Genomic DNA, 57,567 nt, shown 5'->3' with positions numbered 1-57,567 from the left:
GCAATTCCTTCTATGTGAGTGTTAGATCTTATCAGTCAACCCACGTATATTTGAGAGACTATCCTTGCGTCTTGCTTCAGGACAGGTTTCTCGAGGTCAATCTTAGTATTAAACTGTCGTTACTTACTATCGCTTAAATCACTCAACGACAAACAGATCCTGTTTGATACAGCTGACAACACCCAACGTCCTCACAATACATAGCGTATGTGACGTTGTACGGTACTGCTTTCTAATCTGTATGTATTTAAGCTGTATGTATGGCAACCTGTAAATAATCGAGTCTGAACAAGATAATCTGGTTTGGATCTATAAAACATTGAACATCAACGCCAGAGTTGAACAAGTATTGATTATCAGACGAAATCAATCCCTAAACAAATTCCACTGGGCGCAAAAGGCTAAAGAGTGGTAAAACATATATGGATTGATCAATTAAAATCAATAATGACACTAGGTGTTCGAGGGTGAACATGTCCTGCCCTTCGCCCCACGCCGTCAGAGAGCCTGACCATAAGACTACCGTACCGTACTACCGTATCCCGCCGTACGCTGTGTTGAACTGCTATATGTATACAGCCGTATGTGATGCTGTACAATACTTCTGTATATAGTCGTATACGATGTTGTACTGATATGTACAGTCGTAGGAGATGTTATACTGTTACATACAACCTTATACAACATTATGCTAGGTTGTAGCATCGTAGATGTTGTCGTCATCGTCCTCAATTCATACTTTTCTACGTTCACCAAAATGTCATCGCGGGTCAATTACTCGTATTGTGTTCTTCTATTCACAATGCAGATAAGGCCACAAACATGCATTGTTCACTCATATACCGTCCCATGGCATGTCACTGACCTCATGGTCGGCCTGGCCAAACAACCTGTACAAAGTAGCTCACTCACCCGCAAAGGAACGCTGATATGTGCCGAAAGGTGATCGATGAAGTATTTTGGGTCGACAATAGAGCACACATTGTCACCATGGTTGTGTGAATATGATGTCTTGACTCGCCATGTGATCTACTGAAGGACGATAAACACGTACAGTGTTTATACATATATCTGGTGGATCGTAACATCGGAATGCTGAGGTGGTTGAAATGTTTACAACCACGAAGCGAGTGCGAGTTTAGTTTTACGCCACTTTTAGCACTATTCCAGCAATATCACGGCGGGGGACACCAGAAATGGGGTTCACACATTGTACCCATGTGGGGAATCGAACCCGGGTCTTTGGCGTGACGAGCAAACGCTTTAACCATTAGGCTACCCCACCGCCCAACCATGAAGCAGTTTAAGTGCTGTTACGTCATCTCTGTGCTGGGGGAATTGTATTGCAGAGTAAAGAAATATATAAAGTAGAGGTAAACCTTAGGTATACCACTGTTGTGTTCCGGCTCTAGGAACCGTCTCACAGCGCGTCAAAAAGGAAACGTTAGTATTGCAATGTTAAAACTACTCACTGACACTCATACTCCACCGTTCCTACAACATTGGCACACCACGAGGGACATACAGACTGTTCTCATGTTCTCGTAATGGTGTATATCAATATCCAAGGTGCCTTTGTACAAAGCAACCTTAGCACTACGACAGTCGTAAGTCTATGTCCACCAGTGGGAGTTACGATCACAGCGCGAAGTTCGCTTTATACAACGGCACTCTGAAGGTTTGTGCATACATATAGCTGTTACCTTTATTCACAACTCCGAACAATCTCAGTCTCGTTTATTACCAAAGTTCATTCATGAGGATATTTCCATATAACGCCGCCTGTGTGGGGACACCCGGACTGAGAAATGTGCCAGACAGATCGATTGTTTGCTTCAACCCGAACTGAAATTGGATCTTTGACCAGATCCGTCAATCTAACAATACCACCACGAGATATGAGGGAGGCCTTTACTATTTGATTGAGAGACCACTCCTTGGAATTCGTTGCTCAGGCATACATTGATATACCCAGCCTGGGACATAATCTCTATGTAATACAGAGGGAGAGGGCACATAGACAGTTTGACCAGGTACAGGTTATAGCTTCTATATTCCCTAATTTAACCGATGACAATTACTACTGTATTCCCCTATGTGATAAACTATTATAACATCTATATTCCCCAGTGTAATCAGAGATGACAGCCTCTATATTCCCCAGTGTAATCAGTGATGAAAACCTCGGTATTCCCCAGTGTAATCAGTGATGACAACCTCGGTATTCCCCAGTGTAATCAGTGATGGCAACCTCTATATTCCCCAGTGTTATCAATGATGACAACCTCTATATTCCCTGGTGTAATCAGTGATGACAAGCTCTATATTCCCTGGTGTAATCAGTGATGGCAACCTCTATATTCCCCAGTGTAATCAGTGATGGCAACCTCTATATTCCCCAGTGTAATCAGTGATGACAACCTCTATATTCCCCAGTGTAATCAGTGATGGCAACTTCTATATTCCCAAATGTATTCAGTGATGACAACCTCTATATTCCCCAGTGTAATCAGTGATGGCAACCTCTATATTCCCCAATGTATTCAGTGATGGCAGCCTCTATATTACCAAGTGGAATTAGTGATGACAACCTCTATATTCCCCAGTGTAATCAGTGATGATAACCTCTATATTCCCTAGTGTAATCAGTGATGTAAACCTCTATATTCCCCAGTGTAATCAGTGATGATGACCTCTATATGCCCCAGTGTAATCAGTGATGACAACCTCGGTATTCCCCAGTGTAATCGGTGATGACAACCTCTATATTTCCCAGTGGAATTAGTGATGACAACCTCTATATTCTCCAGTGCAATCAGTGATGACAACCTCTATATTCCCCAATGTATTCAGTGGTGACAGCCTCGGTATTCCCCAGTGTAATCAGTGATGACAACCTCGGTATTCCCCAGTGTAATCGGTGATGGCAACCTCTATATTCCCCAGTGTAATCAGTGATAACAAACCTCTATATTCCCCAGTGCTATCAATGATGACAACCTCTATATTCCCCACTGTAATCAGTGATGACAAGCTCTATATTCCCTGGTGTAATCAGTGATGACAAGCTCTATATTCTCTGGTGCAATCAGTGATGACAACCTCTATATTCTCCAGTGCAATCAGTGATGACAACCTCTATATTCCCAAATGTATTCAGTGATGACAGCCTCTATATTCTCCAGTGTAATCAGTGATGGCAAGCTCTATATTCTCCAGTGTAATCAGTGATGGCAACCTCTATATTCCCCAGTGTAATCAGTGATGACAACCTCGGTATTCCCCAGTGTAATCAGTGATGACAACCTCGGTATTCCCCAGTGTAATCAGTGATGACAACCTCGGTATTCCCCAGAGTAATCGGTGATGGCAACCTCTATATTCCCCAGTGTTATCAATGATGACAACCTCTATATTCCCCAGTGTAATCAGTGATGACAACCTCTATATTCCCTGGTGTAATCAGTGATGGCAACCTCTATATTCCCCAGTGTAATCAGTGATGGCAACCTCTATATTCCCCAGTGTAATCAGTGATGACAACCTCTATATTCCCCAGTGTAATCAGTGATGACAACCTCTATATTCCCCAGTGTAATCAGTGATGGCAACTTCTATACTCCCCAATGTATTCAGTGATGACAACCTCTATATTCCCCAGTGTAATCAGTGATGGCAACCTCTATATTCCCCAGTGTAATCAGTGATAGCAACCTCTATATTCCCTAGTGTAATCAGTGATGACAACGTCTATATTCCCCAGTGTAATCAGTGATGACAACCTTTATATTCCCCAGTGTATTCAGCGATGACAGCCTGTATATCCCCTAATGTAATCATTGTGTATTTCATAAAATGGCATTGTGTATATCATAATCAACGATGACAACCTCTATATTCCCCAGTGTATTCAGTGGTGACAGCCTCGATATTCCCCAGTGTATTCAGCGATGACAGCCTCTATATCCCCTAATGGAATCAGCGATGACAGCCTCTATATTCCCAAATGTAATCAATGATGACAACCTCTATATTCCCAAATGTAATCAGCGATGACAGCCTCGATATTCCCCAGTGTATTCAGCGATGACAGCCTCTATATCCCCTAATGTAATCATTGTGTATTTCATAAAATGGCATTGTGTATTTCATAATCAACGATGACAGCCTCTATATTCCCAAATGTAATCAATGATGACAACCTCTACATTCCCAAATGTAATCAGCGATGACAACCTCTATATTCCCCAGTGTATTCAGTGATGTCAGCCTCGATATTCCCCAGTGTATTCAGCGATGACAGCCTCTATATCCCCTAATGGAATCAGCGATGACAGCCTCTATATTCCCTAATGTAATCAATGATGACAACCTCTATATTCCCAAATGTAATCAGCGATGACAGCCTCGATATTCCCCAGTGTATTCAGCGATGACAGCCTCTATATCACCTAATGTAATCATTGTGTATTTCATAAAATGGCATTGTGTATTTCATAATCAACGATGACAGCCTCTATATTCCCAAATGTAATCAATGATGACAACCTCTATATTCCCAAATGTAATCAGCGATGACAACCTCTATATTCCCCAGTGTATTCAGTGATGTCAGCCTCGATATTCCCCAGTGTATTCAGCGATGACAGCCTCTATATCCCCTAATGGAATCAGCGATGACAGCCTCTATATTCCCTAATGTAATCAATGATGACAACCTCTATATTCCCTAATGTAATTAGTGATGACAGGTACAACAAGGACTGGTCGGCTCGGAGTCAGTATAATGTGTCTGAGTGGGGTATTCATGCTTCACTGCGGCATGGTATCTCAGTGGGCTAGCACTATAAAACCAGCTTAAGTCTGGGCTAGTACAAGCAGCCGCACATACACATACACACGCATGCACGTCGTCATATGAGCGAAATATTCTCAAGCACGATGTTAAACCAAATTTCACCTCACCTCACCTAGTGATGACAGCCTCTATATTCCCTAATGTAATCAGTGATGACAACCTGTACATTCCCAGATGTAATCGGTAATTGTTATGAAGATACCATTTGAAGATAAGAGTTTGGGGATGGGGGGAGATATATCTGGTTTTGCAGAATACCAATCAAACATTTAGCAATTTGCAGATGTAGCTGAAAATATCCAGTCATACAAAAACGTCCCTCCCAAAAAAAACGTGAACCGGTCGTCCTTTACACATCTACTGGACCGAGTCGGAATACTCTGCGATAAAAAAGGGAAACCGATCACAGGGAGGTAACATTGCTGTACTCATGCGAAGCTGGTCCTGAATGGAACTGTTATACAATGGACTCACTGTGTTGTCTAGTTCTGTCTAGCTGCGGGAAGAGTCTACATGATGGCGCCCAGCGTGACGGCGTATGTAGAAATTCTCCCTGTTGTTGGTGGGCTCGCAAGTCATTGTTACATGTTTTCAAGAACGACGGGGCATAATTGAAAGGCTAGTCATCACTGAATCCTCTTCTCAGATGCCACAAGTTACCCAAACCGTTCACCTGTAGGTCCATTATCAAATTTCTTAGCTCTTGACAAATATGTCCTACTTGTGAAAATATGTCTCCATACAAAACCCTCGACCTATATTTCAGTGTTCCCTAAGAGGTTAAGGCCTTATTTTTTGTTAAGGATGTATGTGGGTGTTGACAGAGGCTGTGTTGGGGACCGGGACGCCAGAGGTCTACCCAGGCCTGTTCTTGTGTCAAGCTGCGTGTCAGCAGATACTGTGAGGAGCAACGGCGTTGTTGGCGACAGTCTGTCCAGCAACTACTCCTGTTATCAATTACTGCAGGTTGGGTGTTGAGAGTTTGGGTGTTTAATGATGGGCGTTGGGTGATGTGTGTTGGTCGTGTGTTGTTGCAAGTTGAATGGGTGCTGTTTGGTTGTGTGTTGATTACAAAATATAAATTGAGGATATGGTTTGTTGTTAGTCGTTCGGTGTTTGTTTGGGTTTGGTGTGCTGTTGTTTGTGTTTGGTGTTCTGTTGTTTGGGTTTGGTGTGCTGTTGTTTGGATTTGGTATGCTGTTGTTTGTGTTTGGTATGCTGTTGTTGGGTTTGGTATGCTGTTGTTTGTGTTTGGTGTGCTGTTGTTGGGTTTGGTATGCTGTTGTTGGGTTTGGTATGCTGTTGTTTGTGTTTGGTATGCTGTTGTTGTGTTTGGTATGCTGTTGTTTGTGTTTGGTGTGCTGTTGTTGGGTTTGGTATGCTGTTGTTTGGATTTGGTATGCTGCTGTTGGGTTTGGTGCTGTTGTTTGTGTTTGGTGTGCTGTTGTTGGGTCTGGTATGCTGTTGTTGGGTTTGGTATGCTGTTGTTTGTGTTTGGTATGCTGTTGTTGGGTTTGGTATGCTGTTGTTTGTGTTTGGTGTGCTGTTGTTGGGTTTGGTATGCTGTTGTTGGGTTTGGTATGCTGTTGTTTGTGTTTGGTATGCTGTTGTTGTGTTTGGTATGCTGTTGTTTGTGTTTGGTATGCTGTTGTTGGATTTGGTATGCTGTTGTTTGTGTTTGGTGTGCTGTTGTTGGGTTTGGCATGCTGTTGTTGGATTTGGTATGCTGTTGTTTGTGTTTGGTATGCTGTTGTTGGGTTTGGTATGCTGTTGTTTGTGTTTGGTATGCTGTTGTTGGGTTTGGTATGCTGTTGTTGTGTTTGGTATGCTGTTGTTTGTGTTTGGTATGCTGCTGTTTGTGTTTGGTATGCTGTTGTTGGGTTTGGTATGCTGTTGTTTGTTTTTGGTCTGCTGTTGTGGGGTTTTGTATGCTGTTGTTGGATGATAGTTTGGTTCTGGGTGTTTGTGTTATGGTTTGGTTTGTTGCTATTGCTTGAGCAATGGATGAATCGTGGTTGTGTCATGGGTTGTTGTTGGTAGTGTGTTGGTCGTTGTGTTTTGGTTGGTTGTTGAATATTGCCTGTTAGGTGTCTGTTCGAGTGTTGATTGTTGGATCTTGGTGTAGGGTGTTTGAGGTAGGTTTAGTCATGTCATATACATCATTCACGAGCTGATAGCCGATGCCAGTTCTGGTAGTTTGGTAGTTGTGGAGCGGTTTGTTATTAAACTTGTGTGGTTAGTACCAGTTTAGGGTTAACTGTTACTATCGGTTACGGGTGGGTGTGGGGTGTTGGGGTAAACATCAATCGATTTCGCGAATGAGTGAATAGAATGAGTCAGGTTTGAAGCGGCTTGTCCAAACGATGTTTTCCACCTTTGTCAAAATCAGTTGTCTGTAAACTGGGTGGCGGTGATATTTGTGGGCTGGTAATCGTTGCTGTTGTGTGGGTAGCAGTAGAAGTAGTTGTTGTGTGACGTGGTAGCAGTAGAAGTAGTTGTTATGTGGTAGTGGTGGGCGTGACGGGTTTTTGTGGTGGGTTGTTTGTCACGTGACGGGGTAATTCGTTTGTACATGCATGCATGTCCCTGGTAATGTAGATCTCAGTGAATATAGGAATCACGATCTCGCCCTCCATTTTCTTCATTTCATTTTCATAATCAAGTGACTAATCGTGGACGGAATCCGAGACTTGTGATAACTATATACATTGGGTTATTTACAGTTGGAAAAACGATGAATGCAATGAAACTTTGGACAACAAGGCTGAAATTTAAACTCCCATCATGCCACTGAAACATAGAGTCCAACATACAGCTGTAATACTCATATCGGATATATATATATATCACCATCAGATAACATCTCTGGTTTCACTTGGGGGCGGTGGGGGTAGCGTAATGATTAAAGCGTTGGATCGTCACGCCGACGACTCTGCTTCGATTCCCCACATGGGTACAATGTGTGGAGCTCATTTCTGGTGTCCCTCCGCCGTGATACTGCTGGAATATTGTTAAAGCGGCGTAAAACTAAACTCACTCTCTCCAGTTTCACTTTTCGCCACCACTGTGAGCGCATTTATTTTTGCCCTGTAGTGTATGTGTAGATTTCGCAAAGCCATAAACAGTGTCAGGGTAGAAGACAGTGGCGGTATATACGTAACCCCATACACACAGCACTTAACAAACACACAGGTAGATACAGCAGGTAGGTGATGAGGATGGGGTATCTGTCAACAGCTATAGGGTAGGAGAGAATGTTGTAACAGTCTAAGTAGGTTCTCCTCTGTAAGTATGTTTATCTCAGCCAAACAACACACAAAGAAGGTTAGAAGGAATGAACACAACTGCACTATTTGATTTGATCTATTGAATCTGAACTTACTGTTAAGTACTTGAGCGTATATCTTGTCGCATACCCAGAACCTGTGTCACGTCCTGAGGGTTGAATATCAGGTGGGTGTGGGTGAACAGGGTTGATTGAGGTACGGGTTGACACGTTTCGTAGAAGTGACGAAGCAGTAAGGGGAGACATTACATAACCCAAGATAAAGGAGAGCGTGGTGGTATAAATCTTAGACGGCAGGGACATATCTCATAAAATATATTGAATGTGTACTAACTTCAAACTCGTGTTATTTACACACACTTGGCGTGTTATATTAGCACAGTCTGTACCATTTGAAAACCAGGTTGACATTGTCCTGTGGCTGGTACTTAGATATCCTGTACGCTTGTTGTGGACACACTGTACAATGAGAGTAATATTATCTTTCATAACTGGAGAATGGGCTGACAAAAACATTGGTGCACTTTCTAAACACATGCGACAAAATCTTGAAGATCAAAAAGAAACCTCAGCGAAAAGCCAAGTCGAGTACACAATTCCGACTGTGTTATGCATGTGTTTATGAATCAAATGATGTGATGCGGCCAACTGTTCCTGAAAGGATGAGTCCATATCCTTCCCTACTGGTGGCTCTCGTCATAAACAGTGAAGCACACTTCTGGTGTCCCCCCGCCGTGATATTGCTGGAATATTGCTAAAAGCGGCGTAAAACTATACTCGCTCGCTCGTCATAAACACACGCAAAGGCTAGTCAAATGATCACATGAAAATATCGGGAAAGTATGCTACAGGTTAAAATAGGGAATTGCATCGGACATGATATTTAAACTGATGTGTCAAATTTCCTCCACGTCTATACAATACGCTCTAAAGATTTCACTGATGCTGAAGTGCACGTATTGTGTTTCAGCGTGTGGCATTCCACTGGTTTTGTTGAACATCAGTGACGGCAGATGAAATATATTATCTGTTTCTTTCTCTTGTACGCATGCATTAAAAGACTGAAAAGATATGTCACACAGGATTACCAGTGGGGAAACATTATATTCATTATGCAAATTGAAAGACACGGAGCCTTTGTTCGCTTTTCAGATAACATTTTAAAACTAACCTCAACATATTTTACCTCTGATACATCTCCATTTATATTTCATATGATTTTATCTGACGCTCTACACACGAAATGCGTTCAATAAGTATGTACATCAAAAACGAGTAGTTGCCCCCAAGTTCGAAATTCAATATTATTGTGGCAAATTCCACTGGACTTACTACTACGGGAGCACTCTCTGTTTTTCTGAGGAAGAGCTCAAAGATACCTGTGGTATACTTTTGCATGTCAACTCTCTTTGATATTTTTGAAACCACTGACAGATTCTGAAGATTTATCGATGCTCATTCTGTTTATCACTGGATTGTCTGGTCCAGATTCGATTATTTACAAACCGCCGCCATATAGATGGAATATTGCTGAGTGCCGCGTAAAACTAAACCCACTCACTCACTCACTCACTGAAGATTTAGGCAGTTTTACAGCAATAAACAAGTCAACTGGGCCTGATGACATGGTGATCAGAATAGATCTCCAGCGACCTATACCTGTCGCAGGCGAATAGATCCATCAGGCTATATGACCTGGTTGATCACGTGTTATCATATGGTAAGGGTACTCATGATATCAGTCACCGGTTTGAGATTGGTTCAGGTTGGATCAGAGTAACGACTGCTAGAATACTGCTGCGGCGAGACACTTACAAATCTGGTGAGAAATTTGTTATAGTTCAAACACAATGGGACCCGTGAAGATCCGGGTTTGATCTTCAGTAAACCATGCTTGTCGTAAGAGGTGACCAACGGTACCGGGTGGTCAGGCTCGCTGACTTGGTTGAAACATGTCATCGTATGATCGATGCTCATGCTGTTGATCACTGGATTGACTCGATTATTTACAGACCGCCGCCATATAGCTGGAATATTGCAGAGTGCGGCGTAAAACTAAACTCACTCACTCAAACACAATGGTATAATCTATCTGATATACGTGGAGGATAAAATGATACAATCATCAGTATAACAACATTTACAATCAAATGAAATCACATTTACAAGTCTGCTTGGAATAGGAGAGGTTGTGAAACACCCTCAGAACAATATCGTGGCTCCAAAGTGAAACCCAGTTGGACCTTTCCAGTACATATAGCCCAGTATTGACCTGAAGATGAGACAAGCGTGACACATCAAGTAAGAATAGCATTAACGTACTTAACATCTCAACAGCATTGTGATGCGTATCGACAAATTTCCCGGCAGACTGAACAGAAGACGTCTCAATGGAACAGATAACCCAGAATGTGACTGCTAGTGTCCACACCTACATTGCTTGCCCAGTCACATACTGATCGATCACGAACTGATTGTAGTCTCTGGATTGCCTCTGGTAAGCTTGACAGAACATCCAATGACCAACGCCAAACCAACACCCAACGACCAACACCAAACCAACACACAACACATCAAACCAACACACAACACATCAAACCAACACACAAACACATCAAACCAACACACAAACACATCAAACCAACACACAAACACATCAAACCAACACAAAAACACATCAAACCAACACACAACTACCACCCAACGACCAATGCATCACTATGGATGAACCATGTCTTGTAGCAACTATCATCTATTGGTGAACACTTTTCTTATACCCTGTAGTGTATGTGTGGATTCTGCCAAGCCACAAGGTAGGAGACAGTGGTGGTACATGCACATACATACCGCAATACACACAGAGCTCAACATGCCCAACACACGGGTAGATACAGCCGGTAGGTGATTGGGTGGTACTGCATCTGTCAATACAGTGGTGGTACATACACATACATACCGCAATACACACAGAGCTCAACATGACCAACACACGGGTAGATACAGCAGGTAGCTAGGTGATGGGGTGTTACTGTATCTGTCAATACAGTGGTGGGGAGGCTTCTACCTTATGTATGTTAGCCTCAGCCACACAACAGACAATGAAGGTTAGAAGTGGTGAACATAACTGCAGTATTTGATTTGATCTCCTGAATCTAAAGAACATACTGTTAGGTACTTGAGCGTATATGTTGTCGCGTACCCAGAACCTGTGTCACGTCCTGAGGGTTGAACATCATATATGTGTATGCGTGCGTGCGTGCGTGCGTGCGTGTGTGGTTAGAGCGAGGGGGTGACCAGGGCGGGATGGGGAACGTGGAAAATGCTTCATAGATGTGACTAAGCAGAATGGAGAGACTGTTACACAATCCAAGATCAAGATCAAGGAGAGTGTGGGGGCATAAATCTCAAACGGCTGGGACATATGTCGACAAATAAACTGAATGCGTCCTAACATGAGACAAGATCCGATTACATACACATATTGTTCTATATAATACCTGCACGGTGTGAAGGCTGCGTTGACATTGTCCAACGGATGCGTCTACAATTCCCTTATACTCTTTCTGTGTACTCAGTGTACAATAAGAGTAATCTGTTCTTTCGGAATTTTTTAAATAGGGTTAACACAAGCATTGGTGCATGTTCTAGATGCACGTATTATGTTTCAACGCGTGACAACGACTGGGTTCTCTTGAATATCAGTTACGACAGATGAAATGAATTGTCTGTATCCTCTGTTGTAAAGGATTAACTGTGAAAACAATTGTCTGCGTCATGTAAAGTGAAAGATACCAAGCATTCTCACTGTTCATCTGTCGAGTCCGAGTCGTTACTCCATAATATCGTATTGTCTTCAGAGTTAAACCCCGTTGGACAATTTCCAATACATATACTGCGTGACTCGACAGGGGACAAACGTTTCACCTCTAGTAATGATTATATATCAATCTGAAGTCCTCACACATCAACAACAACATTGTGATGTTATCGACATATTTCCTGACAGAAGACGTCTCAATGGAACAGTTCACCCAGATCCTGGCTAACGATGGCTGACAATGGGAACACGTACAGTGATTCCTTGTCAAAGACTTACAAGGCAAGGCTAAGAGTGTAGCGACATCTAATCAGTTTCTCCTAATCGACCAGGCCTTCTTCGTGGCATAAGGCTCCAGTAATGAGGAATGACATACAACCATGCGTGACTAAAACCTGAACACACATTGATCTGTAGGAAGTGTTTTGCTCAGATGACCTGCCATGGATAAAGTCTTCGAATCTGATTGTACAGATGACAAGATCCCTTTGAAGAACAAGCGAACATTGAATTATTGAATGGACTGAGTAATTAAAGAGATACATACTCATAATTAGTGTCATGTTTGTGAAGCTGGGGAAGTAACCGTGGTGACAAGTGTATGGAACAGCTTGTTGACACCGACAGTGACAGCAGGTTGTGTGACGTATCGGAGCTTCTGGTTGATCAATAAGGGATGTGTCTCATGTCGGGGTGGGAAGGTACCAAAGGTGTGAACTATACATGGGTATCATCTCGCTATAGTTAATCAAGGAGAATAACAGGTTAATGTTCCTTCTGCACGACACAGTTGGCAACGATCGCTTTTACTAATTACGTTTTACTTACCATGCTATTTTAGTTATTTTTCTGGGGGGTGGCGATATTCTGTGGGTGTGGGGTCAGAAGACGTGAAGGGGCGTTGACTTCTCGTGATGTGGTGTGATGTATATGGTAGACAATCATAGAGGCTCATGCGTGATGTTCTTGTTCACAAACTTATACCATATACACTGTCGCGGCAAAGAAACACTTGAAAATGGATCAGACAAAAACGGTACAAACACAACTATTATGCCTCTATCAACGACATCACCGTCAAATAACCCTTTTATAGTTTTAGCCACCATGACAATTGGGTATACAATATTTTGCCTCTTAAATATGGAAAGTGGAAAGAATGTCTTGTAACGTAGTGTTGATTTGACTTAAAGGTGTGCGTTTACTATGGATTCCTGGATGGGACATTGTCGCGTTGTCGCATTGTCGCGTTGCCGCCCTCTCAAAACCAAGGAAAATGAGGCAAAATTAACCAAAGCGCGACAATGCGACAATGCGACAACGAGACATTTCGGCCATTTGTCGCTTTGTCGCGATGTCGCATGTCGCGTTTTGAATAATATTTTTCTATTCTTTTGTTTGTGTGTGTATGTGTGTGTGTGTGTTTTGGGAGTGTAGGGGGAGGGGAGCAGCGTGATTTCATGATGTTAAATGTATGTCTGTGGTGCGATGTAGGGAATAGTATGACATGATGTTAAATTGTGTGCAAATAAGTTATGAATGCTATTACATCATCAGACGTGTTCAAAAAGTAGAAGTGGCCGAGACGTTGCGTAGCTGGAAACAAGACAAATGAATAGATGCATTTTATATAAGATGATGATGTAGATGGATGCATATATATGATGATGATGATGATGTAGATGGAGTGCATTATGATGATGATGATGTAGATGGATGCATATATATGATGATGATTGATGTAGATTGATGCATATATATATGATGATGATGTAGATGGATGCATATATATATATGATGATGATGGATGTATATATGGATGGATATATATGGATGATAGGTGATGAAGATGGATGGAATATATATATGATGGTGATGAAGATGGAGTGCATATATATATATATATATATGATGTATCGATGGATTGCATATATATATATGATGATGATGTAGATGGATGCATTTATATAAGATGATGATGAATGGGTGCATTATGGATGCAGATGGATATATATATCCCCATCAAAGAGTTAGACTCACTTTAAACTTACTCACTATATGTTATATATATATCGTTACTTCGAAGTTAAATTGCTCCACACTAACTAGGGAACCAACAGCAAACCTTTTGCAGATGAATTGCTCAAGGATCATGCATCAAATTGCTGAAAAGCATGTGCAAATATCGTGTATGTGAACAGCTGAGTTGTGATGTAAAGAGTTGTGTTCAGAAATTTGCCAATCTCCACTGGGAATTCATCATTTATTGAACTTATAACAATAATTTTTTTACAACATTACAGTATTTGTTTGTTTAGAAGAGTTGGCACATCAGTTCGTGATGTAAATTATATACTGCAGTATCCTTTAAACAGTATGGTATATTTACTATAATATTCTAGTTTAGAACAGTTGGATGCATATATAGTGGCTATAACATGGGTTACACTAGTGAGTCATATATATGATTTTGATGGGTAGTATATATGATGATGATGGATAGATGATGATGTAGATATGCATATATATGATGATGATGATAGGTAGATGGATGCATATATATATGATGATATGATGTAGATGGATGCATATATATATATGATGATGATGTAGATGGGTGCATATGATATATGATGGATGATATATATATGGTGATGATGTAGATGGGTGCATTATGATGATGATGTAGATGGATGCATATATATGTATATGATGATGATGATGTAGATGGATGCATATATATATGATGATGATGGATGCATTAGATGGATACATATATATATGATGATGATGAGATGGATGCATGAATATATATATGATGATGATGTAGATGGATGCATATATATATGATGATGATGTAGATGGATGCATATATATATATGATGATGATGGATGCATATATATATATGTGGTGATATATTATGATGATGATGTAGATGGATGTATATATGATATGATGATGTGATGAATATATATATATATAATGTGATATATATATATGATGATGATGATGTATATATGGATACATATATATATATGATGATTTATGATGTAGATGGATATATATATATGATGATGATGTAGATGGATGCATGCATATATATATGATGATGATGATGGATGGTAGATATATATATATATGATGATGATGTAGATGGATGCATATATATATATGATGATGATGTAGATGGATGCATATATATATGATGATGATGTAGATGGATGCATATATATATATATGATATATATATGGATGCATATATATATATATGATGATGTAGATGGATGCATATATATATATGATGATGTAGATGGATGCATATATATATGATGATGATGTATGTAGATGGATGCATATATATATATGATGATGATGCATATATATATATATATATGATGATGTATATATATATGATGATGTAGATGGATGCATATATATATGATGATGATGTAGATGGATGTATATATATATGATGATGATGTAGATGGATGCATATATATATGATGATGATGTAGATGGATGCATATATATATGGATGATGATGATAGATGGATGATGATGTATGATGTAGATGGATGTATATATATTTATGATGATGATGTAGATGGATGACATATATATATATGATGATGATGTAGATGGATGCATATATATATGATGATGATGTAGATGGATGCATATATATATGATGATGATGTAGATGGATGATACATATATATATGATGATGATGTAGATGGATGGATAGATGGATGATGATGATGTATGATGGATGACATATATATGATGATGATGATGTAGATGGATGCATATATATATATGATGATGATGTAGATGGATGCATATATATATATGATGATGATGTAGATGGATGCATATATATATATGATGATGATGTAGATGGATGACATATATATGATGATGATGATGTAGATGGATGCATATATATATGATGATGATGTAGATGGATGCATATATATATGATGATGATGTAGATGGATGCATATATATATGATGATGTAGATGGATGCATATATATATGATGATGATGTAGATGGATGCATATATATATGATGATGATGTAGATGGATGCATATATATATATGATGATGATGTAGATGGATGCATATATATATGATGATGATGATGTAGATGGATGCATATATATATGATGATGATGTAGATGGATGCATATATATATGATGATGATGTAGATGGATGCATATATATATATGATGATGATGATGGATGCATATATATATGAGATGGATGGATTATATATATGATGATGATGTAGATGGATGCATATATATATGATGATGATGGATGCATATATATATATGATGATGATGTAGATGGATGCATATATATATGATGATGATGTAGATGGATGCATATATATATGATGATGATGTAGATGGATGGATATATATATGATGATGATGTAGATGGATGCATATATATATGATGATGATGTAGATGGATGCATATATATATATGATGATGATGTAGATGGATGCATATATATATGATGATGTAGATGGATGCATATATATATATGATGATGATGTAGATGGATGCATATATATATATGATGATGATGTAGATGGATGCATATATATGATGATGATGTAGATGGATGCATATATATATGATGATGATGTAGATGGATGCATATATATATGATGATGTAGAATGGATGCATATATATATATGATGATGATGTAGATGGATGCATATATATATGATGATGATGTAGATGGATGCATATATATATGATGATGATGTAGATGGATGCATATATATATGATGATGATGTAGATGGATGCATATATATATGATGATGATGTAGATGGATGCATATATATATATGATGATGATGTAGATGGATGCATATATATATGATGATGATGTAGATGGATGCATATATATATGATGATGATGTAGATGGATGCATATATATATGATGATGATGTAGATGGATGAATATATATATGATGATGATGTAGATGGATGCATATATATATGATGATGATGATGAATGGATGCATATATATATATGATGATGATGTAGATGGATGCATATATATATGATGATGTAGATGGATGCATATATATGATGATGATGTAGATGGATGCATATATATATGATGATGATGATGTAGATGGATGCTTATATATATGATGATGATGTAGATGGATGCATATATATATGATGATGATGTAGATGGATGCATATATATATGATGATGATGTAGATGGATGCATATATATATGATGATGATGTAGATGGATGCATATATATATGATGATGATGATATAGATGGATGCATATATATATGATGATGTAGATGGATGCTTATATATATGATGATGATGTAGATGGATGCATATATATATGATGATGATGATGTAGATGGATGCATATATATATGATGATGATGATGTAGATGGATGCATATATATATGATGATGATGTAGATGGATGCATATATATATGATGATGATGTAGATGGATGCATATATATATGATGATGTAGATGGATGCATATATATATATGATGATGTAGATGGATGCATATATATATGATGATGAGATGATGCATATATATGGATGTAGATGGATGCATATATGATGATGATAGTATATATATGTGATGATGCATGGATATATATGATGCATGATGATGATGATGATGATGTAGATGGATGCATATATATATGATGATGATGTAGATGATGGATATATATATATATGATGATGATGATGGATGCATATATATATATGATGATGATGTATATATATATATATATGATGATGATGGATAGATGGATGCATATATATATATGATGATGATATATGATGCATATATATATATATGATGATGATGATGATGGATGCATATATATATATGATGATGATGTATGGATGCATATATATATGATGATGATGTAGATGGATGCATATATATATGATGATGATGTAGATGGATGCATATATATATGATGATGATGTAGATGGATGCATATATATATGATGATGATGATGTAGATGGATGCATATATATATGATGATGATATGATATGTATGATGCATATATATATATATGATGATGTAGATGATGCATATATATATATATGATGATGATGTATGGATGATATGATATATGATGATGATAGATGGATGCATATATATATGATGATGATGTATGATGTATGGATGCATATATATATGATGATGATGTAGATGGATGCATATATATATATGATGATGATGATGGATGATGGATGCATATATATATGATGATGATGATGGATGTATATATGATGATGATGATGCATATATATATGATGATGATGATGTAGATGGATGCATATATATATGATGATGATGTAGATATATATATATATGATGTAGATGGATGCATATATATATATGATGATGATGTAGATGGATGCATATATATATGATGATGATGTGATAGATGGATGCATATATATATGATGATGATGATGAGATGGATGCATATATATATATATGATGATGATGTAGATGGATGCATATATATATGATGATGATGATGTAGATGGATGCATATATATATGATGATGATGTAGATGGATGCATATATATATGATGATGATGTAGATGGATGCATATATATATGATGATGATGTAGATGGATGCATATATATATATGATGATGATGATGTAGATGGATGCATATATATATGATGATGATGTAGATGGATGCATATATATATGATGATGATGATAGTGTAGATGATGCATATATATATGATGATGATGATATGTAGATTGATGCATATATATTTGATGATGATGTAGATGGATGCATATATATATGATGATGGTATGGATGCATATATATATATGATGATGTAGATGGATGCATGCATATATATATCATAGGTTAACGGATGGATGGAATGAGGATGGGCTCCTTTTGAGCTCCCCTCGATCGATTTGCTTTCACCTGTAACCAATACATGTGAGACGGAATGGCTGTAGATACATTCTTAACATTGAGAGTATGCAGGCAATGCAAGCTTATCCTCGGCACATATTGCCTCATATATCAGCGTGTGTCAGTGATCCTGGAAGAATAATCGATTATCGGTTATTGATTATTGATTATTTATAGCCCAGGCGTTCTCGATCGATTAATAATAGTTTAACCTTCAAAGGCGATTGATAAGTGCAAAGGTCAATATCCCCCGGCGGTCGTAATTAGTTTTTGTACATAGAAACTACACACAAGATATACTGTTGTGTTGCTAGAGTGGCTTACCTTCCCCGTTATACCGCGACTTTCAGGCAGGTGATAATAAGTGCTGCACCTGCCATTTTATTTTGTGAGAAGTAAAATGTATTTCAGAAATAAACAGGTGATTTGGATTTATCACCAAGGAACTGGAGGCCCCGATATTCATCATAAATTCACTAGCGTGCGTATTTATGACGATGAGTCAACTACTAAAGACATGTTTGGACAAAAACATTAAATCTGACCCCCAGTGTGTTGTAAAGCAAAGCTATTTTCCAAATGTTTTTTCTTTACTTATATGCATCGGAATCTACTTTTACACAGCAGTCGTATGTCAACATTATCAGTGTGGATTTTCCGGTTCCTTAATCACTTGATTGTCTGGTTGGTTTACAGGTCGCCGTCGCAAGGCAGGAGTATTGGCAGCGTCAAGCAAAATGTGCTTCCATTTTTATCAAATTTTGAGAATAGTCGGGGCGTGGTTGGCGAACTGGCTAAAAGTGCCAGGCTAGTGATCCGGAGAGCTTGAGGTGACAGGATCGAGCCCACCTGTGACCGGGTGAAAAACCTTGGAGTCAGACTCTTTGCAGACTCTTTCAGTGTTGTCACAACCCCTAGTGTACAGTACACAACCCTGTGCACTTAAAAGAACCCACGAATCCGTTGGTATATGACCAGATGGTGGCCACATGAATACGTGCAAACACCTAGTTGCGGGTACAGCAACGTGCAGTAAACATGGACAAAGTACTGTGACTATGTGTCCCAGTCCACCCAGCTGTGATGGGTATCTCGTAAGGATGGGAAAGTCACATTAACTCGGTGCAAGAGTTGAGATTGATAATATGACGTACCCTTGAGATTGACATCCAGTGATCGAGGGAAAATCAAAGCGCCTTTGAGCAGCTGAGCTGGATATCGGCGCTTTACAAATATTAGTATGTATGTTACGGGTAGGGCATGCTTACTCTTCTCACAAACACCCGGTGTCATTTCTGGGGATAATCAAGACTAGTTATGGTTTTGCATTGACGTTTTACCGTTAAGACATGCCAAGGGTGTCAGCTTTATAAGACAGGAAAGAACAAAGTGCCACAGACATCAGAAATTTACCATTTTTGAGAGTCACGAGCGCCATAGTTGAGGTGGAGATGGACTTTGAACTCAAAGAAATAACCTAAGGCAATGGTGCCAGTCCATGGATGGGATACTGTGTGCCCAGATGAAGTTGTGAAATCTTTGGGTCGTCCCGTCGAAAGGCTTGTTTGGTTGGCCCACATAACAGTAAACCCAACACTTGTTTGCTCTGCCACGGTTTTGCCAGAGGCGGAGAATAAGGACATACATACTCAGTCATCAATCATAATGTACTATATTTGGTGTATTTTATGTAATGAGAGACGGCTACGAACCTGAGATGCCTTCCTCACGTTATCAGTGTCGGTGTCATTGCCCAAAGCCGCATTCAACTAATTCACTCCCTCACTTTGTAATTAAGTTAAGTATGGACTTCCAGATTGATACGCGCAATGCAATTTGACCCGTGAAGATCCGTGTTAGAAATGGTCTTCAGTAACCCATGCTTGTCGTACGAGGCGACTAACGGGATCGGTTGGTCATGCTCGCTGACTTGTTTGACACATGTCATCGGATCCCAATTCCGTAGATCGATGCTCATGATGTTGATCATTGGATTGTCTAGTCCAGACTCGATTGTTTACAGACCGCCGCCATACAGCTGCAATATTGTCGCTGAGTTCGGCATTAAACAGCAAACAAACAAACAAAAGCATGCTGCACTTTATGACGTCGGGTTAATATCCTATGTAAGTAGATTTAGTGTAGGTAGGAACTGGTGAGAGCATATTTATAGTGGTTGCCATTGCTGCCATTGTTTGCCCTGCCAGTAAAACATGTCAAGTGTTGCAGTGTCCAGCCTAAAGTAGCACTCAACCACAGTCGATAGAGCTAATCAGATCACTTTGCACCAATTAGAGTTATCTCCCCTGGTAGTGTATATGCCACTGGTGGTCGTTGGAGACGTTTCTGGATTGGACAGTTTCTGAAAGGCTGGCTGAACATGTATAACTGTGTGATATAAGATTTATTAGGTATGATTTATTCACTATGCATTTAACAATGAAGTTCTGAACGTACCTTGACATCTGTGCCTCAATTTGGAAATCACCTAATAACAATTAAAGTACATGAATTGAACTTTAACAATTCTTCTGAGTCTTGTGCCTCCGGTAGAATGATAGTTGTAGCGATGGATTTATAAAATACCCTGAAACCAGAATTTTACGTTGGTGCCTTCGACTGAAGAACAACAACAAAGAAAGATTTAATGAATTACAATCAGGAATTAAAGTAGTCCGTCATAAGCTCACCTAAGATCATCACCGTGGAGAAGTTAATCAAGGACGTGTAATTCAATCTCCTTTTGATACCAGCTTTCTCAAATACGTTTCTAACACACAGTTGTGTAAGAAAATCACACCACACACAGAATGTCACATATTTCACACACAACAAAATGTTAAATACTCGACCGTTGAAATTTCAGATTGTGTTGCGTTGTAGCGGTACGGGATACAGCTCAGTGAGTGTTCACAGCAGTGTGTGGGAGGATCTAAGATTCTACAGTCTGAACACCACATAAATATATAGATTTGTGGCTGATCTTACCGGATTACTTAAATAAATAAAATGCTCAAAAGTCAGGTGACGACGACAAATGTCGGATGACTCAGCCTGCTCTGTGTTGATGAGGTCGGCAGGCGCCCTGGGGTAGGGTTACTCTTTTATATTACAAAGACACAGGAGACCAGGGGTAGGGATATCTCCCCAGCACCTGCAGGACATCTACAGTCAGGTGTATGGTTACTGTGTTATGTTACACAGATACAGGGTGCAGGAAACCAGCGGTAGGGATATCTCCCCAGCACCTGCAGGACATCTACAGTCAGGTGTAGGGTTACTGTGTTATGTTACACAGATACAGGGTGCAGGAGACCAGCAGTAGGGATATCTCCCCAGCACCTGCAGGACATCTACAGTCAGGTGTAGGGTTACTGTATTATGTTACACAGATACAGGGTGCAGGGAGACCAGGGGTGGGGATATCTCCCCAGCACCTGCAGGACATCTACAGTCAGGTGTAGGGTTACTGTATTATGTTACACAGATACAGGGTGCAGGAGACCAGGGGTGGGGATATCTCCCCAGCACCTGCAGGACATCTACAGTCAGGTGTAGGGTTACTGTATTATGTTACACAGATACAGGGTGCAGGAGACCAGGGTGGGATATCTCCCCCAGCACCTGCAGGACATCTACAGTCAGGTGTAGGGTTACTGTATTATGTTACACAGATACAGGGTGCAGGAGACCAGGGGTGGGGATATCTCCCAGCACCTGCAGGACATCTACAGTCCTGGTGTAGGGTTACTGTATTATGTTACACAGATACAGGGTGCAGGAGACCAGGGGTGGGGATATCTCCCCAGCACCTACAGGACATCTACAGTCAGTCAGGTGTAGGGTTACTGTATTATGTTACACAGATACAGGGTGCAGGAGACCAGGGGTGGGGATATCTCCCCCAGCACCTGCAGGACATCTACAGTCAGGTGTAGGGTTACTGTATTATGTTACACAGATACAGGGTGCAGGAGACCAGGGGTAGGGATATCTCCCCAGCACCTGCAGGACATCTACAGTCAGGTGTAGGGTTACTGTATTATGTTACACAGATACAGGGTGCAGGAGACCAGGGTGGGGATATCTCCCCAGCACCTGCAGGACATCTACAGTCAGGTGTAGGGTTACTGTATTATGTTACACAGATACAGGGTGCAGGAGACCAGGGGTGGGGATATCTCCCCAGCACCTGCAGGACATCTACAGTCAGGTGTAGGGTTACTGTATTATGTTACACAGATACAGGGTGCAGGAGACCAGGGGTGGGGATATCTCCCCAGCACCTGCAGGACATCTACAGTCAGGTGTAGGGTTACTGTATTATGTTACACAGATACAGGGTGCAGGAGACCAGGGGTGGGGATATCTCCCCAGCACCTGCAGGACATCTACAGTCAGGTGTAGGGTTACTGTATTATGTTACACAGATACAGGGTGCAGGAGACCAGGGGTGGGGATATCTCCCCAGCACCTGCAGGACATCTACAGTCAGGTGTAGGGTTACTGTATTATGTTACACAGATACAGGGTGCAGGAGACCAGGGGTGGGGATATCTCCCCAGCACCTGCAGGACATCTACAGTCAGGTGTAGGGTTACTGTATTATGTTACACAGATACAGGGTGCAGGAGACCAGGGGTGGGGATATCTCCCCAGCACCTGCAGGACATCTACAGTCAGGTGTAGGGTTACTGTATTATGTTACACAGATACAGGGTGCAGGAGACCAGGGGTGGGATATCTCCCCCAGCACCTGCAGGACATCTACAGTCAGGTGTAGGGTTACTGTATTATGTTACACAGATACAGGGTGCAGGAGACCAGGGGTGGGGATATCTCCCCAGCACCTGCAGGACATCTTCAGTCAGGTGTAGGGTTACTGTATTATGTTACACAGATACAGGGTGCAGGAGACCAGGGGTGGGGATATCTCCCCAGCACCTGCAGGACATCTTCAGTCAGGTGTAGGGTTACTGTATTATGTTACACAGATACAGGGTGCAGGAGACCAGGGGTAGGGATATCTCCCCAGCACCTGCAGGACATCTACAGTCAGGTGTAGGGTTACTGTATTATGTTACACAGATACAGGGTGCAGGAGACCAGGGGTGGGGATATCTCCCCCAGCACCTGCAGGACATCTTCAGTCAGGTGTAGGGTTACTGTATTATGTTACACAGATACAGGGTGCAGGAGACCAGGGGTGGGGATATCTCCCCAGCACCTGCAGGACATCTACAGTCAGGTGTAGGGTTACTGTATTATGTTACACAGATACAGGGTGCAGGAGACCAGGGGTAGGGATATCTCCCCCAGCACCTGCAGGACATCTTCAGTCAGGTGTAGGGTTACTGTATTATGTTACACAGATACAGGGTGCAGGAGACCAGGGGTGGGGATATCTCCCCAGCACCTGCAGGACATCTACAGTCAGGTGTAGGGTTACTGTATTATGTTACACAGATACAGGGTGCAGGAGACCAGGGGTGGGGATATCTCCCCCAGCACCTGCAGGACATCTACAGTCAGGTGTAGGGTTACTGTATTATGTTACACAGATACAGGGTGCAGGAGACCAGGGGTGGGGATATCTCCCCAGCACCTGCAGGACATCTACAGTCAGGTGTAGGGTTACTGTATTATGTTACACAGATACAGGGTGCAGGAGACCAGGGGTGGGGATATCTCCCCAGCACCTGCAGGACATCTACAGTCAGGTGTAGGGTTACTGTATTATGTTACACAGATACAGGGTGCAGGAGACCAGGGGTGGGGATATCTCCCCAGCACCTGCAGGACATCTACAGTCAGGTGTAGGGTTACTGTATTATGTTACACAGATACAGGGTGCAGGAGACCAGGGGTGGGGATATCTCCCCAGCACCTGCAGGACATCTACAGTCAGGTGTAGGGTTACTGTATTATGTTACACAGATACAGGGTGCAGGAGACCAGGGGTAGGGATATCTCCCCCAGCACCTGCAGGACATCTACAGTCAGGTGTAGGGTTACTGTATTATGTTACACAGATACAGGGTGCAGGAGACCAGGGGTGGGGATATCTCCCCAGCACCTGCAGGACATCTACAGTCAGGTGTAGGGTTACTGTATTATGTTACACAGATACAGGGTGCAGGAGACCAGGGGTGGGGATATCTCCCCCAGCACCTGCAGGACATCTACAGTCAGGTGTAGGGTTACTGTATTATGTTACACAGATACAGGGTGCAGGAGACCAGGGGTAGGGATATCTCCCCAGCACCTGCAGGACATCTTCAGTCAGGTGTAGGGTTACTGTATTATGTTACACAGATACAGGGTGCAGGAGACCAGGGGTGGGGATATCTCCCCAGCACCTGCAGGACATCTACAGTCAGGTGTAGGGTTACTGTATTATGTTACACAGATACAGGGTGCAGGAGACCAGGGGTGGGATATCTCCCCCAGCACCTGCAGGACATCTACAGTCAGGTGTAGGGTTACTGTATTATGTTACACAGATACAGGGTGCAGGAGACCAGGGGTGGGGATATCTCCCCAGCACCTGCAGGACATCTTCAGTCAGGTGTAGGGTTACTGTATTATGTTACACAGATACAGGGTGCAGGAGACCAGGGGTGGGGATATCTCCCCAGCACCTGCAGGACATCTACAGTCAGGTGTAGGGTTACTGTATTATGTTACACAGATACAGGGTGCAGGAGACCAGGGGTGGGGATATCTCCCCAGCACCTGCAGGACATCTACAGTCAGGTGTAGGGTTACTGTATTATGTTACACAGATACAGGGTGCAGGAGACCAGGGGTGGGGATATCTCCCCAGCACCTGCAGGACATCTACAGTCAGGTGTAGGGTTACTGTATTATGTTACACAGATACAGGGTGCAGGAGACCAGGGGTGGGGATATCTCCCCCAGCACCTGCAGGACATCTTCAGTCAGGTGTAGGGTTACTGTATTATGTTACACAGATACAGGGTGCAGGAGACCAGGGGTGGGATATCTCCCCCAGCACCTGCAGGACATCTACAGTCAGGTGTAGGGTTACTGTATTATGTTACACAGATACAGGGTGCAGGAGACCAGGGTGGGGATATCTCCCCAGCACCTGCAGGACATCTTCAGTCAGGTGTAGGGTTACTGTATTATGTTACACAGATACAGGGTGCAGGAGACCAGGGGGTGGGGATATCTCCCCAGCACCTGCAGGACATCTTCAGTCAGGTGTAGGGTTACTGTATTATGTTACACAGATACAGGTAGCAGGAGACCAGGGGTGGGGATATCTCCCCAGCACCTGCAGGACATCTACAGTCAGGTGTAGGGTTACTGTATTATGTTACACAGATACAGGGTGCAGGAGACCAGGGGTGGGGATATCTGCCCCAGCACCTGCAGGACATCTTCAGTCAGGTGTAGGGTTACTGTATTATGTTACACAGATACAGGGTGCAGGAGACCAGCGGTGGGGATATCTCCCCCAGCACCTACAGGACATCTTCAGTCAGGTGTAGGGTCACTGTATAATATTACAAAGATACAGGGTGCAGGAGACCAGCGGTGGGGATATCTCCCCCAGCACCTGCAGGACATCTTCAGTCAGGTGTAGGGTTACTGTATTATGTTACAGAGACACAGGAGACCCGGGGGTAGGGATATCTCCCCAGCACCTGCAGGACATCTTCAGTCAGGTGTAGGGTTACTGTATTATGTTACACAGATACAGGGTGCAGGAGACCAGGGGTTGGGATATCTTCCCCAGCACCTGCAGGACATCTACAGTCAGGTGTAGGGTTACTGTATTATGTTACACAGATACAGGGTGCAGGAGACCAGGGGTGGGGATATCTCCCCAAGCACCTGCAGGACATCTACAGTCAGGTGTAGGGTTACTGTATTATGTTACACAGATACAGGGTGCAGGAGACCAGGGGTAGGGATATCTCCCCCAGCACCTGCAGGACATCTACAGTCAGGTGTAGGGTTACTGTATTATGTTACACAGATACAGGGTGCAGGAGACCAGGGGTGGGGATATCTCCCCCAGCACCTGCAGGACATCTACAGTCAGGTGTAGGGTTACTGTATTATGTTACAGAGACACAGGAGACCCGGGGGTAGGGATATCTCCCCCAGCACCTGCAGGCCATCTACAGTCAGGTGTAGGGTTACTCTATTATTTTACACAGATACAGGGTGCAGGAAACCAGGGGTAGGAATATCTCCCCCAGCACCTACAGGACATCTTCAGTCAGGTGTGGGTTGTGTTGTGACGCGAGATCTAGAATGACGTTAACGTTTGAAATTCTTGGAGAGGCATTTAGAAGTTGGAGTACTAAGTAAGGATAAGTTATATGGATGAGGAGTGACGTTTCGGTGTACATTCTAACACTGTTATCAAACATGTGATGTACTGGGTAGTCTAGGGGGCATATATATATATATACATAGATAGACAGATATAAAGGAGTGTCTCTACAAACGAGCAGAGGGGCCTGTAAAGTATCCACTGCAGAAGATGAAAGTTAAATCAATTCCTTGCAAATGAAGCCATTCGTGTAAACACACAGATAAACACAGATAAACACAGAAGCATTGTGTCTATTAATTGTCGTTGATGATCTGACGGTAATAAGCTGGAGGTATGAGGTTGATGGAAAGTTGTCTTTTGATGTGGATGGTTTCATGGAGATATCTGATTTTGAAGTCTTTAAGGTTGTCGGTGAGGACTTTCACGTTGTCCTTTTGGATGCTGTGGTGGGGGTTGTCATGGATACGGTCACGATTAACGTGACAAGGACAGGGAAACTCTTGCAAGATTGCACTGGTGAGAAACGCCATAGAACACATTTTAATTTCTGATCTATGGTTTATGATACTAATAAAGCATCTTATATCAGATAGCCTTGTTATATCAAACCGACACCTGGCAGGGTGCATGTTATGATTAGAAAGCAGCCATGCATACATATACAGTAATTTATCAACAATACATCACAGACGCATGTTCCTTGTCCCACGGATAAAGCAGACTGAAGACCGCGTGAACCTGTTATTGTTGAATCACCTGCAATATGTCGAGTCATTGTGGCCATTGTGTGCTTAACACAGGGGGCGTCTTTGAGTCATCAGAGGCCCTATGGGGACTGTACCGGATTAGGTTCCCTGCAAGCTGAGACGTAAGAGGTGTCCGGTCTGTGATCTGAGTGGTTGCATTTCGTTCTTGAACTAGTTCTGCTTGGTCCATTACCTATAAGCAGAAGGTGTACATAGGGGATGTTCTTGACTTCAGAGTTGAACAACACTCACTTATTCAAATCAGCCGTGAAGACGAGGGTTAGAATTAATATTCAGCAACCCGTGTTTGGCGTTTGAGGAAACTAAAGGGATCGGGTGTTCGGGGTCGCTGACTTGATGTATTTCATCATGTTCAGTTAGTATAGATCGATGGTCATGATGTCAAACACTGGATTGTCTGGTCCAGACAATAAATTAAAGATCGCCTTCATATAGCTGGAATATTGCCGAGCGTTGCAAAACAAACTCCTTCACATCTTATTTGAGGTTTTTCGCCGAATATTCCAGCTATATGGCGGCTGTCTGTAAATGATCGAGTCTGGACCAGACAATCCAGTGATCAATATCATGAGCATCGGTATACGAAGTTGGGATTTGATGACATGAGTCAAATAAGTCAGTGAGCCTGACCACCCAATCCCGTCGGTCGCCTCTTACGACAAGCATGGGTTACTGAAGACAAAAATCTTCACGGGTATTCTCATCTGGTTTCCTACACTCAAACATTAAGCTTGCTTGTTACTGTGTTCACTCTGCCGACCGCTCCCTTCTCTGTGCGGGATACAGATAAGCCGTTAGTTATTCTGTTTGCAGGAATGAATGACCATTATAAATCTGTTAATCTAAAGAACGTTATATTGTACAAAGAATTTGTTTAGCTATGTAGCTTCACCTAACTTCTCCAAACTACAAGTAAATTGACATTAGTCTCTTTCAACGTCCTTCCTGTGTGCCGGGTATACTCTAAGTGTACATACATGGGACTCTTGTCACTACCCATGTTTACATACATATCTAAAGAAACGGCGTGGATTATGTGTATATTGTATCTTCATTGTCCCCGTCTGTTGTGCTCAAAAGCCCCACCGTGCACCATCTTTGTGCCAACATCGCCCACTGAAGGTCGATTTGCTGTTACCATGTAAGTATTGCATATGTCAGAATATAATGGACATACAGTGTCAGCACCTTCAGGTATTATATTTCCAATGTTTGATGAGTCAGTCAATGAGTTTAGTTTTACGCCGCTTTTAGCAATATTCCAGTAATATCACGGCGGGGGACGCCAGAAATGGGCTTCACACATTGTGCCCATGTTGGGAATCGAACCCGTGTCTTCAGCTTGACGAGCGTACGCTTTAACCACTAGGCTACCCCACCGCCTACATCAATAGAAGCTCGGAAGTAGAACAGACCATGCACAAGCACACCAGGGGTTGATAATGTGAGCACTGAGTAACCAACGACAACATGCACATTGTTACAGTCCCTTAGTCACACAGCTACAAATGCAGCCATCCGATCCACATGTTAGTTGTGTTTACGACTGTAGTTGAATTCTTTCACAACACATTCAGCCATGTAGAGTTCGCCAGATCGTTGTGTGAGGACACGTAAAACATCAGAATGTTCTATTTCATAATTAACTTCCCACAACAAAAACATTCATTTATCCGGATAAAATGTAATTCGCTGTTACAGTGGGCCAACGTGTTCAGGCCGCAGCGTTATTCACTGTAGAGTTGCATCCTGTCAGTGTGTCAGAAATGTTTGGTTCGAGTCTCGGTTCGCACTCATTATGTATGTACTTTGGTTTGCCTGTACCATACCTGTTTCACCAAAGTCCCAGACTAGCATTAGTTTGACATTCCGACCACATCTAACAGACACACCGCAATATAGTAAGTGAGTGAGTTTAGTTTTACGCCGCACAGCTATATGGCGGCTGTCTGTAAATAATCGAGTCTAGACCAGACACTCCAGTGATCAACAGCATGAGCATCGATCTGGGCTATTAGGAACCGATGACATGTGTCAACCAAATCAGCGAGACTGACCACCCTATCCCGTTAGTCGCCTCTTACGACAAGCATGGGTTACTGAAGACCAATATTGGAACCCGGACCTTCACGGGTCCATCGCAATATAACACACATGACTGCAAAGATAGGCATATAACCGTATAGACAGACAGGGTATAACTAAAATACCGATGGAACCGAACTCATTCTGTATAAAAATGTTGAATATCTTGTTCCGGACTGTGATCCAGGAGATATGACTTGACATAAACAAGTACATGTTTCCCCTGTGGCTGTACATAATGGTAGCATACAGCGTGGTGGCAATATAACGCCCATTAGTTTAGACCCAGCTAGGTAACGACAGTGTCCCCCCAAAACACACTGATACACTCAAACAAAGGCCTTAGCGCAACACAGAATAGCCCGTATACAGGACTATCACAGAGCTGGGTGTGACGTTATTGCCCATATACAACCACGAGGAGGTACAGTACTGACCACATGGGCTTTTGTGGTACTTTATTACTGTGCATGGAGCGAGAATATTATTGCTTGGATTTGAATACAAATTCACAATTGGCAATATACATGCAGATAAATACAAACAACTTGACGGCTTCCTTGATTTATAGCTCGGGACATTCTGCGTTCGTTCCTGGAGTATTTGATATATCGTGCACAGTAGACACACGGATATGAGCGATATTGTCCCCTATGATTTATAGGCTGTATCGCGGGTGTGATCAGCCTTGTGGTTGTGTGGTGGCGAGTTGGGACACAGGTCACATGCTGACAGAAGGGGTCACCGAAAATATACATTCGCTGTTTGTGCATCAAAATACTTTTAAAAAGCCTTTTGTGATTATTGTCTTTTTTTAACTACACCCCTTTTGATTTAATTGTGATCTGTGTGAAAGTGTGTTATGTGGTGGGTCATTTAATGTAGGATTGATATACAACACATGCTGTGATGTCATTGGGTAGGCGAGGTGGTATTTCAACAACTTGGCTATTTGTGTCCTGAGACGGCAGATTTGCACGAGCCAGCGATTAAATTTGAAAGAAACATAGTATCAAACCGAGAGGCATGACCCGATAGTCTCGAACCGATGAAACCAAACCCATCGTCGGGAGTTATAGAGTCATTTTACTGTTACTTCAATAACTTTGTACTGGTATCGAAAACACGACTTCAACAGACCAGCATTGTTACCACTGCGTGTGATTGTTAGTGGTGAGGCCGTAGATGACTACGATTCACTTGCGTTTCATAATTCCCTGCTGTTATTCCTATACACAATGCAAATACGGAAATGGCACGTACATGTAACTTCTTGGAGGCATTGAGAAGTTGGAGCAGTAGGATAACAATAAAGGTTGAACAACTTCTATATTTCTTCACTTACTTTGATAATGGTGTTAGAACCTACACTGGAACGTCACTCTCACTGTAATAAAGAAGTTCATCCATACATACTTCCTTACACATCGGCACGGTCGGGAAGCCTCGTAGTTAAAGCGTTCGCTCGTCACGCCGAAGACCAGGGTTTGATACTCCACGTGGGTACAATGTGTGAAGCCCATTTCTGGTGTCCCCGCCGTGATATTGCTGGAATATTGCTAAAGACGGCGTAAAGCCAAACTCACTGATTGCTTTTCATTCACACCAAACGATCGATTCTCTGGGCTTTCATTCACACAGTGTTGCATCAGCAATGTCATTAGTAACGCTTTTATGCAAACATACACACAGCCACACAGATAGACATACTATACAACCTAACACATAGACACACAACCACACACAAAGACACACAACTGCACACAGAAACACAAGCACACACACACAGCTACACACACAACCACACAACAACGCACACATACACACAACCACACAACTACACAGGCACGCAACCCAACACATAGACACACAACCACAGACACATAACTACACACACAGACACACACAAATAGCACACAAACACACAAATAGGCACACAGACACGCAACTACGCACACAGACACACAACTACACAACCAAGCACACAGACACACAACTACGCACACAGACACACACAACTACACAACCAAGCACACAGACACACAACCACACACAACTACGCACACAGACACACAACTACACACAATAGGCACACAACTACACACAGAGACGCACAACCACACACAACTACGCACACAGATACACAACTACGCACACAGACACACAACAACACACACAGACACACAACCACACACATAGGCACATAATTACGCACAGAGACATACAACCAGAGACATAGGAACACAACTACGCACAGAGACACACAAAGATATACAACTACGCACACAGACACAAAACTACGCACACAGACACACATTCACACACACAGACACACTACTACACACAGAGACACATCTACACACAAAGACACAAAACACACAGCCAGACACACAACTACGCACACAGACACACAACCACACACACAGACACACAACCCAACACACACAGACACACAACTACACACAGAACCACACAGACAAACACACAGACACACACACAGACACACCAACACAGACACACAACACACTACGCACACAAAGCACAAATAGGGCACACAGCTACACACACAAACACACAAATAGGCGCACACAGAAACACAAATAGGCACACAGAGACACGCACTACGCAACGTCACAGACACGACACTACGCACACAGCTACACACACACGCACACACACACACGCTACACACAGACACACCTACACACACACACAATCACGCACACATACACACACACACACACACACACACAGACACACAACCACATCGCATACGCACAGCAGACGCACACAGAAACACAACCACACACACAGACACACAACCACACACACGGACACACAACTACGCACATAGACACACAACTACGCACACAGAAACACACAGACAGACATAGAGAACTACACACACAGGCACACAACTACGCACACAGATACACAACTACGCACACAGACACCCAACAACACACACAGACACATAACCACACACTTAGGCACACAACTACGCACACAGACATAGAACCAGAGACATATGCACACAACTACGCACAGAGACACAGAAGTCCGAACACAGACACACATCCACACACAGACACTCAAGTACACACACAGACACACAACTACACACATACACACAACTACGGACACAGATACACATTCACACAGACACACTACAACACACAGACACACAACCACATACATAGACACACAGACACACAACCACACACAGACACACAAACAAACACATAGACACACAACCACACAGGAAGTAATTGAAATACAAGACATACAACCATGTAACCAAGTCAAGTCAAGTCAAGTATTTTTATTCCGTATGTAGGCCACAGGCTTATATACAACATACATACATTTGTTTACAAATATAGATACACTTTAAAGGGCATACATATCAATAATACACGAGTTATTTGTTCAAATAGATTTCTTGTCAGTATAAATATAATATTTAATATAAACATATACACACACCTTTATAAACATTTAAAATGGAAAAAATGTGTGCTTTAAAGAAAATTTATTTGAGTTTCATTGCTCTGATTTTATAAGCATGAAAGATACATTTACATTCTTAAAAGTGTTTCATTATTTGTTGATAAAAGGGACTTAAGTTTATAGTAGTTTGGTTGTTTCTGATATACATATGGCAAGTATTTTAATCTAAGGGAGTTATATTAAGTACATATAAATATAAAACGATACTCATCTTCTACACCCAGCTTACACAATGGACAATTACGTTCTGCAACCTCAACATTTAACCATCTTCCCTCATTATACTTTAACCTTAATAACCCACATCTAAATTTGATCAAAATATTTCGAAACTTTTTGTCCAAGATACATGGTAAATATTTTCCTGGAGTTAACAGACTTTTAAACTCTCGGTAATTACGGTATCGTGAACTGTTATTCAATGTACAATTCCATGATTGAAAAAAACATATTGATTGCAACAGTCTTGAATCTATTTACAAATGAAGCTGCATCACCAACTGTCTGAGACATCCAGACGTAACCAAATCCATGTGAAAAAGTATTTCTCTAATATATGAAGCATATGTCTTATATCCACAGTTATCGTAATACATTTGCATTTTGTACACTTTCAAAGGAGTTCTATCTTGATGCATATGAATAACCTTTAACCAATATTTTAAAGTTTTACACAATGCGTTTATAAAGAGAGGATATCTTCCACACTCGCCATATACAATAGCAGTAGGTGTTTGAGGGCTGACATTCAAGAAACGTTTGCAAGCTGTTAGATGAACCTTTTCTATTTCATAAAATTTATGTATTCCCCAGATTTCTGCCCCATACAGTAATATCGGCTGTATCTGCGCATCAAATATCTTAAAATACACACTGGGGTCTACTATTCCAATTCCATTTAAATTACTTATTACTTCCATTAAAGCCCGCTTACCCCTCAGTGCTAAATCATTGATGCAATTTCTCATCTTAAATGTTGATGAAAATATAACTCCCAATATTTATAAGTATTTAATGTTGTTATTGGTTGGTCATTTAAAAACCACTTTTCATTTTTAGCTAAGCGCCCTCCCCTTCTAAAAACAACAATATTTGTCTTGTCTAAGTTTACTTTTAGACCTGAATATTCAGTGTAATTATGTAGAATATTAAGTTGATTCTGTAAGCCTGGAATTGTATCAGATATAAGAACAACATCATCTGCAAACATAAGTAACATGATTTCTAATAAGTCTGGAAATAACTGCACTCCATATTTACTATATCTAGATATGTCGTCTGATAATTCACTAATGAAAAAAAAAAACAATAAAGGGCTAAGAATACAACCTTGCTTTAAACCAATTGGACAGGCAAAATACTCAGTATATCCGTTATCACTTCTAACACAAGCTGTTACCGAGCTGTAAATACTCATTATAGCAGTTAGCATGTTCCCATGTAAACCAGATTTGAATAAGCGCTTATATAACTTAGAACGGTCAATTGAATCAAAGGCTTTTCTAAAATCAATAAAAGCAACATATAACTTTTTCCTTTTCTTAATTAGACATTTTTCTATAACAGCATGCAAAGTAAAAATATGATCAATCGTAGAGTACCCTTGTCTAAAGCCTGCTTGTGTTTCGGGAACTTTACTCCATATATTTGCCCAGTTCGTGATACGGACATTTAAAATAGATGTATATAATTTACTTAATATACACAATAAAGAAATCCCCCTGTAATTATCTGGGTTTTTGCGATCACCCTTTTTATGTAAAGGAATAACTATTGCTTTCGTCCAAGCCATGGGAAAAACACCTGTGTTAAAAATACTATTAAACAATATCTTTAAAAAAGGCATAATAATATGTATAGATGATTTCTAAAGTTCAACAATTACACCATCTCTACCAACTGACTTGCCATTTTTCAGATGAAAAAGACATGAACTTATTTCCTCATCAGTGATAGCAGACTCAAGAATACAGCGATAGAACCATAGAACGTTCAAAACAACTCGAACAAAACTCTCTTTGTTGAAGAGACACGGTATGTTTATTAGTTACAAGGCTATACATACAAGGCCATCATGGAAGGCCATACATAATAGGCATGTGTGTCAACGATAAATACTCTTTCTGTTGAGTGCTATATTTAAATACAAAACCGAGATTTGCAGATTCATGTTCCTGGCATCCCTGGTTTAGACGTACGGGTGTCCGTGTCTGATGCAGCGACCCTTCAGACCTTCAGGGCATCTTCAAGAGGCAGGACCCGCACTCATTAAGGTCTGGTTTCCAACTTTGTCCTTTCAAACTGACATGGTTTCCCTTAATCGCAGCCACGAACTTGTAGGCCATGAGTTTTGCACTTTATAAAGGAAAGGCGATTTCCACTTTACTTATTACTGTCGCATTTAGATCATACAGTAATACAGACTGACGGACATCACAGGATCATGTTACACTACACATCGCGATATCATGAAATGCTCGGCACTGGTCGTCTACAACAGGACTGTATTTCATTCACAGTGGCAAACGTTCAGACGTTCGGAGTTGAAACACGATGACGTTTACACTCAAAGATATATAAGACGACCTGATTAAATACTTAGAAAGACTTCAAAAATATTTGTCTTCGCCGAACTGTTGGAATACTTTCAACACATTCTGTAGCTGTGGCCATGTTTTGAGACCCTGGACGTTGATTTTGTAAAACTGATTGAACGTTCGATATGTGCGATAGTCCTCGACAGAACGAGTCTGTTAGTCGGCTTGAGTGAGTGAGTGAGTTTAGTTTTACGCCGCACTCAGCAATATTCCAGCAATATGGCGGTGGTCTGTAAATAATCGAGTCTGGACCAGACAATCAAGTGATCAACAGCATGAGCATTGATCTGCGCAATTGGGAACCGATGACATGTGTCAACCAAGCCAGCGAGCCTGACCACCCGATCCCGTTAGTCGGCCCTTACGACAAGCATGGGTTACTAAAGGTTCATTCTAGCCCGGACCTTCACGGGTTTGTTAGTCGGCTGGAAAGGGCAAAGGTTAAAACTAGATTTCGATATGTGTCGAGAAGATGTGAGGTGTTAGGGCATAACGTACCCCACGTTATGATGTTTAGAGTTGTTCCCCCTCAATCCAGAGCGTGGCCCCCACCAGCGGCGTCCAAGTCTGCGTTCCCGTGGCATAATAAAGACGGCATTCTTCTCCATCTACGGTGAAATGTGTACATGACTGGTCGTAACAAATCATTGCACACTTGTTGTGGATTTTCGTTACTATGGTAAAAGATGGCGCCAAGGGTAGATCGGCATCAATGGCTAACAGCCGGTAATTGGGAGTAACTGCAAATATAACAACACAGAATGGAACCAAATTGGTCAAAACATCATTTAAATTTCGCACCACTGTCAAATGAACACTGCAAAGTCGTCGGGTTCTGCTAGTCACGTGAACGCTGCTACACATGAAATGAGATCGAGCTAGTCACGTGAACGCTGCTACACGTGCAATGAGATCGAGCTAGTCACGTGAACGCTGCTACACATGCAATGAGATCGAGCTAGTCACGTGAACGCTGCTACACGTGTAATGAGATCGAGCTGAGATCGAGATCTAGTCACGCGAACGCTGCTACACGTGAAATGAGATCGAGCTAGTCACGTGAACGCTGCTACACGTGCAATGAGATCGAGCTAGTCACGTGAACGCTGCTACACATGCAATGAGATCGAGCTAGTCACGCGAACGCTGCTACACATGCAATGAGATCGAGCTAGTCACGTGAACGCTGCTACACATGCAATGAGATCGAGCTAGTCACGTGAACGCTGCTACACATGCAATGAGATCGAGCTAGTCACGCGAGTGCACGTGAACGCTGCTACGAACGCTGCTACACGTGCAATGAGATCGAGCTAGTCCCGTGAACGCTGGTACACGTGCAATGAGATCGAGCTAGTCACGTGAACGCTGCTACACATGCAATGAGATCGAACTAGTCACGTGAACGCTGCTACACGTGTAATGAGATCGAGATAGTCACGTGTTCACTACATCATGACGAAAGCCATTATGCTTGCACAGTAATTGGCAGTTATTGACATACATATATTTTGTTTGATCACATAAATAAACCCGTATTGATAAATCAATCACCAGTACTGAGATCAATGGTATAACATTTAATTTGAATGCGGTAACATCCTTGATCGATTTAACCACCAATTAATTGAACAAACTGGATAGATCGAGTTATGTAAACGAGTAGCATTGCACTTACCTTGAACCTTGCACCTACCGCATGTACTGAGCAAACAATAACAACCATACTGAATAAGGTCGAAATTTTAAGTTAAAGTTCCACAGCATCTTTGTTAGGAACATCATGATATTTGTCCACGAACAATACAAAATGTATTCCGCATGTTCCAGATATTCCCCCACCTACTGGACAGCGAGCTTCAATCAATATCATCATTTTCGGTCTCCTCTTATTGGAAACATTAACACAAACGTTTCATGATATTTGTCCACGAACAATACAAGATGTGTTTCAGAAATTCCCCCACCTACTGGACAGCGAGCTTCAAATCAATATCATCATTCGAACTGGGAGATGGATTTGGGAGATCGAAAATGATTCACAATTATGAGGCAAACATTTTGTCATACTCATGTCATAAAAAGATGTACTGTAATCAGAGCCAAGAAAGACTATATGTTGGGTTGGGATGATACACAACCTGTCTCCCGTCACTAAGTCATGTCATTGTTTGCTAACCTTTCTTTTCTTGACAGATGACTGAGGCAGTTCTTGTGCACTGTTCCGCCTTCCACCCACGGTACTGGTGGTCATAAACCACACAGAGTTTCCATGACAGGCCTTCCGGTTCACGGAAGTCCAAAGTTTTCCATTTGAACCACGTGACATCACTTCCGTCACTGAACACGTAACCCGTGTCATTAAACTCAATGCCTAACCAGGGGAGACCAATGCTGAGAAGACAAAAAAAAAGATCACAATTTCAGCAAAACGTGAATGTAAGTCAAACATCAACAAACACTGGAGTGTCTCACACTATGGACAAGTAGGTATATAACCTCCCGGGTAACCTTTTCGTGAACACTTGGTATCACCACTAATGTACAGAGATCCATTCATGTAATATTCACCACTGGTTCGCTTGATTCTCGTCTAACGTAATCTGATTCGTCTAATCGTCGCCATTGGTCATTCCGTGGTGTGCCCGTTAAAATTTCAAAAGAAGGCAGATAGCTAAGGGTACAGTAACTCATCTTCTTCCTACTGTGTATTGAGGAAGGTTAATGCTCTTTTAACAACTTTATTCCAATCCATTTCTAATGAAACCTCTAACATCAGAAATTCAGGTTTCAGATCATCTCAACTAAGCCTAATGAAATAGCCCAACATAGCGCATAAGCATAAGCGGATGTTTCGTCTCTGATTGATACTAACCCACGCTTACAAAACGTTAAACAAAATTAGCTGGTTCTGCCTCGAAACGACGTAAATTGTTATTAGACACGATGAATCTAGAGTGTTTGTGATCAGGAATCAGAAGCAAGCGTGCTGCAACCTTCAACAATCACATCATGTATTTCATGACCAGTTGCCTTTGTAACGGCAATTGAGGTATTTCCGATCCGTATCTTCTATGAGGTTCTCTTAAACTCCTGTCTCCCCCCAAAACGCGAAAACAAAACAAAAAAAACACACAATTATGTCAATTGAAAAAAACACGACACGTATATCCTCGTAAATGACTATTGGGATTCTCTTTCAGTTGGTTCTACTTCACTGTACGGTGGAAAATTGCAAATGTTGATCCTTCCCACTAACAATGTGTGAGTTAGTTGGGTATTATACTGCTTTCAGCAATATAGTGGGATTGAGTGACCAGAACTGAACCACATTTCCCCCACTATTTCGACTCTCTGGGTGATGCAGAAATATGCAGTGTTGGTCAGTCTTCACATCCTCTGAAAAGTTCTTGATGGCTTCTTGGTGACTGGGCTGTGCTGGCTGTCCCGTTGCATGATGATGAGCCTAACCAAATGACAGTGCCAGGGTCACCACAACAGTCTTTGCTGCATGTATATATTTTATCTGTAAATAATACTAATAGTTATCGTAATTATGTATTTTTGTCATCTGCTAAAACGACCGAATGATGCTCATAGTACGTGAACAAAACAGTCCAAGGTAAACAGTTTCAGGCTTCTTGGAGTTACTGACCACTGCTGTCAAAGGTACCATCTGTCCTATTTTGGAAGGAATGTTGAAAAGAACTGGAAATCGTGAATCCTTATTGATGCTACAAATCCCAAAACAACCACCTTTGGACATTATATGAAGGAGTCACGCCGTACACGCAAGCTACGTACGTGGAAGCATTGTTGAGCACGTCGATGAAGGCCTCCAGTTCTACTTGGTTCTGCACCTTGGCTACGACCGAGCCCTGTGCGGCACACGCCGCCTTGGCCTCAGTGTACGTCACCACCGACAGGTTGAAGTACACTCCTAACTCTGGAATGGAATAGTTATAGTCCGTTTGGGTTCAAATGAGAACGATGAATGATTAAATATCTCGAAATTGGGATATTGTGCTATTTTCACGCTTCACACCGAGGGGTGACAAACGCCCGGTGGAACAGACCCAACACACATTCAGGTGCAACTCAGCTCAGCCAGGTGAGATAACCCCAGCTAGTCAGGCGCTGTTCCATCAGCCGTTTGTCTTAAACAACTTTTTCCGTGATCGATCAAAAAACGTCAGATTTCAGGTCCTGTTGGGAACAGATGTTTCAGAACCATGTGTCTTATTTATGTTTTGTGCACTTATCCTAATTTCAAGTTCTTTAATCAGTTGTCGTTGTCATTTGAACCCAAACGGACTATACATTGCAAAATCATAACCTTGATTACATTGTTTAATTTCTTGTCAGCTAAAATGGTACTTATTTAGATAATATATCTATAATTAATGATGAATAATTGGGAAATAAGTATGCTGAAAGCATGGTAGTGAGTGAACATCTTACCTGATCTATCTTGGTACTTAATACACAAATTGTTTGCTTGTAGAATGGTAGACACTAAATATTGCAACTTATTTGTAAACAACTCTCACGATTCATTTAATTCGAGTTGCAATTTCATAAGACCTTTCAATATATATCTTATGTTATTGGGTGTACAGCTGAACAATGCTCACGTAATTGTTTTGGGGATGTCGTCACTTATGTTTAATCATTGATGTTTTGTGAACTGGTTATCTGGTCCAACAACAGTGCACGTGGCAACCGCTTGTCGATATCGCAAACAGGAACATTACAAACTTCATTGCCAGTCGGCTATTAATAGTAGCATCTCTCTTATAAGAAGTAGAGCAAACATTGTTATTGGCTTGTATTGGCATAGGTATTGGCAGCTCTGACAATTAACCAAGATTCTCTACCAATAGCCCTGACCGATTATTTTCAAAAATACTTATTTATGGCGTGGTTTCTAATTGCCTGAAGACAACGCTTGACGACAAGATGTATCTGATCTTAATAATGGGCCCGAAGCTGGTCAAAGCATTTGCTAGTTTGGTTGATTCTGGGACTCAAACTCACCAGCATGGATTGTGATACGATTAAAGCGTGGAATTTAACATTGATCCAGGCACTTTTCGCTTACTAGCGCGGCGCCTTAGACGGCGCGCCCTCGCTCGACTAGTCAATCCAGTGATCGATAGTATGAACAACAAGCCATCCGAACATGGTACAATGACATCATATAGCTACCAAACTTGACCACCTGGCCTCCTTTTACGCCCAGTTCAAGTTAATTCTAGCCCTACACACCAGCGGATTAGCAATGTATGCCCTTTACAGTTATGTTTCCAATACTCCCTCAGATGACAATTCAGTAAGTCAACACCCAGTACCCAGCCATCTCCACTATATTGTGTTTGAAACGTTTACTATATTATAATTACTTTACATATCAATATAGCCCGGTAGAATACAAGACGGTTTTATAACTCTCTTGACTTCTACTGAGGACGTGATGGTGGTTACCATAACAACTGGGTCTAGATTAGCACCGCGACCTTTGCTTTAGTGTATTACGGAACAAAATCTGTTGCGTTTTGGCGAATGTCTTCTGCTTGGGTTCAAACCTGTACCAGGTTTTCGTTTTTTTATACAATTACTTTAAAAGTGATAACTTTCTTTTGCCCGGTAGCTTATATTGAACTGATAACGTGAACGCAATTCCAACAAACAATGAACTGCTGGCAAGGTCAACATGCTGTAATATTTATGGTAAGGTGAACACATTACGACATTGGGATGTTACCTCCGCAGATAGTCAGGTATATGTCATGACAGTAGGTAGAGAGCCACGTGTTGTCGGTGTTGCGCTCCACTTTGACGCACCTCTTCGTGGCCTCGTCCCGTGGCTCCAGTGGAGCGGACACGTTCAGCCAGTCTGACCACGTGATAGGCTGTCCGGAAGTAAGAATGTGCTTTCCTTGTCCCGAGTCATAGGTGACGTCAATCCACGGATCACTTTCCCTGAAGACACAAATGTATCATGACGAATGGTGGACACATTAACGATTTTAAGGAGGCTTTGCTGTCGCGAGGTCGTCGCGATGTCATCTTACGTAAGGCGTCAGTGTTGTCGCGGTCATCGTTTTGTACTCTAAAATTACACAAGCGAGCCCGTCACGTTTAAATTCCGTGATTTTGTTTTATTTTAGATATAAAACCTTAAAACTGATTTATAAAATGGAATAGCATTTATTGAAGCATTCGTTACCCACTCGTGTTATTCCGGGACAAGCCGAAGGTTACGGAAAGGGGCGAGTGGTGACGAATGTTTTCGAAGCTGAACCTAAAATGTAGGTTCTGAGATGAGAATTATTCAAATGTACTTTTTCATGTCTCTATATAAAGATGACGTACCTAGGAAATCCAACTTACATGTTACTTGACGACATAAACGCATCCAACGTGGCCTTCTCCTCCAACGACTGTACCGTAAGTAGTTTCTGGTTAATGGCGATGCAGACATCCCTGGCATCTGCATGTTCCTCTGCCGGAAGCACGACATAACTGGCCGCTACAGCATAGTACAGAATTAACACACCACTTACATGTATAAGATAAAGTTCATCTATGTAGGAATCACATAGTTAATTCCATATGAATGTTAATTATGTTCGTTGTATAACGCTCACTCAGCAATATCCGAGCTACAGGACGGCGGTGTGAAATAGTCGATGCTGAACCAGTAATTAACAACAATCTGGCCTCCCGTTAGTCTCCTTTAAAAATCATGTCTGTGTTACTTCTAATCCTTATTCCACCAGTTGGGAATCCCGAGGGGTAGCCCAATAGTTGAAGCGCCCGCTCATGACGTACAAGGGTACAATGGGTGAAACCCATTTCTGGTGTCCCCCGCCGTGATATTGCTGGAATATCGCTAAAAGCAGCGTAACACTATGGTGGTGTATGGTCCTGTTTATAGAGCCCTGGTCACAAAGTTGAAGTTGAGTTGAAGTTAAGCAACGTTGAGCACGGAGAGTCCTTGGACGGGTGACGGTGTTTGGCAGCTTGACTCCTGAGAGTTTCTAGGACTTCAGTCCTGCCCCACAACGAAGCACATGTGGCAAGTGAGTTTGTTCACAATTGCCTGTGTTCACCCAGCAGCAAATGGGTATCCGGTGGGATACGTCAAGTCAAAGTCAAAGATATTTATTGTACTTAAGGCCTCCGGCTCATATACAAGTAATACAAGGATATATACAACACATGTTACAGACATTTCACAAAGAAATTAGAGTTCAGATAAGATATTGCTTCTAAGGGTAACATCATGTTTTACATGAAGCGCTTGATTACGTATTACATTTTCAATTTTTGGAGGATAGAATGGAAACAAAGGCAGTTGAAGGATATTTTAACAGATAATTATTTGGGATATAATGTTTTCTTAAATCAGCGTAATGTGGGCATACAAAAGCGAAGTGAATTTCATCTTCTACAGTGGAGTTACATAATGGACAAATCCTTAAACAACACAGCTTTATGAAAATCAACAATTTCTCAAATGCATTCATATGTAGGTGAAATGCATCTTTTTCTGAAGAGTTAAATTGTCCTATTTTCGTCCATGCCGAAATAAACAAAAAACAACGATTTATATGTCCAAAAGAAAGGTTGAAATAAAATTCTGCTTTAAGGCAAAGATAAACCATTTGAAGTCACCATTTTTCAATTATTAAAACAAGAAACAACTGTTGTAGAGTCTGAAAATTGATCATTCCTATGATTTCAGTCTTTTAAAACATTTTCTGCTGATTAGTGAAAACAAGTGAAACGTGTCCTTGATTTTGTGAAAAAGTGTTTAGGAACATCTAAAATTAGTTTTGTTAACATGTTTGTTTGCAAAGCAACATTTTTCCATTTTCTGTTTACACAGAATGTCATGTCAATCGCCAAAAACGCAGCAATATTCAAGCAGTATTTGCATCCATTTCACGTTTAAATGATTCTATAGGGTATAAAGAAAGCATAGAATGCATGATATGATACACAAGTACGAGAAATATGCCACGATTAACAGTTGAAGAGAGGGAAAGAGCCATTAAGATGGTGCAGATAGGGTCGACATACAATGCTGTTGCCAACGCCCTCGGATGTCACCGTATCACGGTTATAAGACTTATTCAGGGCTACAGACAGACTGGGTTCACCGTAGACAGATCAAGAAGAGGACGCCCACGCATTATCCAGCTGAAGATAGGTACCTCAGTCATTAATGAAAAATATATTTTCGGGGTTAAAATTCCTAAATTCTACATTCCTAGTTCTAAACATAACAACAAATTAATTGTTGGTTTTCATACTTGCAATTCTGAGACATTACTGTTTACATGACAATAATGCTTTACGATGAACGTGGTGACACCGCTAACTATTTCTAAAGGTATTGTTTTGGTTTTTGTGCAGAAACTTAGCATTCAGAATCTAAAAGTCTATTTAGTTTATCTAGGCTTTCTCCCCAGAATGACTGTAAACTATCTTTTATTGAACTATTAGCCACTAGTATCACAATCTTGGGATCCGGATTTTTGCCTTATTATGAGGACACACACAACACAGTTGTAAATAACGAGTTTTTAAATTATAGTCCTCTTGAGTGTTTTGTTCATTCCATAACCTTGTAAGTAGAATAGTTTTATCTATAGGCAATAAATATACTGTGGGTTGGCTGAAAAGCCAGGGATGCTACCCATAAGGTTGGTATCGGAAGAAACGTTATTCTTTCTGCTTTGTTTCATGTTTTACACTTATAGAATCACTTTGTCTTCCACTCACTGTCATGTTTACAAAAGAAAACTGGGTCATAACATTGTACATGGACTATGTAAAATCACAGGGAAGAATTATATAAATACTTCGCAATGGTAGATAGAGTAAAAATATTATGTTCAAACTGTCAAGGGTTAAATAATGAAAAGAAAAGAATAGATGTGTTTAGAAATTTTAAAGAGAAAAATGGACATATTTATTGCATCCAAGATACTCATTTCACAAGAAATATGGAGCAAAAAATGAAAACAGAATGGGGGTCAGAAATTCGTTTGTGTTCTTTTAACAGTCAATCAAGGGGGGTTGCAATTCTGTTTCAAAACAATTTCGACTTTCACATACTTGATGAAATTTATGACAACGAAAACGGAAATTACATGATTCTCAAAATAAAGTCGAGCGATGATATCTTTACTATTACCAATATATATGGTCCAAATGTGGATACGCCATAATGTTATACAAATATTAAAAACTTAATCAACAAGCTTGACTGTGACACAAATATTTTGTGTGGCGATTTTAATCTCGTACAAAATCAGGATATAGATACATGCAATTATAAACACATTAATAATCTAAAAGCCCCAAAAGTTGTTGTCGATATGCTAGAGGAACTTAACCTTTACGATTCTTGGCGCGAAGCTAACTTGAACACCAAAAGATACACCTGGAGAAAAATCGAAACCTCTGAAACAAGCCAGATTAGACTTCTTTTTAATTAGTAGAAACCTCGAGAAATCTGTGATGTCATCGGATATACTGACAGGTTACAGATCTAATCATTCACTGATAGCAATAGAACTCCAATTCACTAAACTTGAAAGGGGACGTGGGTTCTGGAAGATTAACAATAGCTTGTTACATGATCCAGAGTATGTCAGCAAAGTTAAGAAAACAATTAGAGATACATTCGATGAATACAGTAGAGTTGATACAGAAAGGGAAAAACATTTAACTATAAATGACCAGCTGTTCTTCGAAGTACTTTTGTGTAATATCCGAGGTTCAAATATAAAATATTCCTCTATAAAGAAACGTGAAAGGTTGAAAGAAGAAAATGAAATTAACGATTCACTTGAGAAACTTGAAATTTCGTTAGATGATAAAATTCAGGACAAAAAAAGGAAAATATTCTTAAGGAGATAGATGAACTTAAAGACAGGCAATTAGAGATACATAAAGTAAAAACGGAGGGAATTATGATTAGGGCTAAATCGAATTGGCAAGAAAAAGGAGAGAAACCAACGAAATTTTTTCTAGCTCTGGAAAAACAGAAATTCGTAGACAAAGCGATAATAAAACTGAATGATGATAATTCTGTACTCACCGATACTGAGGATATTATTAAACATGTTCATTGTTATTACAAAAAATTGTATTCTAGTCAAAGCTCAAAAGATATCAATCTTCAGGACTTGTTTAAAGAATCAAATATTCCCAAATTATCAAATGAAAATTCTCTATCACTTGAAGGAGAACTCAAATATGATGAAGTTCTTAATGCTCTGAAAAAGATGAAAAATAGCAAAAGTCCCGGACCTTCTGGTTACACATCCGAATTCTTTAAATTCTTTTGGAAGGATATTCATACATTTTTGATAAACTCGTTGAATTATGCGTATCTAAATGGGGAATTATCGGTCAGCCAAAAACAAGGCCTTATTACATGTTTACCAAAAAAGGAAAAGTCTAAAGAATACATAAAAAACTATAGACCCATATCCCTACTAAATATATCATACAAAATAGCATCAGCAACAATCGCAGCTCGTATAAAAAATATACTACCAACTATAATTAGTGAGGATCAAAAAGGATTTATGAAAGGGACATATATTGGCGATTGCACTAGACTTGTAGCAGATATAATAGAATACACCGAACAATTGAATATACCAGGTTTACTTTTACTAATCGACTTTGAAAAAGCTTTTGACTCTGTTGAATGGAAATTTATTTAGAATTGTCTAGATTTTTTTAATTTTGGACCTTCTATTACACATTGGATTAAGACTTTTTACAATGATATAAAGTCAAGTGTTCTAGTAAATGGTTTTTCCAGTAATTTTTGTAATATTTCGAGAGGATGTAGACAAGGTGATCCACTTTCGCCATATCTATTCCTTATCTGCACAGACATTTTGGTACACATGTTGAGGGAAAATAAAAATGTAAAGGGTATTAAACTTCTTGATATTGAATATTTATTAACGCAATTTGCAGACGACACAACACTTATTCTTGATGGAACGGAAAAATGCTTTCAAGCAACCTTGGGTTTACTTAATCAATATGCTGAATTTTCTGGCCTTAAAATAACATAGAAAAAACTACAATAATATGGATTGGTTCTATGCAATACTCAAGCAATCAATACTGTAAGACTTTCAAACTAGATTGGTCCCAAAGACCCTTTACTTTACCCGGAATTCAGTTTCAACACAACCAGGCTGAAATGGTTGAAATAAATTATAAAGACAAACTAAAACAAGTTGATAAGACAATGACGATGTGGTTAAGAAGAGACCTTACTCCATTTGGCAGAATTGCTGTTCTTAAAAGCCTTATATTGCCTTCCCTAAATCATCTGTTTACTATGTTGCCAAATCCAAGAAGTGATACCATTCAAAATCTACATAAAAAATGTTTTAAATTCGTTTGGAAAGGAAAACCCGACAAGATCAAGCGAAACACGATTATTCAATCGAATAAAGAAGGGGGGCTAAATGTACCTCTAATTCTTGAATCAATACAAGCTCAAAAACTCTCCTGGCTGCGCAGAACATTTGTTAAACATTCTAACATATCAAATCTTATAGATTTTGCTATTCCAACAAAACGTCTTCACCCAACAGAGATGGGATCAAACTACTTAAAACACACTATTATCCCAAATATCAGTAATGTTTTTTGGAGTGATGTTTACGAAGCGTGGGCAAATATGCAATCTTTACAAATAAATGATGACGTTGATACAGAAACTTCACAACAGTATATATGGGCAAACGACAATATTACCGTAGGTCAAAAACCTATTATTTATAAACATTACTTGAAGGGAAATGTTAAATTCATTAATGATCTACTGAAATTTTTTTTTCTTACCTATGAAGAGTTTATTTCCCAATATAATATTAAGACAATTTTTTTAGAATATAGGTGTATCATTAACTCCATAAAATCCTAATTACTTTCGAAAGAACTAACCCTGTGCAAAGTAGAGGAGGCATTTATTCCTAATAATATACATATGCTCTAGAGGGACGTAAAGGATGCAAGATTTCTACTCTGTCTTGCTAAGGAAATATACATTAAAAGAAAAGCTAAATAGTCAACTTAAATGGGAAAGGGATATCAACGTACATATATCAGAACAACTCTGGAAAGTTTTTAACTATGTACCTTTCAGAACAACTTGTAACACACAATTCAGATGGCTTCAATACAAAATTGTCCAAATAATCATTACAACAAAGAAGGATTTATTTAACTATAAACTGACACAATCCGCTTCTTTTACATTCTGTAAGGTTAAAATGGAATCAATTATCCACGTATTTTGTGAATGTGTACATGTGAAAACGTTGTGGCAGCAACTAAAAGCCTGGATTGAACAAGTAATAGGCACAAAATTAACTCTGGATGCAAAACATATCATTGTTTGATATAAAGAAAAAAGAAATGATGTACTAAACCTTATTATCATCGCAACAAAACTATATATATATGCAAAGAGATGTTCCAATTCGCATCCACAGATTGCTGGATTAAAACATTATCTACACAACTTGTATCAAATTGACAAATGTGCTGCCTTTTCGCACTGCAACTATGGTAAATTCTTCACCTTTTGGTCATCTTGCCATAACCTCTTCACATAAATTGCAACAACAAATGTATTCTTATAGCCTACGGATTATCTACCACCTATGTCCTTGTTTTATAATATTTACATGTACCACAAATGCATAAATTATGTACCCACTATAAAGAAATAAAGTGACAACAAAAAAAATTCCTAAATTCTGGGAAACTGACGTCACTTTAATAAGAGCCTTCTTAGCATGTAATTTCAGATCTATAACACTCTTTTCAATGTTCATGGTATGGGAAAACACTAGTCCGAGATACGTATGGCGATTAAGAAAAGATAATTGTTTGTCATTCAAAAAACATTTTTCTTTAGAGGCGACAGGTCCACCTCTTCTAAAAGTTTCAAAATTAACAAATAATTTCCATTTATTTGTATAACGTTCCCAAATATTTAGTTGGTTTTGAAGACCGACGATAGTATCTGACACTAAAATTACATCATCGCCAAGAAGGGGGATAAAAATTTCAATCACATCTGGAAACATTTGCACACCATGTTTACCTGAATTAGAAATATCACAATACAGTTCGCTTATTAAGAAGGAAAACAATATAGGGCCTTAATACACCCTTGCCGAACTCCCATGGGCAGTCGAAAAAATCGGTGACATCATCACCACAACGAACACATGATTTAATATTCAAGTACATAGATTTTAAAATGGAATACATTTTCACTTGTAATCCAGACTTTCGAAAGCAGTGCCATAATTTACAACGATCCACAGAGTCAAAAGTCAACAAATGCTACATAAAGTTTGTGTTTACTATGCGATAGACACTTTTGTATTATTGCATTTAGTGTAAAGATCTGGTCAACAGTTGAATAATCTTTTCGAAAACCCGCCTGTCATTCAGGAATGAAGTTTCTTAGATTTGACCAGTTTGAGATTCTGTCGTTTAAAACAGTTGTAAATATTTTCCCAATAACATTCATTGAAGATATGCCTCTGTAATTATCAGAATTGTCTTGAGCCTCCTTTTTATGTATAGGGACGATAATTGAACGAGACCATATTTCTGGAAACGAGCCGCTTTCAAATACAGTATTAAAACACTTATGGAGGAAGGGCATTAAATCGACTTGAGAACATTTTATCATTTCGATAAAAATATTGTAATAAGAAAGCAAATGGTACCTCATCTGAAACCATCAAGGGAAGAGTGGATGACTGCGTTTATTAAAGGTGACTTTCTCTTCATTGATGATGTAAATTTGTCTGTGGACAGTGCTGGAACTCTTCTCCGTTCGTCTGTTACTCACATGTCGGGTCACGATGACCGGAATGCTAGTGTATTGTAGCAAAGAGGCCTTGACCTTAGTACTGCTATTGACAAGAAAGTGCGTGCATCTCGAACTCGCCGCTGATAACAAACCTGTTATGTTGGAATGTAAATGGTCTCTTCAGCAAAATTAACAACCCTGACTTTATGCACTTCATTTCTGAACATTTGATAATATGCTTAACCGAAACTTGGGCTAAAACTGATGAAGATTTTAATCAACCATTTTACAGCTTTCCAGTCGGTGAGACCTAACCGTAAAGTTCAAGGACGATATAGTGGTGGTGTTGTCATCTATGTAAACAAGATTATTTCATCTCTCTTTACCCGAATTCATGATGAGTGGATGGCCTCTGTTTTCCTTGTTTCAAAAGATACTATAAAATCAAATAAAATACTTATCTTGGGATGTGTTTACATAAGACCAGAAACACCCACTTGTAATGATAACATGGAACGTATTGAAAATTATATTGTCATACTAAAGGAAGAACTTCCTAATTGTGACTTTATTATTTGTGGCAACTTCAACAGCCGTACGGGTACCGAGTTGGACTATATTTGTTTTGAAAATGCCGATTTTCTACCGCTAGATGAAGGCACATATGAGGAGTTTGATGCTCTACCATTGTTTCCTAACCGTAAAAACAAAGACCAAGTTGTGAACAATTATGGAAGAGATATCCTAGAATTGTGTAAAATATTTGGATTGTATTTATTAAATGGCAGGTTTTCTGACGAAGGTGACTTTACATACATAGGCCCAACAAGGTACAGTACACCAGATTATGTCTTAGTTTCAGCATCTTTGTATCACTGTGTGGAGGACTTTAGAGTTGTGTCTCGTACAGATTCGGATCATCTTCCCCTCACAGTATTACTTTCCCCGTTGTTTACCGTGGACGTGCCAGCTCCGGAGGATTATGTTAGTAACAGTAATCGACGCAGGTTTAAATGGAACCATGATAAGTCAAAACAATATTGTGAAAACATGACAAGTGAAAGTTCAACGGATATGTTTAATAAGTTTATTGACATGTTACATGTTGATATTGATAAAGCATTGGATATTCTACAGTGTATATTTCAAACATGTGGAAGTGAAATGATATGTATTCAACCGAATTCTATCCCTGCTAAAGGACAGCCCGACTGGTTTGATGAGCAATGTCGTACTCTCAAGAGAGAAAAATACAGATGTCTAAATATGTTTAGAAAACAGTCCACTAAAGAAAACTATAACCGGTATAAGTGCAGCAGAACTAACTTTAAATATACCTGTAGAGCCAAGGAAGAACGCTATAAACATTCAATAATTCAAGCTATACATGATGCAGCAAGCTCCAGTGACTGTACTGTGTTTTGGCGTCTTGTGAAAAAGTATATTACAAATCGTTCATCTGAGTCTGTTATCTGCCCTTCAGTATGGGCTGATTACTTCAAGAACCTATTAAATCCTAAACAACCTGATGATGGCGGTTTTGCAGAGGACATTAAAGCTTACTTTAACAATCATGACTGTAATACATGTGCAGAATGTTGTGTTGAAGATGATATTCTTTCAATAGACTTTAACGATCAGGATGTTATTAATGCTATAAGAAATTTGAAATGTAACAAATCCCCGGGTGATGATGGTATCCCAGCAGAATTTTTTAAAACTGCTGAAGGTGTCCTTGTGCCATATTTAGTTATACTCTTTAATAAGATATTACACACTGGATATTACACTACATCTTGGTCTACTGGTATTATTATGCCACTACATAAAAAGGCAGCAAGTGTAATCCGAATAATTTTAGAGGAATTTCCTTATTAAATGTGATAAGCAAAATTTTTCTACAGCTTTGAATAAAAGATTATTATTTAGAGTTCTGTGAACTGGTTGGTGAATACCAAGGAGGCTTTAAAAAGGATCACTCGACTGTTGACAGTATCTTTATTCTTCAGGCTATTGTTCAGAAATATATTACTCGTAAAGGAGGTAAACTATATGTTGCTTTCATAGATTTTTGTAAGGCCTTTGATATGGTAAACAGGCACAAATTATTATATGTTCTTTTACAAAACGGAATCCATGGTAAATTTTTACTTTGATACAAAATATGTACAGAAATGTTAAAGCCACTGTATCTTATGATTTTGGTAGAAAATTAACTGAATATTTTGATAGCTCCTGTGGAGTTCGTCAAGGTTGTGTCCTCAGCCCTGTGCTGTTTTCTTTGTTCATTAATGAACTCAAACTGTCATTAGAAAATAAATTTCAGGACGGTATATTTATATCCGAAAAAATGTTAAACATTATTGCATTGTTGTTTGCAGATGATCTGATTTTGGTTGCTGACTCTGTAGTTAAACTTCAACGTCGTCTTGATGCTTTGCATATGTATTCTTACAAATGGGGTATGGATATTAAGATTGATAAAAGTAAAATTATTGTTTTTAAGATGGGTGGCCCTCTATCAATGCATGAAAAATGGCTGTATAATGGTACTCCAATGGAAACTGTGAATGTCTATAAGTATCTTGGTCTTATGGTAACGCCTAAACTAATTTGGACTAGAGCATGTAAAAACCTCTCTGAACAAGCTAGTAAAGCACTTTGGCCTGTTAAATCTTTACGGTATAATATGTGCTTTTCTGATGCTATATTTTTATAAGAAGATTGTTCAAATTCTTACATATGGCGCTGAGATCTGGGGTTTCTCTCAAAAGAGAGAATATTGAAATTATCCATCGTAAGTTTTGCAAATTCGTGTTACAAATTGGTTACAGATCTCCTAATGCTGTTGCTTATGGTGAAAGCGGACGACCCCATCTGTCAAATGTCTATTTTGTAAAATGCATCAAATATTGGATAAGATTATTACACATGCACCCAGATAGATACCCTTATCAATGTTATCGATTTTTATTGTCAATTGAATCTAGAAAACGCCCAACATGGGCAAGTTATGTAAAGCATTTATTGTTTAGACATGGGTTTGGAATTGTATGGAACACACAATCTGTTGGTGATCCAAAGATATTTTTATGTAAATTTATTGAAAGAATTAACGATTGTTTCCACCAAGAGTGGCATTCATCTCTTCTTGACAGCAAATCACTGTGCTTTTACTACTCTCATAAATCTTTGCTGAACTGTGAAAAATATCTCCTGTCTAATATTAGTAATGATAATAAACGTATTTTTACAATGTTTAGATCAGGATGTAATATACTCGGTATTCAGTTAATCAGGAAAGGTCTTGCTACTGTCAATGACAATGTTGCATTATGTAAGCATTGTAAAGCTGTTGAAGATGAAGCTCATGTTATATACAACTGCAAGTTTTATGAGAGTCTTCGGCAACGTCTTATTCCAAAGACATCAAGTGGACACTACGTCTCCATTCAAAGTCTCTGTACATCCGTAGATATTAATATCATTAACAACTTTGTGAAATATTTGAAATATGTTTATTCTGAGAAACATTGTTAGCAAACACGTTTCTTCGATCCATACTATGTACTCATTTGGTAACTCAAGAACCATACTATGTATTATTTTGTATTGTAGGTCGTATGGTCTATATGCAAATATGTCCAAAGACATCAAGCGGGCATAACGTCTCCATTCAAAGTCTCTGTACATCTTCTGATATTAATATCATCAACAACTCTGTGAAATATTTGAATTACGTTTATTTTGCGAAACATTGTTAGCAAACTCGTTTCTTCGATCCATACTATGTACACATTTGGTAACTCAATAACTGTTTCATGTACTTTCTTGTACTGTAGGTCGTATGGTCTTGTATGCAAATATATTATGTCCAAAGTCATCAAGTGGGCATTACGTCTCCATTCAAAGTCTTTGTACATCCACAGATATTAATATCATTAACAACTCTGTGAACTTTTTATTTTTAAATACGTTAACTCTGCGAAACATTGTTAGCAAACTCGTTTCTTCGATCCATTCTATGTACACATCTGGTAACTCAACAAATATATTATGTACTATTTTATACTGTAGGTCGTATGGCCTCACATGCAAATAATTCGCTCTCTCTCTCTCTCTCTCTCTCTCTCATCAACTGATATTTGTGTTTCCAGAATCATTTGATCAACAGTATCATAGTCATTCGAAGAGATAATATCATCATCGAAGGAATAGCCATCAATTTGAAAAACAGCATCGTTAGAAAAAAACTGTCTTGAAATGCGTAATCCATTCACATGTCGAAATATTACTTTTAGGAACTGGTCTCTTTCTAAATGAACGAATCTGTTTCCAGAACATAACATGATTGTGGATAGAATCATTCTGTCTGTTCAGTCTTTGATTACACAGGTTAGATTTCAGTTTTCTACATAAAGCTTTGTATTTGTTTCTCATGTCACAAAAAAATAATTTCTGTTGCTCTCCGAGCGTCTACAACGAAAACTTCTAAGTACCTTGCGCCTGTCTCGTCGTTAAGTTTTACACTCGTCACTTAAGGGTGTTTTATAGGTTTAATTAAACGGCTTAGCCTTTTTCTTCATACAATCTGCTGAATCTAATATGGCATGAACAAACCCATCTAAAGCTCCGTTTAGATCATACTCAAGTTTTGATAAGAGACAGTCATTATAACATGAAATCTTACTTTTCAAATTATCCAAAACAAAATTTTGCAAAAGGAGTCGTTCCAAACAATCTTTTTCTTCAGAATCATCAATATGGTTTTTATCACTTGAGTTGTTCATGTTTGGAAATTGAAAAGTCAGTTCTAATGGTTAATGATCAGAATCTACTCTGTCTCCAATATTCAACAAGTTAATAAATTGGAAGAAGTCTGGTGAACGAATAAAATAGTAATTGACACTTGATCCCTGTGGCCCATGAAACGTATATTCATCTTGTGAGTCTCCATATACTCTACCGTTCGCTATGAATAAGTTGAAGGTATAGCATAAAGCTAATAACATATTACCAAAATTATTAACAACAGTGTCGTGAGAATTACGATCATCAATAGGATAGTTGTCATCATCCCGGATTCGAACCATGACTCTCAGCACCCTGACTCTAAGCACCGCATCCCTTTCATGCCATCCATGGCATGTAAGCAAGACACCGCGCTCATGACATCCATGGCATGTAAGCACTTCACCCCGCTCATGACATCCATGGCATGTAAGCACTACACCCGCTCATGACATCCATGGCATGTAAGCACTACATCCGCTCATGACATCCATGGCATGTAAGCACTACACCCGCTCATGACATCCATGGCATGTAAGCACTACACCCCTCTCATGACATCCATGGCATGTAAGTACTACACCCCTCTCATGACATCCATGGCATGTAAGCACTTCGTACTGGTACGGTTCTTAAACCCGCGCCACTTTCCGCTGATGCATTGAAATTTACTAAAAGCGGTTTAAACTCACCCAATCTTACTTTACATGTACATTATACGCTGAATACACATAATGTGAAACATGTGGTATAAAGTCTGGATTTTACCTGGCACGAATACCCCCAGGATCAACAGTACCGAGGCAGACATCGGGTGATGGATGAGCGTCATCGTCGACAGGACCTACATCAACGAGGTGTGCTTGTACAATGCATTGATCTCCCCGGGTTCTCGACAACTCCCAAGGCCAACCTAGAGGGAGTGGTGATCTATTGACCAGCACTCGAACAACACTTGCTCCTTTTTTTTACATGAGCTGGCGATGTGGAATTATATCGTCTGCATAAACTGTGCAAATATTTGATCTGACTTGCAAGTGAGAGCTCGCAAACATTATTTCAGTAATGTCTGTGACATTAATTACGACGGCCTCTACACGTGTGCCATTAAATATTAAATTTTTTATTTAACTTTTAATGACGTAACCCTGATCAAACATTCCTTGAAAGGGCAATTTCGATTGTACATGAAACCTTTTGACTAGACACGACAGTATACCTGACGGAAACTTGAGAGAGTAGACACATGAAACTTGAATACATCTCCCTTATAAAATCTTTGTTTAGTCACGTATTTCCTGTCTGTAACCGACCGATCAGCCTCAAATATATGTTGCATAGATGAGCTCGCATTAACAGTGTCCAACCCACTCCACGCCCAGGTCTCAGCTGTTTAAGGACGTGCAGTGTTACGCCTCTTAGCCGTGCGGGGATCTGCTGGTCGTTATATAATTAGTTCAGATCTCACCTTCATCCTGCTTATGCAGATTCGAGTATCATCACTATACCCTTGTCGTGGGTATGCACGCCATAATATAACACCTTTCATACTGCGTGAAACACGACTTTCTTTTAGATCCTAAACAAGAGACACTTTTCTAGGAAGCAAATATATTTGCCTAAATACTTAGTTTACAATTTTCAAAGTGCATTCTCTGTATTGATTTGATCAACACATGCTTTCGAGAAATATTGTCTACATCTCTAAAGAAAGAGTATACACATTAATGATTACATTATAAAACACTTTATTGATAAGATATTGATCTACACTTACATCCTTTTCACATAATAGAACACTCGTTCAGTGTAAAAGAATATGTATTAAAATTGTGTTCTTCTTTATATAAGAATCATATCTAGTTTTTAACTACGACGGCAAACCGTAGACGACGGCTATTCGGAGGTTACAGTGACCGTCTGTGGACTAACTACAGCGGTTATTCGTTGACTACATTGACTCAGTGTAAACACTAACGGATATTAATCGGCTGTCAGTTGATTACAACGGCTTTTAGTAGATAACAATAACTAAAAGTAAACTTTACCGACAATCACCAAAGTTGAACTAATTGAGTGAATAAGATTTTACGCCGCTTTTAACAATATTCCGGCAATAGCACGGCGGGGGACACCAGAAATAGACTTCACACATAGGAATCGAACCCGGGTCTTCGGCGTGATGAGCCAACGCTTTAACCACTTGGCTATCCCACCGCCCTTAAACTAAGTAAATCACTTTGGTACGAAGACTGGCTCACATTTATACATGAATTACACCTAAACATTCAACTGGTTGGACAGCGAACCTCCGCAGTTGTGCGTTATGCAAGTACTGACTTCATTCATATGAATATAAATTTTGGATAATTTTCCAACGTTCACGTCGTATCCATCATCAGATCCCCTTGGACAGCTCGGGAAAGTGGACGGAGGGGGAGTTAGATTAGAGACACCTACGTTATTATGTATTAATCACTAGGATAACAAATTCCTCCACAATATTAATACAAAGACTATTTAAAAGACAAATATTTTTTTTATTGAATACCACTGATACAAGTAGGAAAGCATGATGCATTAAACATTTTTTGAAAAACTGGATTACACACACATGGCGCTCAGGCAACACGTACAGAACGTGAGAGCGCATTCATCTTAACATG

The 57,567-nt window shown here is 39.9% G+C and overlaps 1 protein-coding gene across 1 annotated transcript; it reads right to left on the bottom strand.

Annotated features, from left to right (window-relative positions):
- Positions 1 to 35,237: 35,237 nt before the first annotated feature.
- On the bottom strand, positions 35,238 to 55,914 carry LOC124286430. Its single transcript, XM_046722807.1, has 7 exons — positions 55,670 to 55,914; positions 42,616 to 42,754; positions 41,987 to 42,204; positions 40,027 to 40,168; positions 38,402 to 38,616; positions 36,721 to 36,962; positions 35,238 to 35,980 (listed from the first exon to the last, which is right to left on the bottom strand). Exons 1-6 carry the CDS (start codon positions 55,731 to 55,733, stop codon positions 36,736 to 36,738), a joined length of 1,005 nt encoding a protein of 334 aa, XP_046578763.1. The 5' UTR covers positions 55,734 to 55,914; the 3' UTR covers positions 35,238 to 35,980; positions 36,721 to 36,735.
- Positions 55,915 to 57,567: the final 1,653 nt, after the last annotated feature.

This window comes from Haliotis rubra, unplaced genomic scaffold (assembly GCF_003918875.1).
Source record: "Haliotis rubra isolate DU_JTF1 unplaced genomic scaffold, ASM391887v1 Scf382, whole genome shotgun sequence".
Lineage (NCBI taxonomy): Eukaryota > Metazoa > Mollusca > Gastropoda > Lepetellida > Haliotidae > Haliotis > Haliotis rubra.
Note: the sequence above shows the minus strand (reverse complement) of the source record. Positions and strands in the feature narration are given on the sequence as shown.

Coding starts and splice junctions, on each gene's coding strand:
- LOC124286430 (XM_046722807.1), bottom strand. CDS start 55,733: ATGACGCTCATCCATCACCCGATGTCTGCCTCGGTACTGTTGATCCTG. Junction 42,205..42,615: donor TTTATGTCGTCAAGTAACAT/GTAAGTTGGATT, acceptor TTGTGTCTTCAG/GGAAAGTGATCCGTGGATTG. Junction 40,169..41,986: donor ATACCTGACTATCTGCGGAG/GTAACATCCCAA, acceptor ATTCCATTCCAG/AGTTAGGAGTGTACTTCAAC.